This window comes from Oncorhynchus mykiss, chromosome 10 (genome assembly GCF_057628025.1).
Source record: "Oncorhynchus mykiss isolate SJ-2025 chromosome 10, ASM5762802v1, whole genome shotgun sequence".
Taxonomy (NCBI): Eukaryota; Metazoa; Chordata; class Actinopteri; order Salmoniformes; family Salmonidae; genus Oncorhynchus; species Oncorhynchus mykiss.
The window spans coordinates 33065682-33129560 of NC_143031.1; the positions used below are offsets into that span (position 1 = coordinate 33065682).

The window sequence follows — 63879 nt, forward strand, 5'->3', positions numbered from 1 at the left end:
GATTACAATCAGATCACAATGTATCTTTTGATTGTTTACACCTGTCTAAAAATGTGGACACAATCAGAATGTGTACAAGATCAGGACAAAGGACGCAAGTTAGAACCAGGTATGAATGGGGCTTAAATGAATTATTTTCTTATGCCATTGACCAAAATGTTGAGGAGTTGCTGATATGTTGCTTGTTCCATTGTCTGGCAGAGTGTCTCTCTCACTCACTCACTCACTCACGCACTCACTCACTCACTCACTCACTCACTCACTCACTCACGCACGCACTCACATATACACACACACACCCTGACACACACACACTCAAACCCTGACATGTACACACACATATATGCTGTGTTTGTTTCAAGTAAATCTGTAGTCAGCTGACAAACTCACACCTGGGTTTTTCTGAGCGTCTCAGTGTGACTCTGCTGCCTCTCTCATGCTGTGTGCCATGGACAGGCCTGACTGGGGACCAGATCTGACTTTGATCAGTAACCAGAGATGGTTACTCTCAGCCACAACCCCAGCCTATAGAACCCAACTAAGAGGAATGTGTTGGCCTACCACTGTGCCACCCTGCTGGGTAGGACTGACCCCTCAGACCTTGTTGGGTTAGGGTTAGGTTAGCAGAGCAGCCCTCACCTTGTAACTACAACAGGACAAAAGGACAGTGGCCAGGCCAGCTAATCTCAGATCTCCCAATATAAAAGGAGAAACTCCCTGCAGGGAGGTGACTCCAATAAAGCCTCTTTGTTGTGAGGGGAGTTGACCACTAGGCTAAGGCTACATCTCTGGCCAACATTAAAGGCTATGACTCTGGGTCACAGGGAAACAATCCCCCCGTGGCTGGCTGTCCTCCAATTGCTGTTAGGAAAGAAAAGAGGAAATGGGCGAGACAAATTGGAAAATATTTAGTCGATTTAAAATGATTTTGTGAACTCCCTATGAAATGAGGCCTTATCCTTTATTCCAGTGAAGTGTACAAACACTTGAAAGGAAACTATTTAGAAGAAGAAGTGTTATGGAGTTGAAGTGTTATGTTTTGCTCAGAAGTAGATGAGATCTCTGTTTGTTTTGTTCAGAATGGTCCCACCAGTATAATTCTTCCTGGCATTTAATGATCCCATTGCACTCTTTACAATCATTGATGCAATCGCAAAGAAAAAATAGAAACCAAATTCTTCTAGATTTGACTTGAGTTGAGTCCAGAATTGAGTGCAGGTATTTCAGAATAGGGTTCATGTAAATGTTTCTCGAGCAATTGACACATCGGAAAATGCCAGAATAGTCTGTGTATTTCCTGTGTTCGCTGCAATATTTGGTGGCAGTAATGTCCTCTGATGTGCCCAGCTTTCAGAGCACTCTTCAGGATGAGGGTCTTTGAGGAGAGGTGGTCATGGCAGGTCATGTAATTATGAATTCTCCTTACTGAATGGCCATCTTGAAATGTTTCAGTTGCCATGGAGATGACATGTTTTATACGTCCCTACCAACAGTCTGGGTTTTTCTATCAATTCTATGTCTCTTTTCGGAAAACCCTTCCAATTAGCATTTCTGCAATACTTGGAAACAGATTTGATACTTGGAAACTGGAGAATAATTAGTTTAGTGAAGATAAATTATGCTATAACATTTCTCCTCTCGGTTAAGCTGCTTTCTTCTATCATGCCAACTATCTCAAACATAGTGGTATCTATGTATGAATGTATGAATATTTTGAACTGGATAACCACAGCAACACACAGTTTTAACAGAAACACCATTGAACTGGAAGTACAGTTATAAGAGGTGTTGTGACGTAAAGTGAATAAAAACAAGGAAAGGAGTCGAGCAAGCACTCTTGCTGATGATTCCCGAAATAAACCTATGATTCCCTCCTGCTGAGAGAGAGTCAGAGGAGAGGAGGCCACCACAAGGAACAATAAGGAGAGTAAATATTTGGTCCATCTTTTTGCGGCGCTGAGTTTAGCTGTCACAGCAGATGGATGAAGAGACGGGGAAGATTGCATGGATTGGTGTGTGACTCCAGCTTTACCCACCATAAACAAATCGTGTGTGAAGTATGGTTTTAATTGGCGGTTTAAATGTTTACAGCATAGGCTATATCAAAGCCTCTATCGAATCTCTCTGTGTACATTACGTGGATGCTATTAGAAAAAAGGACAAGGTTTACATTAAAACATGGATACAGATGTAGGATCTTAATTTGATTACTCTTTTGTTGCTGAGCACAGCAGGAAATGCGAACCTTTATTCAAGGTTTAAAAAGGCCTCTAAAGTTAGCAATTTCCACTTTAAAATGTCAGATGTGATTTGCCCTAACATAAAATGAATCAACACCTACAATTTTTTTTTATTAATTATAATCCACATAATAATTAACATTTCCTGTTACTGCAGGATTATTTTCCTGCTGTAGCAAACTGGCTCAAATTAAGATCCTGCGTGTGTACTTCAATAATTCATTGTTGTATTTCGAACACAAACAAACACATTTCTTTGACCTTGCCATCTGTCAGCGTTCAGAGGCCCAACGTCCTTATTTCATTGATCAACTACCCAAAGTAAACAAACAAGCTGATCTAGAATAGCCATGTGTTGGCTCTAGGCACCTGACACCAGCCTAATGCGTTACAGTAGGGGAACTCTGCCACTGCTGACCAGTGTCAGTGTTCTCTCAGATGAAGAGAGAGAGTGATGAGAAGAAGAGGAAAGGGGAACGGGGTTAGGGTGCATCCCAGGCCCCACTTGAGTCTCTCTTTGAGCTCTGCTCCACATTAGGGTGGCAGTAAATCAGGCATTGTACCGCACCCTGCCGCCCCATGCTGGGGAAACCATTAACATGTCCCTGTAGATTAGCCTATACAGAGTTCATGTGTTTCTGTACCAGGTTATACTGTTTGCGTATACTAGTTAACTGTGAATCAGATCACATTTTTTATTGGTGGTGTTCATGTCTTGCTCACCTAGAAAACAGGAGGATTCCATGTTCTTTAGCAGATCCATACACTTTTTCAGTTGAACCTAAGTGACCGAAGAGGCAAAGAGGGCTGTACAGAGACGAGAGTACAATGGAATGTGCAGACCCTGATTCTCTTTAGTTTAACCCTCTCTCTTTCTCTCTCTTTCACCCACACATACATACACATACACAGATAACAGAACCACATCCTAATGGGTACATTTTTCCTGCTCACTCACTGTTGGTGTTACATCTGCTTCTGCCACACCCTCTACTACTCATCCTGTGTCTCCTTGACCTGCCGCCACTCCCCCAGTGCTCTCTCCCTCTCCCTCCCTCTCCCTCTCTCGGTGTGTGATTGTGTGGGCGGAGACAGGTGTGCTGAGTTAGAGCAGATCCACCACCAACCTGTTCCATAATCAAGACCTGGTTAAAGCTACACAACCCACAGATTGACTGGACTGCTGGAAAGGTAACCACTTGGAGTTCATTTCGTTACTCTGCCCCTGCCTTGTTTGTTCCCCAGTTCATTCCAGAATGTCCGGACCTGTCATCAGTTCCTCCCGAGTATCACGATCTAGCTCCTGTGTTCAGCAAGCACCGCGCCCTTTCGCTGCCACCTCATCAGCCGTACGACTGCGCCATTGACCTCCAACCTGGAGCTCCTTTTCCCAGTAGCCGGTTATTAAACCTCTCTATCCCCGCGCAAGAGGCTATGGAGAGGTACATCCAGGATTCTCTGGCAGCAGGACTTATCAAGACATCTTCCTCCTCGGTGGGTGCTGGGCTTTTCTTTGTGAAGAAAAAGGATGGGTCACTGAGGCCGTGCATAGACTTCCGTGCGCTGAATAATATCACAGTAAAGAACAAGTACCCCTTGCCACTCATCAGCTCTGCTTTTGCCCCCCTCAATGGTGCCACGGTGTTTACCAAACTCGACCTCCAGAATGCCTACCACCTTGTCCGCATAAGAGACGGGGACGCGTGGAAGACTGTGTTCAACACACCACTGAGTATTTGGTCATGCCTTTTGGTCTTACTAACACCCCTGCTGTTTTCCAGAACCTAACCTACCAATGATGTGCTGAGGGATGTGATTGGACGCTTTGTTTTTGTCTATTTAGATTTTTTTCCAAGGACCCTGAGGTTCATCAGCAACACGTTCACCAAGTTCTTCAACTGCTGTTGGAGAAAAAGCAATTTTTTTTAAAGCTGAAAAGTGTGAGTTCCATACTGCCACTGTCTTTCCTTGGTTATATTATTGCACAGGGACAGTTGCATATGGACCCCGCCAAGGTCATGGCAGTCACAGAGTGGCCTGCGCCCTCCAACCTGAAGCAGCTACAGTGTTTCCTGGGGTTTGCACATTTTTACACATTGCACATTTTTACAGACGTTTCATCCACAACTACAACCGTCTGGCTACACCTCTCACCACTGTCACCTCCACCTCCGTTCCACTGGACTCCTGAGGCAGAGGCAGCATTCCTAGAAATCCAGTGTAACGCTTCACCTCCGCTCCGGTCCTTAATCAGCCCAACCCAGGACTCCAGTTCACCGTGGAGGTGGATGCCTCTGACACCGGGGTAGGTGCTGTTCTGTCTCAACGTTCCCCCTCTGATCAGAAGGTCCACCCATGTACATTCTTTTCCCGTAAGCGCTCACCTGCATAGAGGAATTTTGACATCGGAAACCGGGAACTCCTGGCAGTTAAGCTGGCTCTTGAGGAATGGCGTCACTGGCTGGAGGGCTGGAGGGCTCTCTCTCCCCCCCCCCCCCCCCCATTCATCATGTGGACTGACCATAAAAACCTGTCCTACATCCAGACCACCAAACATCTGAACTCCCAGCGAGCCAGGTGGGTCTTGTTCTTCGGTAGATTCAATTTAACACTCACTTATCGCCCCGGTTCTAAGAATCCCAAGCCTGATGCCCTCTCCTGCCAGTTCACCACCGACAACACGGGAACCAAGCCAGAAACCATTGTGCCATCCACCTGCATCATTGCCGCCATCGCCTGGGAGATCAATTCCTGTATCCGCCAGGCTCAGCAGAACCAGCCTGACCTGTGTAACGATCCTAGGAATGCTCTGTTTGTTCCAGATTGTGTTGTCTCTGAGGTTCTTCAGTGGGGCCACTCTACTCACCTCACCTGTCACACTGGTATGAACCGGACCCTCACCTTCCTGCATCAGCGCTACTGATGGTCCACCATGGAGGGATGTCCTGGAGTTTGTCTCAGCCTGCTTGGTTTGTTCTCGGAACAAAACCTCCACTAAACCCACTTCCGGACTGCTGTGCCCTCTTCCCATACCCAGTCGCCCCTGGCCACCCATAGCTCTGGACTTCGTCACAGGCCTTCCCCATCTAACGGTAACTCTGTAATCCTCACCATTATTGACAGGTTTTTCAAAGTGTCTCATTCCCCTCTCCAAGCTCCTGTCCTCCAGGGAGACTGAGGACCTGCTCGTATGCCATGTGTTTTGTCGGCATGGCATTCCCACTGACATCGTTTCCGACAGGGGACCCCAGGTAAGGAGATCCTTCTGTTCAGCTCTTGGTGTCAATGTCAGTCTTTCTTCTGGATATCACACCCAGACCAACGGCCAGACCAAACGGGCCAACCAAGAGATGGAGACTGCCCTACGCAGCGTGACTTCTGCTAACCCTTCCTCCTGGAGCGCTCAGCTACCCTGGGTTGAATATGCCCACAACACCCTCACCAATGCCTCGTCAGGTATGTCACCCTTCGAGTGTGCTCTGGTTACCTACCCCTCTTGTTCCCTGCCAAATAGGTTGCGGTTCCCTCTGTCCAGGACCATCTGCGCCCTTTGCGCCTCCGGCAGGACCCAGTCCCAAGCCAACCATTGCGGGTCTCAGCCCCAGTCTACACCCCAGGTCAAAAGGTATGGCTCTCATTAAATTACCTGCCATTGAAGGTGGCATCGAAGAAACCTTCCCTCCGATTTTATTGGTCCCTTTGAAAGTGTCATTAACCCCTCTGCTGTGCGCCTGAAACTCCCAGCCTCTCTCAGGATCCATCATACCTTTCATGTATCCCTGATTAAACCTGTCTGCTCCAGTCCCCTGTCTCATCCTGCAGCAGCTCCTCCACCCCCTCAGCTCATTTATGACCATCCTGCCTATACCATTCGGCGGATTTTGGATGTGCGCCGTTGTGGCTGGCAGTACCTGGTGGACTGGGAAGGATACGGACCGGAGGAGCGCTGCTGGGTGCTCCACCGTCACGTTCTGGACCCCTCCCTCTTACGTGATTTCTATACCTCACACCCAGATAAGCCAAGTGGCGCCCATAGAAGGGGGTTACTGTTACATCTGCTCCTGCCATGCCCTCAACTGCTCTTCCTGTGTCTCCTTGACCTGCTGCTACTCCCCCAGTGCTCTCTCCCTCTCTCTGATTGTGTGGGCGGAGACAGGTGTGCTCAGTCAGAGCAGATCCCCATCAGCTACAACCTGTCCATAATCAAGACCTCTACAAATACTCAGTCCTGCCACTTCCACACTGCCAGATCGTAATCTCTGCTCAGTCAGTCTACATTTCTAGCCGTTTGTTACTATTAGATCCTGTTGTGCCTGTTTTCCTTGCCTGACACGGTTTTCCTCTCTGCTACAGTTCTGCCTGCTCTGACTCTTGTCCCTGTCTCCAGTCCCACGTCTCCTCATCCTGCTACTCTGCCCTGGATTCCCCACTCTACTGCTCCCTTGGATTCCCCTCCGGACCTGCTTACCCTGTCCCAACCCCTCTCACTCCAGCCTCAGCCTCCGCACCTGGTTTCCTGCAATCCGCCCGAGCTTCCCCTGGCCTGCACTCCATCTTCCCCCTGTGTTTCAATAAATGTCTATATTACTTCATCCCAGTACCCTCGTCTGAGTCTGCTCTTGGGTTTCCCTGTTCCAATCCACATAACAGTTGGGTTGACGGGGGCTGGGTCCGGGTGTAGACAGTGGTTATTTCCAGCTGGAAATAAATGTGGATACCTGGCAAAGGGGGTTGGGGCTGGGGCAGAGTGATAGGGCCGGCACTGGAGCTGCAGTGAGCTGCAGTATGTAGCCAAGGGGATTAGAGGCACTGTCAGACAAAGGGCCGAGAGGTCCACAGGAAATGATCTATGTGCATAAAGGCAGGAGGCAGTGCAGCGAGTCCAGCTCCAATACCAACCCAGCACTGGGGGAAAAAAGGAAAGTGCAAGGTCAGTAGAGCATTAGTGAGAGCACAAAGGAACAATAGAAAAAGATCTAGCAGAGGCCATCACATGGAGAGGAAGGGAAACAACTGCTCTAGGTAAAAAATATATATACATTTGAAAAAAAGAAATGGATTGCTTCCTTGTTCCCTACAGTACCTTTTGAATGACCAGGCTCAGTTGTCTTCCCTGTAGGGTATTTTCATTGAGAGACTTGGAATGCCTGTGGATTTGATGTCTGTCAGACATTTCCTCTTGGCTGTGTTTGGCAGGCAGGAGGTGGGGGCATTTGGTGGGTGGAGGGGAGCTGCGCATGAATGGTTCTTAGCAATATGTGCTGGCAGAGGAAAGACATTGCTCAGGCATGTGTTGGAGGAAATGCGGCAGTTTGGCGATGAGGCCCGTCCTGTGAAGTCAGTTTTAAAAAGGTGTTTTCCGAGTCATTGCTCTTTCTATTAGCAACAACAATGATACGTCTGGTAATTGGTTCTGGCAGAAGAGATTTGCCTCACAATTAGACCAAGCTTTGAACCAAAACAAATGGAGTCTGCCAGTGATTGCTGACCATCAGTAATACTTACCTGATAATGTTATGAAAAGGATCAGTGCCACTCCAATAATAGAGAACGTAAGATACTCCAGTATTCCTGTATTTTCTTCTTCATATATTCCAGTCTAAACACTCCATTCAAGCACGTCATGCATGTCGGAGGAGAGATGAGAAATAACAGCCACAAGCAAACTCGAGCCAAAAAACAAACAAATAAACACGGCATATCAAAATCAAAAGGGCTTCAAAAGTGATATTCAGAAAGAGCTGACGATGATAGAACAACTACATCCTTTCATGTCGGACAAGGACCATCATGTGCCCTCTGCAGCTTTCTCTCTCTCTTCTATCTCTCTCACACGTTATCCTCTCTCTCTCTCTCTCTCTTTCTCTCTCTCTCACACTTTCTCCTCTCTCTCTCTCTCTCCCTCCCTCTCTCTCTTCTATCGCTCTCATACTTTCTCCTCCCTCTCTCTCTCCCTCTCTCTCCATCTCTCTCACACTTTCTCCTCTCTCTCTCCCTCTCTCTCTCTCTCTTCTATCTCTCTCACACTTTCTTCTTTCTCTCTCTCTCTCTCTCTTCTATCACTCTCATACTTTCTCCTCTCTCTCTCTCTCTCTCTCTGATGGCAGAGGATCAAATGCCCAATGCTCTTCCCTTTCTTTCCACTGGTGTGCGTGGCCAAAGAGCTCTATTTTCATGTCATCAAACGAATGTAAACACCTACCGGTGGCTAAACGGCGTTGGCACTTGGATTAGAACTAGTGCTTTGGTCAGATTTCATGAAAATAGATATCTTTGGCCACACACACCAGTGGTGGGTTTGGCGTCAAAATTAGAATGCATAAGCAGAAAAGAATCCCATACCTTCTGTAAAATATAGTGGTGGATCATTGATGCTATGTGGCTATTTTGCTTCCATTGGTCCTGGGGCCCTTGTTAAGGTCAACAGCTTAATGAACTTTACCCAGTACCTAGGACATTTTAGCCAGAAACCGGGTTGCCTCTACCAGGAGGCTGATACTTGGCCACAAGTGGATCTTCCAGCAAGACAATAACCCCAAGAAAAAATCTAAATTAATTGTTAATTGGCCACAAAAATCAACATTTTGCAATGGCCATCTCAGTTTCGACTTGAAACCCATTGAAAATCTATGGTTTGAATTGGAAGAGGGCAGTCCATATGCGCAGATGAAGGATATTAAGGATCTGGAAGCATTCTGTATGGAGGAATGGTCCTTCATCCCTCCCAATGTGTTCTCCAGGAAAATGCTCAGTGCCGCTATCCTTGCAAGGTTAGGTATTGAAACAGGGGTGTCAATAATTTTGACCCCTACTTTTTGAGAAATAAATGTATTACTTGTTAAAAAACATATTTCTCTGAGCAATTGTATTAGTATAAAATAATGTAATTTCAGAATTTATTTGATCGAACAAATAGCTCAGTATTTAAATGATTTATTTTATATAGTAATTTTTGCTCATCTTTATCAAGGGTGTCAATCATTTCCGACCCCACTGTACATATACAGTGAGTAAACAACAGTATATTAACAGTATATGAAGTGACCAGTGTTCAATGTCTTTATATACATTGGGCATTAGTCTCAAGGTGCAGGGCAGAGTACCGGGCAGGTAGCCGGCTAGGGATGGCTGTTCAACAGTCTGATGGCCTCTCACTCTCTTGGTCCCGGCTCTGATGCACCTCTGTCTGATAGATGGTAGCAGAGTGAACAGACCGTGGCTTGGGTTACTTAGGCCCTTAATGATCTTCTTGGCCTACCTTCGACACTGGATGCTGCAAATGTCCTGAAGGGCAGGCAGCGTGCCCCCGGTGATGCGTTGGGCTGACCGTACCACCCTCTGGAGAGCCAAGCGGTCGATGGGCGGTGCAGTTGCCGTACCAGGCAGGGATGCAGCCTGACAGAATGTTCTCAAGGGTGCATCTGTAGAAGTTTGTGCGTCTTCTTCACCACAGTGTTGGTGTGGTGAGAAGATTTCATGTCCTCGGTGATGTGTGCACCTAGGAACTTGAAGCTTTTTACCCTCTCCACTGCGGCCCCATTGATGTTGCCATGTGCCATCAGTCTCTCGCAGTGCGCTCAATAACCTGCCTGCACTCCTCTGGGAGGTTGGGGAGAGAAAACATTCTGTGAGCAATTGAACCCTTGGCGCTAACAGTACTATTAACAGGGAGGACATTAGTTTGGCTTGATTTTATTTGCCTCCAGGCTGAAGGTCTTGATTTCTCTGGCATTGCTAAACAAAATGAACCGTAGTCACACATTTACCAAATCTGAATAATCTCTGATTCTTAAAATGTAAAACAAAATGCACATTGACACAGCACGAGCTGAGAGTCGAGTGTGGATATATTCCAAGAACAACAGAGCAACTACAAATCCATTAGCTATCTCATATGGAAGACGGTACCATTGAAAAGGCTTGGAAATGTATGCATGAATGCAGCCCAGGATTCTCCCCCTCGTTCTATCAACAGGGTCCAAATCATCTCCAGACCCCTTCTTTGTTCGCTGCTAATCAGGCTTTCTTAAGGCCATTTAACTGGCATCTGTGCTCTGACACCCATCCAATGCAAACCAGGTGACAGAATAGAGAGAGAGAGGGGATAGAGAGAAGTGTGTGAGTGTACATAGCACATTCCACCCTCCTCCTCCAAAATGCCATAGAGGTCAATAACACAAGCAAACCATTTGAGATGTCTGGCAGAGAGCTCTTATCTTTGTCTGGCTGATAATAACATATCTGAAACCTATTTCTGCTGTAGTTTCATTATTTCTGATCACACATTACTTCGCTAAAAAAATAGATGGGGCATTGAAGTCTTTCTTAGGAATCTGTCCTCAATATTTGGATAGAATCCTACCCTGGATATATTCTCTGTCAGTCTATGTTATCTTCCCTTAAACAGGTCCCTTGTAGAAGCAGCACTACATCTCCCTCATAGATCAGCCTGACCTGAGCAGCAGCTGGCCATTACCAGAGCTGTCTCCCTGTCCTCTCAGATAACCCAGTCTGATTCCCAGCCAGGTTAAAGGCCCGGACACGCAGCTACACTTCATTGTGGAGTTGATGTAGACTGTTCTAAACATTAACTCATTTCCTAATGAGGCCCTTGTTTCTCAAAGCTTTGGCCCCGACGTACCTAACAGGGTGGACAAAGACATCTCCAAGTGTTGCTTAATGTAATTGATTGATAGCCGTGATCTCAATTTGTTATATAGACTAGAGTGAACTGGCTGTGGAGCCAGGGCCAACAGGAGTCCTGATCCTAAGCATCCTGTCTAGTCAATGAAGTCTGTTCTTGTCCGTCCGAATGTTCAAATCAAAGTTTATTGGTCACGTACACAAATTTGCAGGTGCTGAGAAATGGTTGTGTTTCTAGCTCCAACAGTGTAATAATACCAATCAAACATAAAAACATATTCAATACCATTGTAGCTAAATCACTGAGATCTTTATCTGCTATCCCTTACTACTTGATACTTGATAGGGCCAAAATGTATCCAACATAAATAATTTAACCAAAGGTTTGCCAAGAAGACGTAGCTGACGAGTGGAGTGGTATCTGAAAGCCAGGTTAGAACAGCTATTGTTTGCGGGGTCCATTACTGTAATTCCCCTGGTCTTTTCCACCTGTCATAGGTAGTGATTGCATAGGCAGAGCAGCAGTGATTGTGGATCACAAGTGCCACGCTGGCATGAAAGCCTTCAGGAAATCCCTCCAACAAAACGCCCGACAGGCACCAGCCACGGGGCCCCCGAATCCCTCTGCCCAGAACAGAACCATCAGAGGGGCTGGGAGACATGTGATGCAGAGCGGATTGTTGTAGGCTGAGGTAGCATGCTCGGTTTGGAGGGAGGATGGGGGAGAGAGGGTTGGCGTGGTATCAGTGGTTTGGAGGGTGATTGGGAGGGTTGGGGGCAGAAGCCGAAGCTGTAGTGGTAATCCCCAATTGGCAGGCTGAAGAGGTGTGAGTGACTACGTTCTGAGGCCTTCCATCACAGGCTGGAGTGGTATGGGCCTGCTCTGTCAAACTCATGTCAAAGGGCCATGGAACCTTGGTTCCAGTCTCAAGGATATTTAGCGAGCGCTTTATGGTCGAGCTAGTTTATCACCCTCCAAACCACTGATACCACGCCAACCCTCTCTCCCCCATCCTCCCTCCAAACCGAGCATGCTACATCAACTATTGCCCCTTTGATGTTACTGACCCGATCCTCAGACTTTTTCCCTAAGTGTTCGTTTTAATGGAAGCTGTCCTCCAAAGAGGAGAACCATGCACTTGATACCAGTCCTTGCTTGAATATAATTTTAGAGGTTGGCAGTGATGAAGTCAAAACACTAAAACTGAGTTATTTCTTTATCAGTAACAATGTCAAAAATAATATTCTAGTAAGCATTGATCATATCATAAAGCTGTTGTTTCAGATCTTCGTACACAAGTCAAGACACTTCTCTGGCCTGTGGGAATGCAGTTCATTTCTTGAGTCTCTCTGCATGCAGCAAAGCTATGAATCTTATATCGAACATGACACTAATGATTCTGTGAGTATCCATGTAAATTCCAAAGGGGAAAGGAGTTCATGTTGGAATGTGCTGCAATTGTCAATGGGCTACAACAGCTTGCAAAAATCTGGTTCCACCACAGAAGAGGAAAGATAAGGAAGAGAAAGTGGGAAAGAAAAGATGGAGGGATGCGAAGGAAAAATAGAGGGAATGAAAAGCAGTCCTTGGTCTAAAGTGATTAATCATTTGTTTAAATCTTCATCTGTCTAACTTAACTGCAGTCAAGGGAAAAAAGAGCAGCGTCTCAGAGCATGGTAATACACACAACACAACTCCCTCACCCTGCCCCGTCAGGACCGTACCTGGATCCTCCATGCAGCTCTTACCACTGAGGACCACTTTGGAAAGAAGTGTTTAATGTGTTATCATCTTAGATCAAATATCTTCTTGATGTATGAATTATTTTTTACCCAATATGAAGTCCAATCCAATCTAACAGCCTCTGTAGAGAGTGGCCTTCTGCTGCTTTACCATCGATCAAACTACTCTGACCTTTGGAACAAAGCAAATGTATTTTGTATTGCCTGTGTTTATTTAATAGCTATTGGACACAGCTGCAGCCAAGACTGTTTGACTGACAGCCCAGCATTTTGGAGACTAGAGCTTTCTTTAATCATTGACTGTCTTTAATTAAACAAAGCTTGTGTGTGACCAAATGCCACACACACAAACTGGGTCAATGGTCAACAAAACAAAGGAGATGATTGTGGACCTCAGGAAACAGCAGAGGGAGCACCCCCCTATCCACATTGACGGGACAGTAGTGGAGAGGGTAGTACGTTTTAATTTCCTCCTCGTACACATCACGGACAAACTGAATTGGTCCACCCACACAGACAGCGTCGTGAAGAAGGTGCAGCAGCAGCGCCTCTTCAACCTCAGGAGGCTGAAGAAATTTGGCTTGTCACCAAAAGCACTCACAAACTTCTACAGATGCACAATCGAGAGCATCCTGTCGGGCTGTATCACCGCCTGGTACGGCAACTGCTCCGCCCACAACCGTAAGGCTCTCCAGAGGGTAGTGAGGTCTGCACAACGCATCACCGGGGGCAAACTACCTGCCCTCCAGGACACCTACACCACCCGATGTCACAGGAAGGCCATAAAGATCATCAAGGACAACAACCACCCGAGCCACTGCCTGTTCACCCCGCTATCATCCAGGAGGCAAGGTCAGTACAGGTGCATCAAAGCAGGGACTGAGAGACTGAAAAACAGCTTCTATCTCAAGGCCATCAGACTGTTAAACAGCCACCACTAACATTGAGTGGCTGCTGCCAACATACTGACTCAACTCCAGCCACTTTAATAATGGAAATTGATGTAATGTTTACATACCCTACTCATATACTGTACTCTATATTATCTACTGCATTTTGCCATCTTTATGTAATACACATATTTATTTTACTCGGAAAGTCAGTTAAGAACAAATTCTTATTTTCAATGACGGCCTAGGAACAGGTTAACTGCCTGTTCAGGGGTAGAACGACAGATTTGTACCTTGTCAGCCCAGGGATTCGAACTTGCAACCTTTCAGTTACTAGTCCAACACTCTAACCACCTGCCATTCCATGTATCACTAGCCACTTTAAACTATGCCACTTTTATGTTTACATACCCTACATTACTCATCTCATATGTATATACTGTACTCGATACCATCTACTGCATCTTGCCTATGCCGTTCTGTATCATCACTCATTCATATATCTTTATGTACATATTCTTTATCCCTTTACACTTGTGTGTGTAAGGTAGTAGTTGTGGAATTGTTAGGTTAGGTTACTCGTTGGTTATTACTGCATTGTCGGAACTGGAAGCACAAGCATTTCGCTACACTCGCATTAACTGCTAACCATGTGTATGTGACAAATAAAATGTGATTTGATTTAGTTGTTGCTGTTAGGATCAGATCCAAATTATTTAGAGGGTTTCCACTCAGACATATCAATACCATCAACAACAGTACTCACACATACATGTAAAGTATGTGATCAGTATTCACAAACATACACATATCTATTCACAAACATAGTACATATCATACATGTACTGCTAAGAAGTATTATATGCATGCATGCCAAGCTATACGGAGGGTTCCCAAGCTATACGGAGGATACTCTAGCCAACAAACAGCAGAGATTTGAGGACACCGTTCCAACCTGAAACTGAGTGAGTAGTGTTCGGTCTGATGCTATTTTGAAAGACAAGAAGAAAAATAAAAATGAAAAAAATACAAAATAAAGTACATTACAATAAATATATTTTACTTTATGGGGTCTGAATGCTGAGTTAAGGCTCTCAGGCTTACAAGGACAGACCAGATACAAATGCAATTAGCACTAAAAGGCCTTTGGGCCCAACAAGTGTCAGGAGTCTTTGAAGCGTCCTCTGAACCCCCCACTGATGTTCAAAGACCATTCACTGGCATTTTATACAAGAAATCTGCCTCCAGAAATGTAAGCTTCTCCCAAGTGGGTGTGACATCTACTCCCGTTGCCTGCTGCACTGCTGCTCGGATTCCACCTGGTGATCTGTTCACTGTCTGCCCTGTCCTGTCTCCACATGTCTGGTACAGGTACCTCCACCACACTCACCCCTCTCTCCCAAGCTTTCGCTCTGTTGGGGCGAGTGACTCTGAACTTACAATGGCTAGCCCCAAGTCGTTATATATTAAATTTTTTCTTGTGCGTTTTGCTATTTGGCTATTTGCCTCATGACTCCTGCATACTTTGTTGACTACAAACTTTCTTTACCCAACCGTGGGACAGACTATGTTTGTTCCCACACTTGGGACTCTATTGGTTACACAGACTTTTGGCCTCCCATCCTATTCTAACCACCTCTCACCTGCTTTGTATTCATGTTACCTGATGAAATTGCTGTACAATATGATCTTGTTGCCATCTGATGCACATTCAGATGTCATAAATCACCACTGCAGAGCTCTCCCTGTCCTCTGCCGTGCCTTGATTGTATTACTGTAGATGATATCTGGAAATGTGTATGCACACCCTGGCCCACCTACTGTTGCTAGCCCCAAGTCTGACTTGTACTCTGATATCTGCTTTTCTGCTCTCGTAAAAGCCTGTTTTTTTTGCACAAACAATTTGATTTGCTGGTGTTAATAAGCATTAAACTTTCAAATAGCTATTTGTTGACTGTTGCTGGGTACTATCATCCTCCATCAGCACCGGCCTGTACCCTACCTGCCTTAAGCTCCCTCCTGGCCCCTTACACTAAGTCAGAATTTGTCCTGCTAGGTGATCTAAACTGGGACATGCTTAAACTACCTGACCAGGTCCTATAGTAATGGAACTCCCTAAATCTTTCTCAGATTATCACCAACCCCACAAGGTATGACTCCAAACACCCAGAAAAGGCTACTCTCCTCGATGTTATCCTCACAAATAATTGTGATAGGTATCAGTCAGGTGTTTTCTGTAATGACCTTAGGGATCACTGTTTTCCAGCCTGTGTTCGTAATGGCTGCTCAGTGAAACAACCTGTACTGATTTGTCATAGACTATTGCTAAAAAACTTTAATGAGCAAGCCTTCCTTCATGAACTGGCCTCTGTAAAATGGTATAGAATCAACTTGATCCCCTCTGTTGAAGACAAACAGGCCCCCATAAAGAAAATGTGAATTATAAACAGGTTCAGCCCCTGGTTCGACCGTGATCTTGCAGAGTTACTCCACCTCAAGAATTGCATTTGGCGAAAAGCTCGGCACGCGCATAGTCAGGCTGACTGGCTATCGTTCAGGCAAATGAGAAATAAGTGCACTCAGTCTATCTGGTAGGCCAAATGTAGTAACTTTAAGGAGCAGTTCTCTCTCTCTGGGTCTAACCCCAAGAAGTTCTGGAAATTTATTAAAGACCTGGAGAATAATCCCTCCTCCTCACAGCTGCCCATGTCCCTTAATGTTGATGATGTGGTTGTTACTGACAAGAAGCACATGGCTCAGCTCTTTAATCACCACTTCATTAAGTCAGGATTCCTATTTGACTCAGCCATGCCTCCCATCTCCCACCCCTTCTAATGCAACTATCCCTGGTGCTTCTCCCTCTTTTTCCTCTGCCCGGCTACAACGTTTCTCCATGCAGGCAGTCACTGAGTCCGATGTGCTAAAGGAGCTCCTTAAACTTGACCCCAAAAAAGAATCTGGGTCAGATGGTTTAGACCCTTTCTTCTTTAAGTTTGCTGCCCCATAATCGCCAAGCCTATCTCCAACCTTTTAACCTGTCTCTCCATTCTGGGAGGTTCCCATTGCTTGGAAGGCAGCCATAGTTAGTTCTTTATTTAAAGGGGAGATCAAGCTGATCCTAACTGTTATAGGCCTATTTCTGTTTTGCCCTGTTTATCAAAAGTGTTGGAAAAACTTGTCAATAATCAACTGACTGGCTTTCTTGATGCCATTCTTGTGGGCCAGCTAAGGAGTATTGGTGTCACTAAGGGGTCTTTGGTCTGGTTTGCTAACTACCTCTCTCAAAGAGTTCAGTCTATAAAGTCATACAATCTGCTGTCTCAGCCACTGCCTGTCACCGAGGGAGTACCCCAAGGCTCAATCCTAGGCCCCACGCTCTTCTCAATTTACGTCAACAGTATAGCTCAGGCAGTAGGAAGCTCTCTCATCCATTTGTATGCAGATGATACAGTCTTATACTCAGCTGGCCCCTCCCCGGATTTTGTGTTAAATGCTCTACAACAAAGCTTTCTTAGTGTCCAACAAGCTTTCTCTGCCATTAACCTTGTTCTGAACACCTCCAAAACAAAGGTAATGTGGTTTGGTAAGAAGAATGCCCCTCTTCCAACAGGTGTTTTTACTCCCTCTGAGGGTTTAGAGCTTGAGGTAGTCTCCTCATACAAGTACTTGGGAGTATGGCTAGATGGTGCACTGTCCTTCTCTCAGTACATATCAAAGCTGCAGGCTAAAGTTAAATCTAGACTTGGTTTCCTCTATCATAATCGCTCCTTTTTCACCCCTGCTTCCAAACTAACCTTGATTCAGATGACCATCCTACCTATGCTGGATTACGGAGGCATAATTTATAGATCGGCAGGTAAGGGTGCTCTCGAGCAGCTAGATGTTCTTTACCATTCGGTCATCAGATTTGCCATCAATGCTCCTTATAGGACACATCACTGCACTCTATACTCCTCTGTAAACTGGTCATCTCTGTATACCCGTCACAAGACCCATTGGTTGATGCTTATTTATAAAACCCTCTACTGCAGCCGTCATCCTGCACATACAACACCCGTTTGTATGATGTATTGTTGTCTCTACCTTCTTGCCCTTTGTGCTGTTGTCTGTGCCCAATAATGTTTTTACAATGTTTTGTACTGCCACCATGTTGTGTTGCTACCATGCTGTGTTGTCATGTGTTGCTGCCTTGCTATGTTGTTGTCTTAGGTCTCTCTTTATGTCGTGTTGTGTTGTGTCTCTTGTTGTGATATGTGTTTTGTCCTTGTATTGCATTTATTTTTTATTTTTAATCCCAGGCCCCCGTCCCCGCAGGAACCCTTTTGCCTTTTGGTAGACCGTCATTGTAAATAATAATTTGTTCTTAACTGACATGCCTAGTTAAATCAAGGCTAAATTTAAAAAAAATATCTATAATATTGAGGTTGGTCTCCCACCACTGGCGTTACAGCTATCTCTTTGTAAGCACAGAGCTGAGGGTACTCAATCACGCACTGTGCTTCATAACATAAACAAAAACCTGGCCAATAAGCCTGCCGCTGTTAATCCACAGCTTCTCCCTTCTCCTCCTCCCTTCCCTCCCTTCCCCTCATCAAAGTCACACAGGCTTTGAAAAGACAGATGTTTGTTTCCGTCGGCAGAATTAATGAGAACATCAATTGCTCCCCACAACAGACTGACTTCACCAGGCCAGCTCCTACTCTGCCTGGCCTGGAAAAGGGAAGTAAATATTAGGACGCACTATTTAGAAGGGGCAGGAAACATTCAGGCCATGATCGGGGCATGAGAAGGGCAGATAACGTTCAGGGCAGGGTGGAGACAAGAGGCTGGATGGGGGGGTCAGGGAAGGCAAGCAGAATCCAGACCTCTTGCGTCTCAGGATGATTAGACACTGATGGGGGGTTATGGGCATGACCGTTTGGGGGGAAATATTTGCTTGTCGTAATGAGAGGTTGATCCAAAATGAGGGAAATATTTGCTTATTGTAATGAGAGGTCGAGCCCAAAATGGCTTCCATGCCTCCCTGGGGGCACTGAGTTGCTGGGTATTATAGGAGCATAGAACAAAGAGGGTTGGTAAAGTCTAATCAGCCAAGGACTGGGGATGGAAACAAAGAGACACACTCAGAAGGAAGACCCTGACTTCATCTCACCATCTCCCCTTAAGCACTCTGGCCTGTATCATCCCCTCCCCCGTCTCTCTTCAGTATCCTCTGTTCCACCCCCCCGCCTCAGCAAACACAGACCCTCTCTAGAATAACATATAGGGCCAAATTAAGATGGTGCACCGCATTCGTCATCTAGGCCTGTTATCCTCCGAAATAAAGACAAATACTCCTGCATTACATATCATGTTGCACATTATACATACCCAACCTTACAGGAAAAAACACATGAATTGCACATGTGAACCGGTGCGAAGTCTTCCAAAAACAAATGTTTTCAAGTGAACACATGATCTTATGTGAAGTTGATGTGTTTTCCAAATGTGAACTCGTTGTTTTTCTTTAAGGGCATTCTCACCAGAGGAAAAAATGCATTTTTGTTAATTGGCCGATTCATTGCAGTGTTCAGACTCAGAAAGCAGAGGGGGTTGCTGTGCGATCATAGGCACCTCTCTTTTAGGGCAGCTTAAAGGATCTGCCTTCAGTAGACAAGGAGCCAGTGTTTGGTTGGACCCTAACAAGATTTTAATCTTGGGCCATTTTGAGGGCAGCGAGCAAAGTAATGAGAGTGTGTCTGCTAGCTGCTTGGTGTGCATCTAGCTTCACCACTTTATTCGGGTTTCATTTCCAAGAGAGAGAGAAATGAACTTTCACTCTGGAAACATCTCTGGTGGACGTTCCTGCAGTCAGAAATGCCAATTGCATGCTCCCTCAAAACTTGAGACTTCTGTGGCATTGTGTTGTGTGACAAAAATGCACATTTTAGTGGCCTTTTATTGTCCCCCAGCACAAGGTGCACCTGTGTAATGATCATGCTGTTTAATCAGCTTTTTGATATGCCACACCTGTCAGGTGGATGGATTATCTTGGCAAAGGAGAAATGCTCAATAACAGACATGTAAACAAATTTGTCCACAAAACTTGATAGAAATAACCTTTTTGTGCTTATGGAAAATTTCTGGGACCTTTTATTTCAGCTCATGAAACATGGGACAAACACTTTACATGTTGTTTATATTTTTGTTCAGTGTACTACAATTTTTTTTAGTGGATTATCAGATGATTGATGTTCATATTTGGTTACCAAATCATAAAAATCTATACTGAGAGATTTGTATTTTTAGTGTGGAAAAAAATAGGAATTGCCACCTATTCCCAGTGCATGTCTCTAATCAGACAATTCACAAGATCCTCAGTAGAAATCACTACTGCAAACACTCATAATCACACATAATGGCTTCACAGACTGCAATTTCTACTCAATCTTCACTAAATAGATGGCATTACCTCATCCACTGAAATAAACATGGAAGCAATTAAAGTAGCGGGGAATCTGGCTACTCAAACTTACCCATACATTGGATGGGAAGATATATTTAAATAAATGTGTGTGTGTATGTGTGTTTATATATTTAATTTCCCCCTAATCACTTAAAATCCTTTATTTTTATTACTCTACAAAAGATTATGAAAACAGAGCACAGGTTGAAAAATTTGGAGAGCTGGTTGATTAAATTACCGTGATGCACTTGATTTGCAGTTAGGAGGGGGGACATCTTAATTCTATACCTCAGCCATTCATTTGGGAACCAGAGAAAGTGGCCAGATATAACCTGATCGAAGAGGAATGCGACTGACTGGGTCATATAGTGAGCTCATGAGGGTAACTCACTTTAAGTCATATATGGTCTTCCAAAAGGTTGTTAGAACTGGAAAGCACCCTTATTGTTCAGCAGTGTAAAGGATTTGTACCAAGGCAGTGGCAGTTGGAGTATGGTTCCTTACCTATCCAATTAGCTACTCCAGACAGTAAAATTCCTATCATGCAATATGAAGGCCTGACGAACATAGCAACGTATGAACATCGAAACGAGTAAGGGAAAAATGTAACGTCTGTGTTTCAGCCCAAGAATTCCTGAGAGCAGTAGGCTTGTGCCAGTCTTAACATTAAAGACCCCTTCCATCTGTATATCACATTATAATACCATCAGGATAAATACATCACACATGGTGCTGAAATGACAGTGTTGTGTTGGAAGAATGAGATTTTGTTCTTAATAAATGGCTCGGGTTTCTTAGCTATCACTCTTACATGCTCACGTTACTGAAATAGCATAACAACAATACTTAGCCAAACTACGGTGGCCCTTCAGGATAACAATACGGTGAGTCAAAAGACACACAGCAAACTCACAGGGGCTATATAACTGTGTGTGTCTGTGTATGTGTGTGTGTGTGTGTGTGTGTGCGTGCGTGCCTGCGTGTGTGTGTTTATGTGTTTATGTGTGCGTGTCCTCAACCCTGCTCAGTAATGTCAATTAGTTAGCCGTTTTCCCACTGGGTTTATTGACTCCTCCGGGTGCAGACTTCTCTGTAGGCCCTCTGTTCAGACCCACTGTGATTACACGGCTCGCTGTTAACCTTTCCCAAAGCACTTAGCTCTCTGTGCCTCTTTCGTCCTCGCTCCCTCTCTTTTCGTCTTGCTATCTTTCTTTCTCTTCACTCTGTTTTGGTAATACACCATTGACTCACACCTTTAAAAAGACACGGATGTTCTCAATGCATGGAGATTTATGTTCACTTTTTAAGTTTAATCGTAACAGTGTCAAAAAGCAGTATCATAAAACGAGGCAAAACATGGTTGTCAGCTTAAGTTAGTTTTGTGTAATGAAAATCTTTTTCCATTATAAAAACACCCTTACTGAAAAATCACATGAATAATACGTGAACACGTGAAGTGTTCCAAAAACACATGCTTTCATGTGATGTAAGTGATCTTACAGAGCATTCGGAAAGTATTAAGACCCCTTCCCTTGTTTCACATTTTGTTACGTTACAGACTTATTCTAAAATGGATGAAATAAATGTTTTTTTGCTAGGGTATTTAGAGGTTAATGCAATTGGAACAAGTATCTAAAGACATCAATTAACATGAATGGTGTCCTTTTATCTAAATCACATGGCATGTTTCGTAACTCCTTCGTAACTCCTTCTTTTAGTGCTGAGACACTGTCAATAATGACTGCTCGCTATGTCAAGAATCTTGATCTTCAATATTATGAGAGCATCTGTATTGTATCTATGATGATCGTTGACTGACTTGATTTTGGGGGGAAAGCACCATAGAAATAGAATAACCTGTAATTCTATCTCTCTGGAAAGTACCCATTATATCTACATATTTCTCCACTAAACCGACCTCCATAACCTTCCTTCACCAGTTCCCCTGATCCCCCATCTCACCCATCTTACCAGTTAGTCTTTATCTGGGATGTTCCTGTGCTATCTCCCAGGCAAGATGCCTCAGGACACATCCTAACTGCCCTGGAGCACCAGCCAGCTGTCTGATCTCAGAAAACAACAAAAGCAGCATTTAACAGCACATACTGCTGTGCCCTATTTACAAAGGGCTGGAGGGTGGGTGGGGAGTGGCTCACAAAAGTCAATTTACAGTATGGGTCAGTACATCTCAAAGCCTTTACTACTCCAGTCAAATTCTTTGTCTCCTTCGTTCACAGCAAGTATCTAGACCATAGGGTACACAAAGGTGATGGTCATTATTATGGTCATCAACCCCTAGAGATTTTCACTGCTGCCCATTGAACTCTCCTTTCCCCTGTCGATTACAGGCCAATTCACGCAGAGCCAGGGTCATACCAACTCCACTACCATCGCTCTGGCTAAACACATATCTCTGGAAAATACATAGAAACGTTAACTTTAGCGACAATCAGTTTGTGTTGATTTTTTATGTCTTGGGACTATGGGTGTTCTAAAGCTGCTGTGGTGGTGAAAGGCTGAGCAACAAAACCGCCTGGCCATTCTGTTCACATAAGCTCACAGCTCCTCGTCCGCTTCTCTCTGGACTTTGTGTAGAAAGAAAGAGAACAGACAGAATGTGCAACAAGTTTATTTTCTTTTAGCCACTAGTGGTCCTCTCTAAAATGGACACCCACATTAAAAAATACTACAGTTTACTAGAGAATACTATTGTACTTACTAATAGTATTCTACAGTAAACTACACAGTATCCCTCGATATGTGTAGTACTTACTATAGAATTTTGTAGTATAATTTAGAATACCATAGTAAATACTACAGTATACTACAGTCCGTAAAAACACTAGAGTGTGCTTAAACACTACCGTTTAACTATAGTAGTAAACTATTGTATTTATTCATGTGGGTAGAATCAACCACACTTTCATGGATTATCTGAATTGTTTCACAGAGTCAAAGTCTTCTTAATTTCTGTTATTCTGTGAGATATTTCAACCCTATTGTTCAATTAGACGTAGTAAGGTCAGATAGGGCCTCCTGAGTAGAGCATTGGTCTAAGGCACTGCATCAGGGTGCTAGCTGTGCCACTAGAGATTCTGGGTCCAGGCGCTGTCGCAGCTGGCCGTGACCAGGAGACCGATGATGTGGCGCACAATTGGCCCAGCGTCATGTCCTTGTCCCATCTCGCACTAGCGGGCGCAGTGCACGCTGACACATTCGCCAGGTGTATGGTGTTTCCTCCGACACATTGATGCGGATGGCTTCCGAGTTAAGTGGGCATTGTGTCAAGAAGCAGAGCGGCTTGGCTGGGTTGTGTTTCGTGGGACGCACGGCTCTCGGCCTTCACCTCTCCCGAGTCCATACGGGAGTTGCAGCGATGAGACAAGACTGTAACTACCAATTGGATACCACGCAATTTGGGAGAAAAAAAGAGGTAAAAAAAAAAAATAGAAACAAGAAAGGTCAGATAGAGGTCAGTGGAATTGAAGCATGCTGACAGAACTCACAAGTGATTCTAAGGCATTGTAAATCTCTGGTAAAAAAATTCAGAGAATGATTTTCAGCAAGACTATTATTAGACTGAATTCATTATTGTGTTCACATATTGTTGTTTTTTATATTGGGTATACATTTAGGGGATTTATAGACTTATTAGAGTAAATCTTTTGTTACAATGGAAACAACCTAGTCTCAGGGTAATTCTGTCATGTGTGTGCGTACTGGTAGCGAAGTCAGGTGCAGGAGAGCAGAGAGTTGTGAACAGGCGCACGCTTTATTGAGGCAGGAGAAACCAACAGACGGACCCAACTGCGTCAAAACCTCCAGCCCATAGGCAAAAGTGCAAAATGCACAAAACAATCACAATAATATATGTTTAACAATAAACAACTTTGTGAACAACACGTATAAGCAAACCAGTCTGGCGTGTCAACAATTAACCTTTCTAGGGCACGGAAACCCTCGTCAACATTCCGCTGAACAGGCAGTGCGCGAAATTCAAAAATATTTTGGGGAAATATGTAACTTTCACACATTAACAAGTCCAATACAGCATATGAAAGGTAAACATCTTGTTAATCTACCCATCGTGTACGATTTCAAAAATGCTTTACAGCGAAAGCACAACATATGATTATGTTAGGTCATAGCCAAGTCGAAAAAACACAGCCATTTTTCCAGCTAAAGATAGGAGTCACAAAAAGCTGAATTATAGATCAAATTAATCACTAACCTTTGATGATTTTCATCAGATGACACTCATAGGACATCATGTTACACAATACATGTATGTTTTGTTCGATAATGTGCATATTTATATCCAAGAAACTCAGTTTACATTGGCGCCTTACGTGCAGTAATGTTTTGATTCCAAAACATCCTGTGTTTTTGCAGAAATACTCATAATAAACATTGATAAAAGATACAAGTGTTATTCACAGTGTCAGATTTCAAAAAAACTTTACGGAAAAAGCATAATCTGAGAACGGCGCTCAAAACCCAAAACAGCCAGAGGAATTTCCGCCATTTTGGAGTCAACAAAGTTAGAAACAACACCATAAATAGTCACTTACCTTTGATGATCTTCATCAGAAGGCACTCCCAGGAATCCCAGTTCGACAATAAATGACTGATTTGTTCCACAAAGTCCATCATTTATGTCCACATAGCCACTTGTTTTTAGCGTGTTCAGCCCAGTAATCCATCTTCATGAGGCGCAGGCACTTCATCCAGACAAAAACTCGAAAAGTTTGGTTACAGTCCTTTAGAAACATGTCAAACGATGTATGGAATCAATCTTTAGGATGTTTTTAACATAAAACCTCAATAATGTTCCAACAGGAGAATTCCTTTGTCTTCAGAATAGCACTGGAACGATAGGTAACTCTGTCGGGAGTGCGCGTCATTAGACCAAGGCACTCTGCCAGACCACTGACTCAACGAGGTCTCATGAGCCCCTCCTTTATAGTAGAATCCTCATTCAAGTTTCTAAAGACGGTTGACATCTAGTGGAAGCCGTAGGAAGTGCAACTTTATCCATATCTCACTGTGTATTCGGTAGGCCAAGCTTTGAAAAACTACAAACCTCAGATGTCCCACTTCCTGGTTGGATTTTTCTCAGGTTTTCGCCTGCCATATGAGTACTGTTATACTCACAGGCATCATTCAAACAGTTTTAGAAACTTCAGAGTGTTTTCTATCCAATACTAATACTAATATGCATATATTAGCATCTGGGACAGAGTAGGAGGCAGTTCACTTTGGGCACGCTATTCATCCAAAAGTGAAAATGATGCCCCCTATCCCAAAAAGGTTTTAACATGTAACACAAACAATTTCACACAAAGACATGAGGGGGAACGGAGGAATAAATACATGCAGTGAGATTGGGGAATGAAAACCAGGTGTGCAGGGAACAAGACAAAACAAACGGATCAATGAAAAATGGAGCGGCGATGGCTAGAAAACCGGTGACGTCGACCACCGAACGCCGCCCGAACAAGGAGAGGAGCCGACTTCGGCGGAAGTCATGACAAATTCGTAGGATTCATATCTGTTCCCTCCATTTAGTACAATATATTACGTTACATTTGGCTACATTAATAGTGGTTGTATAATTTCATACGAATTAGAGGACGTACAGTATCATCCGTCTTAGAGACTCTGCAGATCTTACACAGTGCAATGATTCGGAGCGTAACGCAGTATATCTATATTTTTTTAATTCTCACAAAAACGGGTGGCTTCTTATGTAGTCCTGCTTATGCTGCTCACAACACAGTTTTGTTCCATTCAAATACTGTAAGGGGATGGAGAGTTCCTTGCACAGCCGTGTGGGTTGTGTTGTGTGTGTGTAGGCAATGAATCTGTATTTTACCACCAAACTCGCTTGGTTCATTTATCTGATCTTTAGGCTATGCATCATAGAACAGTCTATTTTGCATTGGTAACAAATATCGCCTTTTGAGCGCATTCCTATGCTTATACGTTGCTGATGCCTGACAGCTCTTACAATGCCTGGATAGGTATTTAAGTATCAGCTAACCTAATCATATGTTATAGCTATTTGTCAGTCGATGACACATTTGATGACATGGCACACAACCATTGGTTGTTGCTTCACCATGCCTTAGCTGTGGAACGCACCCTTTCTCAACGAGGCTGTATTTTACCACCAAATTCTCTTGGTTGAAATGGAACCAGAAAAATGTATTTTATTCCTCTTTCTCTTTAGGTCTATTCTATCAATTTAAACTGCTCTAAAAAATAATCACCAGTGAAAACAAAAGTGATGAAAGTGATGACCCATGAAAACAAAAGTGATGAAAATGTAAACGTCGTTCCTTGATCTATAGGCTATGCATCAAAGTAGCATATTTTGTGTTGATATACTGTCCATTCACATCACACCCACACACACCAACATGGACTCAGGGGTAGATGTAACATGGTAAACGAAAATCCAGGACATTCAAATTAGTATGATATGTTACGTTGTATTAATTTGCGAATGTCCTTCATGCATTTCGGAGGATATGTTCCGAATTACAATTCGTATGATATGTTACGAATTACAGTTCGCATGATATGTTACGAATTACAATATGTATGATATGTTACGAATTACAGTTCGCATGATATGTTACGAATTACAATTCATATGATATGTCACGAATTACAGTTCGTATGATATGTTACGAATTACAATATGTATGATATGTTAAGAATTGCAATTCTTACAATATGTTATGAATTTGCAATACGTATGATATGTTACGAATTCTAGCTAACTTTAGCTAGGTGGCTAACATGAATGTTAGCTAGGTGGCTAACGTTAGCTAGGCTTAGGGTTAAGGGTTAAAGGTAGGGTTAGGAGTTAGGAGTTAGGTTAGGGGAAGGGTTATCGTACATGCTAAGTAGTTGCAAAATAGCTAAAGAGTAGTAAGTAGTTGCAAAGTTGCTAAAATGCTGAAGTTGTCCGAGATGAGATTCAAACACGCAACCTTTGTGTTGCTAGACATTTGTGTTATACGCCTACCCATCTACCCGGTCCAACCACCCTCCTTTAGTTTATGCCCTAAGTAACCCTTCTGTCTTGTGTAACCATACCAAACGTAACATATCATACTAATTTGAGTGTCCGGGTTTCCATTTTCTATGTTACATCTAGGCTATGAGACCAGAATGCACACAGTCTATGACAGCATGGCTTTAGTGGACTCACTGTTCACTATTCTACTCTAGCTCTCCACGCGCTACCCTCCTCCAACACCCATTTACCCCCCACGCCCATTCCCCATCACGACAGATTGTGTCCATCCTTACTTGCTGGCACTGCTTTTAGAATGCTGACAGATAGGTTCACAGGATGCCCTTTGAAGATTCTAAGTAGATAGTGTCCATTGTTCACTCCTTCTACACTGTGTTTCTATATACAGTATGTACTGTTCTAACACAGCATGAAAATAGGGTTATGTATCCATGACACTGGCTTGTCTGGATTACAGGAAACATTGTGGGTGTGTTCAAGCGGATCGCTTTTGTCAAAATGTTGACCAACGTTGGTCACCGCCTTTCAAAGTGTTGCATTATGGTATAAAAATTGTCCGACTTACAACAACATGTCAACTGCATGACCTTTACAACAACCACGTGATCAAAGGTCATGATCTTTCGACTGCAGTTGGCTGGACATTTCAACCGTTTGCTCCTCACCAACTGCAACTTGAAGTCGGAACCAAAGCATTGTTCGAGACAACCTTCTGTTTTTTTGGAAGCAAAAGGCACTACATGCTCATAAATGGTTGATGTCGCCAACTATCATTGGTTATTATCAATGCAATGTTTACTTTATTCTTACATCCTTACATCTAATTACATAGGACTACATACATAAATAAATGAAATATCCTACTGTACCTATCTAGATGTAATGTTGTGTCCCATGTTATAGTCTACAATTTGTCTTGTATGTAATGTTGCTGTCACCAAACAAAGGCAAAATTGTTGATTGTCTATTAAGTGTGAATAAAATAGAATGCGTATTGTAAGCTACTTGTGGGTTATTTTAGGGGATTTCTACACTGGCAATTTTAGAGGCTTAATCTGTGTCTGGGAAATGGACCCTTAATGAGCAGACAAATTACCAGGATGTGTACTCAGAACATGCGCTGACCTGCTGGCAAGTGTTTTCAGTGACATTTTCAACCTCTCTCTGACCCAGTCTGTATGACTTACATGTTTCAAGCAGACCACCATAGTCCCTGTGCTCAAGAACACCAAGGTAACCTGCCTAAAGGGCTATCCCCCCGTAGCACTCACATCTGTAGCCATGAAATTCTTTGAAAGGCTGGTCATGGCTCACATCAACACCATCATCCCAGACACCGTGGACCCACTCCAATTCGCATACCACCCTAACAAATCTGCAGATGACTCGGTCTTTATTGCACTCCACACTGCCCTTTCCCACTTGGACAAAAGGCACCTACAGTATGTGAAAATGCTGTTTATTGACTATAGCTCAGCGTTCAACACTATAGTGCCCTCCAAGCTCATAACTAAGCTAAGGACAATGGGACTGAACACATCCCCCTGCAACTGGATCCTGGACTTCCTGATGGGACATCCCCAGGTGGTGAGGGTAGGCAACAACACATTTGCCACACTGACCCTCAACACGGGTGCCCCTCAGGGGTGTGTGCTTAGTCCCCTCCTCTACTCCCTGTTCACCCATGACTGTGTGGCAGTGCACAACTCCAACGACGATGAGACAGCCTATAGGGAGGAATTTAGAGACCAGGTAGTGTGGTGCCAGGACATCAACTTCTCCCTCAACGTCAGCAAGACAATGGAGCTGATCGTGGACTACAGGAAACAGAAGGCCAAGCACTCATCATCGACAGGGCGGTAGTCCACATCACTAAGGATCTATCACGGTCCAAACACACCAACACAGTCGTGGAGAGGGCACGAAAACACATCTCCCCCTCAAGACGCTGAAAAGATTTGGCATGGGTCCTCAGGTCCTCAAAACGTTTTACACCTGCCCCATTGAGAGTATCTTGACTGGGTGCATCACCGCTTGGTATGGCAACTGCTTGGCATCTGACCAAAAGGCGCTCCAGAGAGTATTGCGTACAGCCCAGTACATCACTGGGGCTGAGCTCCCTGCCATCCAGAACATCTATACTAGGCAGTGTCAGAGGAAGGCCCTAAAAGTTGTGAAAGACTCCAGCCACCTAGACTATTCTCTCTGCTACCACATGGCAAGCGGTACCGATGCACCAAGTTTGGAACCAACAGGACCCTGAACAGCTTCTACCCCCAAGGCATAAGACTGCTAAATTAACCAAACCCTGAACAGCTTCTACCCCCAAGGCATAAGACTGCTAAATTAACCAATAGCTAGCCGGACTATCTGCATTGACTTTTTTTGCACAAACTTTTTTGACTCATCACATACGCTGCTGCTACTGTTCATTATCTGTCACTTTATTCCTAGTTATATGTACATATATAACTCAATATAACTCAATTTCCTCATATCACATATCACAGCACATCGACTTTGTACTGGTACCCCTTGTATAATGCCAAGTTATCGTTACTCATTGTGTATCTACTATTACGTTATTGTTAAGTGTTTTATTTTTCTATTATTTTTCTACTTTCTTTGTCTCTGCATTGTTGGGAATGCCTGTAAGCAAGCATTTCACTGTTAGTCCACACCTGTTGTTTACAAAACATGTGACATATGAAATTATACTAGATTTGATTTGAAGTACCCCAGACAACAGTCGTGGGTTCAATACCAAGTGCATTTGAGTGCTTGGCATATTACTTGGCATATTGTTTACCCTGTAACTTATGTGAACTGATGTACATGTAGTGTGTAGTATAATTATTGTCATGTTTTTTACCCAGTAACTTACCCTGAGTGCTTTGTCATTCATGTGATTGAATAAAATGCTGTTCTTTACATGCTTACTGACAAAAGCAACATAAAGGTTGAGAATTAAAGAAATTCACTGCAGTCTATAGTGATGATGACATGCAATCAATTACCATACAGGAATAATCTTTGTGGACTCCATTTAATCACATCTGTTATAATTCCATGTTGCACAATCACAAATAATAATGAGGAAGGTACAAGGCATGAAGTAATGGCAAGTAACAGGGGAGGCTAGCATTTTTTGGTGGGTATGATATTTGTGCATCTGTAACTTTCTCACTCATCATTATTGACGATTCATTTCAGGACTATCCGTAATCATGCTAGCATCCACATTAATGTACATGCTTAGAAGTGTTTAGAAACATATGCTATTCTTATTTACAATGTAAATTATTCCAAAGTGACACAATACATTATTTACTATTAATTTCTATTGGGCACAAAATAATCTGAAACACAACCAAAACAAACAGCAAATGCATCCAACAAATTTGTAGTGTCACAAGCTTGATGCAATCATTGCGTGTTAGTCAAAAGGTTGGACACACCTACTCATTCAAGGGTTTTTCTTTATTTTTTACTATTTTCTACATTGTAGAATAGTAGTGAAGACGTCAAAACTATGAAATAACACATTTGGAATCATGTAGTAACCAAAAAGTCTTAAACAAATATTTTATATTTCAGACACTTCAATGTATTCACCCCTTGCCTTGTTGATAGCTTTGCTGTAATTCCTAAACGGTTGACCCGATATGGATGCAAATAACCTGAAATTAAAGCTGACAGTCTGCACTTTAACCTCATCGCCGTATAATTTCAAATCTAAAGTGCTGTAGTACAGAGCCAAAAGAAGACTAAATGCTTCACTGTGCCAATAATTACAGAGGGCTCTGTATGTTCTCATTCTAGCAGCCTGTGCACTCACTACCTGCTAATATTTTTGAGAAAACCATCACAAAAATACAAAACAAGTCCTGTGAACTTGGTATCTTATTTCCTTATCAAAATATGAATTCTTTAGAACATGTTGATCATGTTTAGCTTTGTGTAGAAGTGTAATTTTGATAACATCACCTTTATCAACAATAACAAAGGAAATTTTTATTTTATTTAACTAGGCAAGTCAGTTAAGAACAAATTCTTATTTTCTATGACAGCCTAGGAACAGTGGGTTAACTGCCTGTTCAGGGGTAGAACGACAGATTTGTAACTTGTCAGCTGGGGGGTTTGAACTTGCAACCTTCCAGCTGCTAGTCCAACGCTCTAACCACTAGGCTACCCTGCCATGTCTCCCATTGTAACGTTTCCTAGAAACAGCAGAAGTTGTCCAACTTGCTGTCGGTGCATTTGAACCTCCCCTGACTTTACTGTCAACTTCCGTTTACAGTCGGCTACTTTCGCCTTACCACTCAAACACGCCAGTGTATCTGGAATCCACTCCGCTGTACATTTCTCATAATTCCTAAAAATAGAAAGACTTTAATCAGTTAAAACATGCCTATCAACCAATTTGTTAGCAGCTATTGACCGCTGCAAACACAAACCGAGCTCATAAAAGGCCTCCAAAAAGCTCATGTAACAATGATTGCGTTCTATTAAACATACTTCCCCTGCTGTTCTATATTGCTGTAGCTGTGTTGGCAGCATCTGTGCCCCCATGGGCAGGCTAGGTCAATAGTGGTACATGTGCAGGTTGGAGCCTCAATGTGTCAGAGCACAGCATTGGCCAAGATGCTTAGCTTCAAGCCCTCACTAGCTATTTGTGTCTGTTAAGAATTATGAGAACCACAAGGCAACACAACGTTTGGTCAGAGGGTAATACTTCCCTTTAGTAACAACCTAACCCTTTGTATTCAAATAAATTAGATTTATTTTGTTTTTTAATTAGAGGTTTAACCACTTCCAAGATCTCACCTAATTCATATGAGCGTTAGGCTAAACCTGTGATAGAATTAAAGCTTTCTTACAATGGTCTTTGTGACAGTGAGGAATGTCCAAACAAACAGTATCCCAGGTATTTTGTAATTGAGAGGTTGATCACAATTGGCCTTGAGATGAAACACTACAACACATCACAAGTGTGTTCATTTATCATAGGTTCACAGATGATTGTGTGAAATATTTATTTTCTTAACACTTGGAGATTAAAACAGTAATGCTTCGAGGGGAATAAATATAGCTAGTCTATTCCAAAAACATCAACTTGTGAGATTATGTAGTTCTCTTGACAAGTTTTTTCTAAATGACCAACAAGTTTTTCACCACCATGATGATGATGATGCTGATAATGTGCGGTCTTGGGAAATTTTTTACGAGCTTGGTAAAGATTCTTTAATTAGTTTATAAATATTTAATTATTTTATTCAGCATACAAAAAGACAGTATGTACATCCACTCAAGAGTGGTTCATAATAACACAGGATTATATGAGACCGATGTGTTCTGTTCACATGCTCTGAGCGTTAGGCTTTGGACTACCTGCATGTCAGACATTATAGGGATGATGTGCTGTTTCTACCACTGGGAGTTCTTTTCCCTTTTTCTGAGGATGCACACAGAACTTTCTGTCTGCAGGCGAGTCCCCATTCGAGTTCAAGTGTCCACAGTTCAACATCAGTTACTGAAAGTACTTGAAGTTCCCTTTGTGTGTTTTGTACCCTTTTCCTCTCTTTCTTTGCGTGTCTTTCTCTCTTGAAAAAACAAGTATCATTTGAGCAATAAAAAATATGGATCCTTCAGAACCCTTTGAACTCCGTGGAAACGGTGAACGTCAACATCAGAGCGTGACCAGAAGTACAAAAAAACAAACATCCAATATCATTTATTTTAATAAAGGTATATGAAAATAGACTTTTGATATCCAAGTATAGCAAGTGTAAGGAAAGTGTAAGGAAAGAAAAAACCCTTGAGGACGGTGGTCTTCACGTAAACCGATAGGCATTGTCACAACACCCATTTGTCCACGTTCGTAAAAATGTTTAACTTTTTAGTCCAGCTTGTGGGTCAGAGTTTAATAAAGAATTATGAACAAAAATAAACTGTTTCTTGTCAAAATATACATGCTAAAGCTTAAGACAAAAGTAAGCCATCTTGGAAACGTAGTGCTTTGGTTATCTGTGGCCCCAGCCCAGAGACTGGATGGATGAAGTAGACAACATGGACTCATTTGCAGACGTATCTCTCCACAATCCTCTCACACTTCTTACATGTGACATAGCAGCACCAGTGGTACTTGCAGTGGCAGCGTTCCACCAGCTTCTCTGTGTAGGGGTTGTAGCCTCGCCCACAGCACATCAGGTCGCAGCTGTCGCTGCCGATGGACGTCTTGTTGCACTGCCTGGAATGGACAGAGAAAGCAAGTTAAAATGACGTTTAATCCTTTTTTGCATCCATAAATGACACTGTCTGCCCCAAAACAAATGACAGAGAAACAAACCATTCTATACACCGGTAATACATTTTTGGCCAATGGAAAGCCCTCAAGGTCCCTAACATGTTTACACACACGCACGCACACACACACAGATACACACAGTCTCTCCAATGAATTCCCCGCTCAAAAAAAACCATTGTTCCTCTCTCAAATATCAACCCCAAAAAGGCCAACCCAAGCCTCACAAATGTATTTAAAAGGGAGAGCTTGACAAATGCTAATTGTGCATTCACCCAAACATTCTCCCACGTGTTTTGTCTGAGGGCAGCAGATGCTTTGCTTGGGACCCTTTAATTTCTTAAGCCCAGGGGCATCTTAAGTGAGCAGAGAATAGCTCTATCATAAATCAGAGTGAATACAGGGGAGCCCTCCCTCTATTTAACCCTCTCCACATAATTGCATTGATTTATAATAGCAGAGTGTTAATGGCCAGCGTGGTGGGAGACAGAGACACTAAGAGGATGGCTGAAGGCTGCTGACACAGAGGGAAAAGGAGGGAAGGAGTGGTGGGTAGGGAGGGGGGAGGGAAGGAGGGAGGGAGGGAGGGTCATTGGAATACGTAGGACAGACTCCTTTATTTATTTTCTTTTTACCTTTTTCTTTTTTGTTTATTTTTAGGGGGTGGATCAGCTTTAATATTGAGGATAGATTGTTGCTTCCATCAATGTAATTGTCTAAATCATTTCCAATCCCCCATATCATTTTTGGGTAAATATATATATCCATGTACATACATACAGTACATACAGTACATAGACATACACACCCAAATATATATATATGTAAACATTCATAGATACAGTGCCTTGCGAAAGTATTCGGCCCCCTTGAACTTTGCGACCTTTTGCCACATTTCAGGCTTCAAACATAAAGATATAAAACTGTATTTTTTTGTGAACAATCAACAACAAGTGGGACACAATCATGAAGTGGAACGACATTTATTGGATATTTCAAACTTTTTTAACAAATCAAAAACTGAAAAATTGGGCATGCAAAATTATTTACATACACTTAGTTTGGAGTCATTAAATCTAGTTTTTCAACCACTCCACAAAATTCTTGTTAACAAACTATAGTTTGGCAAGTCGGTTAGGACATCTACTTTGTGCATGACACAAGTAATTTTTCCAACAATTGTTTGCAGACAGATTATTTATTTATCACAATTCCAGTGGGTCAGAAGTTAACATACACTAAATGAATTGTGCCTTTAAATAACTTGGAAAATTCCAGAAAATGATGTCATGGCTTTAGATGCTTCTGATAGGCTACTTGACATCATTTCAGTCAATTGGAGGTGTACCTGTGGATGTATTTCAAAGCCTACCTTCAAACTCATTGACTCTGCTTGACATCATGGGAAAATCAAAAGAAATCAACCAAGACCTCAGAAAAAATTAATTGTAGACCTCCACAAGTCTGGTTCATCCTTGGGAGCAATTTCCAAACGCCTGGAGGTACAACGTTCATCTGTACAAACAATATCACGCAAGTATAAACACCATGGGAACACACAGCCATGATACCACTCAGGAAGGAGACGCGTTCTGTCTCTTAGAGATGAACATACTTTGGTGCAAAAAGTGCAAATCAATCGTAGAACAACAGCAAAGGACCTTGTGAAGATGCTGGAGGAAACAGGTACAAAAGTATCTATATCCACAGTAAAACGAGTCTTATATCGACATAACCTCAAAGGCCGTTCAGCAAGGAAGAAGCCACTGCTCCAAAACCAGCATAAAAAAGCCAGACTACGGTTTGCAACTGCACATGGGGGCAAAGATCGTACTTTTTGGAGAAATGTCCTCTGGTCCTCTGATGAAACAAAAATGGAACTGTTTGGCCATAATGACCATCATTATGTTTGGAGGAAAAAAGGTGGAGGCTTGCAAGCCGAAGAACACTATCCCAACCGTGAAGCACAAGGGTGGCAGCATCATGTTGTGGGGGTGCATTGCTGCAAGAGGGACTGGTGCACTTCACAAAATAGATGGCAACATGAGCAAAGACAATTATGTGGATATATTGAAGCAACATCTCAAGACATCAGTCAGGAAGTTAAAGCTTGGTCGCAAATTGGTCTTCCAAATGAACAATGACCCCAAGCATACCTCCAAAGTTGTGGCAAAATGGCTTAAATACAACAAAGTCAAGATATTGGAGTGTCCATCACAAAGCCCTGACCTCAATCCCATAGAAAATGTGCGGGCAGAACTGAAAAAAACGTGGGCGAGCAAGGAGGCCTACAAACCTGACTCAGTTACACCAGTTCTGTCAGGAGGAATGGACCAAAATTCACCCAACTTATTGTGGGAAGCTTGTGGAAGAACACCCAAACCGTTTGACCAAAGTTAAACCATTTAAAGGCAATGCTACCAAATACTAATTGAGTGCATTTAAACTTCTGACTCACTGGGAATGTGATGAAAGAAATAAAAGCTGAAATTAACCATTCTCTCTATTATTATTCTGACATTTCACATTCTTAAAATAAAGTGGTGATCCTAATTGGCCTAAAACAGGTAATTTTTATGAGGATTAAATGTCAGGAATTGTGAAAAACTGAGTTAACATGTTTTTGGCTAAGGTGTATGTAAACTTCTGACTTCAACTGTACATACAGTGCCTTGCGAAAGTATTCGGCCACCTTGAACTTTGCGACCTTTTGCCACATTTCAGGCTTCAAACAAAGATTTAAACTGTATTTTTTTGTGAAGAATCAACAACAAGTGGGACACAATCATGAAGTGGAACGACATTTATTGGATATTTCAAACCTTTTTAACAAATCAAAAACTGAAAAATTGGGCGTGCAAAATTATTCAGCCCCTTTACTTTCAGTGCAGCAAACTCTCTCCAGAAGTTCAGTGAGGATCTCTGAATGATCCAATGTTGACCTAAATGACTAATTACATCTGTAATTGCAGCAAAAGGTGGCGCTACAAAGTATTAACTTAAGGGGGCTGAATAATTTTGCACGCCCAATTTTTCTGTTTTTGATTTGTTAAAAAAGTTTGAAATATCCAATAAATGTAGTTCCACTTCATGAATGTGTCCCACTTGTTGTTGATTCTTCACAAAAAAATACAGTTTTATATCTTTATGTTTGAAGCCTGAAATGTGGCAAAAGGTCGCAAAGTTCAAGGTGGCCAAATACTTTCGCAAGGCACTGTACATACACATTCATATATACATACATACATATGCACACTTTTTTTTAGAATATGCCTTTATTATTCCCCGCAAACCCTACCACCCTTCCCACAATTGAAGTAAACTAATAAACAATAACACTTAGGCTTCTACCTTCAGTTTATACGTATCATACACATTTACAGACACAATCTATTTTACAATAGTTATATATATATTTTTTTGTCCTTCCTCTATTTCTGATGTCCATCCAGTTTGATTTCTATTTGTAACTGTGCTATTTCAAAATTTCTGAACCTATACACATTTTACAGACCCTGTATGTTTTACATTGGTTATCTTGTTGTTATTAGTCCCAACCTTCAGCTTCATTCAACCCCTCCCATCTTTCTCTTAACACCATCCATTTTGGATTTCTATTTTCCATATATTTTTCAACTGTGCTGTGATTCTTCAGAAAAGTACTGAACCTTTCTAATCTCATAGCTTCTACAGACTGTAAATTAAAGATAAACAATTTTGCTAAAATAATTATTGTATTATTGATTGATTGACTATGACTTTTCAAATCACCCAGTATTGCTATCTGCAGCGTTAGTTCTAGGTAAATGTTGCAATTCTTCAGCCAATCCTGGACCTGTGACCAAAAACGAGCTACATATGGACAGTACCAAAATAAATTATCTAATGACTGCCTCCTCGCAGCAAAATCTGCAGAACTGGGAAGATTGTATCCCCCATGTATATAACATTTAATTGGTTGCAAGAATTTTGAATAATAATTTACATTTGAAGTTTTGAATCCGGCGTTGTTTTTATGAACCATGTGAATTCATGAACCATGTGCCATGGAATCGGTACATCGAATATCTCTCCCAAACTATTTTGCAATTTATATGGCACAGCTGTCAATTTCTTGGTCCTTATATGAAATTGGTATATATTTTTATTTATCACAATTTTCTTTAACCATTTATGGTCTTTAATACAGGGTCGACAGACAAGTTCCTTACTCTTTCCCCCTTCTACTTGCCTCTTCCATTTTTGTGGTAATGCTGCAATTAGTTGGTTGTAATTTTGGGTAGAGCAGACATTTCCATATGTCTGTGTTAGCTGCATGTGTGACATAACTCCACCAGTCCTGTCAATGATATAATTTACAAAAAGTATAACTTTTTTTTATAAAAAAAAATACATTCTTTCTATCAATTAGTATATTTGAGTTTAACCACAATATTTTTTGTATTATTTATTCTGTTCTTTCAGGTGGATTAAACTGAAATTGCAACCAACTTTCTAAGGCTTGTTTAAAAAAGAACAATATTTTGTAGAGAGGATTTCATTTTCAAATAATCAAATGTGAGCAGTTGTAATCTGAATAAAGGGAAAAAAGGCCATTCTTGAACATGGGGTGTGACATTCTTACTAATTTACTTGAGAACCATTTCATATTTAAGTATTAATTTTGTATGACTGATGCCTTTAGTGAGAGGTCTAATGCTTTAATATTTAATCATTTCTGCCCTCCAAATTCATATTCGTTATATAAATAGACCAGTTTAATTTTGTCTGGCTTGCCATTCCAAATACAATTTAATATTTTTAGTTCATATAATTTAAAAAGCAGGTCACTAGGTGTATGCAAAACCATAAGCAAATAGATGAACTGTGATATCACTAAAGAGTTAATCATGGAGATTTTTCCACAAATAGACAGGTATTTTCCTTTCCATGGTAGGAAGAGCTTATCTATTTTTGCTAACTTTCTATTAAAATATAGTGGAGTGAGATTATTTCTTTCTTTTGAGATATGTACACCGAGTATGTCCACATCCCTGTCAGACCATTTTATTGGTAAACTACACGGTAATGTAAAAGTTTCATTTTTTGTGATCCAATACATCATATAGTAAGTACACTTATCATAATTTGGTTCTAATCCAGCGAGGTTAGCAAAAGTATCTAGATCCTCTATGAGGCTGTGGAGGGATTCTAACTGTGGTTATAAAAGAAAACATAAATCATCAGCGTACCATGACACCTTTGTTTTTAAGCCACAGATTTCTAATCCCTTAATATTATTGTTAGATCTAATTTTAACAGCTAACATTTCTATGGCAATAATAAATAGATATGTCGATAGTGGACAACCTTGTTTTACTCCTCTTGACAGTTTAAAACTTTCTGACATGTAGTCATTATTTACTATTATACACATAACTTTAACCAATTTTATAAGAGATTCTACAAAATTGAAATATTCTAGGCCTTTATATATAAACTCCAGTTGTACTTTATCAAAAGTCTTTTCAAAATCAGCTATGAAAACCAGGACTGGTTTCCCCGATATTTCATAGTACTCTATTGTTCCCAGTATTTGTCTTATATTATCTCCAATGTATCAACCATGTAAAAAAAAACGTCTGATTAGGATTAATAATATCTGACAATACCTTTTTAATTCCATGCGGCAATCATTTAGCTATACATTTTTGCATCACAACACTGAAGTGTAAGAGGCCTCCAATTTTTTTTTATGGACTGGATCTTTATACAGTATATACCACTTGAATCCTGTTTCAGTAATAATGAAATCAGACCTTCTTGTTGCGTGTCCGATAATCTACCATTTATATAGGAGTGGTTAAAACATGCTAATAATGGCCCTCTGAGTATATAAAAAAAGTTTGGTATTCTTCCACTTCTATGCCATCCAGACCTGGAGTTTTCCCAGACTTAAAGGCTTTAATTGTATCATGAAGTTCCTCCTCTGTAATTTGGCCTTCACATGAGTCTTTCTGTACAGATGTTCATTGTACATTATTAATAGGAAACAAATCCATACAATTAGCTTTGATTGGTGGAGATGGAAGAGACTGAAACGAAAACATATTCTTAAAGTACTTTACTTCCTCTTTCAAAATATTGTTTGGTGAATCATGCGTGACTCCATCATCTGTAACAAGTTTCAATACATTTTGGGGTGTAGCATTTCAATATTGAAGATTGAAAAAGAATTTGGTGCATTTATCCCCATATTCCATCCAGTTTGCTTTATTTTATAATATATTACATAATATATTACACTGGATCTTTCTTGAATAAGTTCCATTTCTTTTTGTTTTTCCTCTAACTTATTCTGTGCCTCTATGGTACAGTTTTTATTGCTATCTGACTGTACTGTTAGTCCTTCAATTTCCTTTGTTAATATGGACTCTTTATCTCTAAATTGCATTTGTTTTATAGATGAGTACTGAATTGCATGGCCTCTAAAGGCACATTTAAAAGTGTCCCATACAATAAAGGGATCTGCTGTACCTATGTTATGTCGGGAAAAGTCTGTTATAAATTCTTCTGTGCTAGTTATAAACAAGTTATCATCCAGTAGGCTTTGATTAAATTTCCAATATCCTCGCCCATGTGGACATTCTGTAAGAGTAACATATATATGCTAATTATGTGATGATCCGACCGCATTCTGTCCCCTATCGACACTTTTTAAACTTTTGGTGCCAGAGAGAATGACATAAGAAAGTAATCAAGACGACTAGCTTGATAAAGCCTCTGCCATGTATATCTCACTAGGTCAGGGTATTTAAGCCTCCATATATTCACAAATTCCAATATATCCATGACATTCATGATTTCCTTAAGTGCCTGAGGGTGATAGTTTGTAGTGTGATTTCCTTTACGGTCCATAGAGGTATTTCAAACCGTAATCCCCCACCATAATAATATAGTCTAGTGTTGCTTGTAGAGTTGATAAATTCTTATATATATTTTCAAAGAAGCTTGGATCATCATTATTCGGACCGCATAGGTTAATAAGCCATATCTGTTTACTGTCCAATAACATGTTTAAAATTATCCATCGACCTTGATAATCTGTTTGGAATATTTGCACATTTAGATCAAAATGACTGTTAATTAATATCATCATCCATTTTGAGATTCTTTCCCATGGGAGAAATATGTATCCCCCCAGTCCTTTTTCCCCAAAACTTCATCTAAAATTGTTGAATGAGTTTCCTGTAAAAACAAAATATATTATATTCCTTCTCTTTTAGCCAGGTAAATACTGATTGTCTTTTCGTATTATCTGCTAAACCATTACAATTATAACTGGCTATACTTATTTCACCACTTACCATAATGAGACACAAGTTTCAATTCTATTTATCAAAATATATGTCTGTAAACGTACCATTAAAAACGAACATGATGATTGGGTGTCAATATAGCTGTACCAGGATATTTGCATTGCTACTAAGTAAACCTCCAATTGGTCCCCACTATTCCACCCACTAAAACCCCTCCTCATCCCGAGTTGGGTTGTCATCCCAATGCCTGGCAGACCACTCCCGCCCCTCCGGATCCCATGGCCCCGAAGACACAGGGACCCATCCTTCGAAAAGAACACACAGTGCCACCCACAGAATAGAGCAAATCAACCGCCAAATGCATTTCCATCGCCCTCACCTTGATTTGTATTATATATAGCCATTAAAAAATGTATATACTGTATATATATTTAAAAAATCATGTTTATCTTATTTTCCATAATTAGCTATTAATATTTGGAGTAATGTAGGTAATTTATGCAAAGGATTTTTACCTCTCACCAGTCTCGCCATCACCAAAATTACATTATCGCAAGCAATTATTATTTTAGCAAACAATTATTGTGATTCATCCTATATTGTCCCTAACATCTTTTAACATCTTTTACTTTTACTGGGATACACACACACACACTCATACACACTCATACACACTCATACACACTCATACACACTCAACCCCTTTCCCCCACAACAACCATAGACTCAACAGTTGCACTATCCTTGAGCCCAACTCAAGAAAGGTCTTGATTTATGAATGCATATACAGTTGCAGTTGTATGAGAAGGCCTGCAAAACTGAGCAAAGAAATGGGGAGATTTGATTAACCATTGTCAGGTCCTAGGTGATGGAGGTCAGATATACTCCCTTCCCCTGACACACCCACAACATGTTCCCCCATAGTGATCATATTCTAAGCATCTCTCCGTGCAGTCAGACCTTTGATTTTGTGCCTCCATGGCCACAATAATATGCCCCCTCTCTGAATGTCTGAGTGTGACCTCCTCCCCGGCTAGGTTCAAGGTCGTCAAGGTTCCCATTAGCAGCTTTGAGAATTTCCTTGTATATTATGCTCTCCCATCCTTACAATAATGGCCTTTGGGGTGGAACAATTAACAATAGCTCTACACAGATTTGTTTTGTCAGGGAAAATCTGCCCTATCTGGTGCAAGTTAATGGATCAAAAGGACAGCACAGTCTGTTAACTCCACATCACTCTCACACAGCTGTCACTCACAGTCAGAGCTACTAATGTCATTCTGAATTAAAACACATCCTTCGATGGTGCCGTCACACGCAAGACCCACAGTGCTTGTTGCATCTGAGACACTGATCATCCCTCAGCTCCGGGGATATTATTGAAACGTAATTTGTTATGCATTTCCTATTATTACAGAACACATTATAATCCCACAAACAACATCACTATAGGACACTTGTAAAAGACAGCTTTCTACAGAAGAGGCGTCCAACATTTCTGTCCCTAACTGAGTAGGCTTCAAGTTTGCTGCTACTCCACTCCAGGTATTATCAAAGGGCAGTGGTGGAAAAAGTACCCAACGGTCATACTTAAGAGATACCTTAATAGAAAATGACTCAAGTAAAAGTAAAAGTCACATAGTAAAATTCAACTTGAATAAAAGTCTAAGTATTTGGTTTAAAATATATTTAAGTATCAAAGGTAAAAGTATAAATCATTTCAAATTCCTAATATTAAGCAAAACAGATGGCACATTTTATTTTTTATTTTTTCTTTACGGAAAGCCACGGGCACACTCCAACATTCAGACATAATTTACAAATGAAGCATGTGTGTTTAGTGAGTCCACCAGATCAAAGGCAGTAGGGATGACCAGGGATGTCCGGTTGATAAGTGCGTGTATTTGACTATTTTTACTATTTGTCCTGCTAAGCGTTCAAAATGTAACGAGTACTTTTTGGTGTCAAGGACAATGTATGGAGAAAAAAGTACAATATTTTCTTAAGCGAAGTAAAAGTAGTAAAACATATAAATAGTAAACTACTTAAATAGTACTTTAAAGTATTTATACTTAAGTACTTTACACAACTGTCAATGGGGTCAAAGCTATCCATGGCGAAGAGTAGTGAGATTAGAATTCACTTGAAGAGAAAACACAGATAAGGCCATCCTGAAGTGTGCACCACTGAAAATGGCTCCGTCAGGGTATCCCACTAGCTCTTGTGGAGTGTCTAGGGATCGTGTGGGTGAGGAGTATGGTGCTGTGATGAGGCCATGTGATGGCGAGGAGGAGGTGTGGGGTAGGGCGGTTAAAACATCCCTAGACCTCTGGGACCCTCTTGGAAGCACACACCACACCATCAGTGTCACACGTCCCCTTGCAGACTGCCACCAACGATTGCAGGAGTCAGAGGCCGAGCCTTCTCTTGTCTCTACTCCTCCCGTTACGGGGTCTGAGACGCCGAAGCTTCCCACCATTAGCTCTGACAAATTGAAAACTCTAGTCATTGGCGACTCCATTACCCGCAGTATTAGACTTAAAACAAATCATCCAGCGATCATACACTGTTTACCACTGGGCAGGGCTACTGACGTTAAGGCTAATCTGAAGATGGTGCTGGCTAAAGCTAAAACTGGCGAGTGTAGAGAGTATAGAGATATTGTTATCCACGTCGGCACCAACGATGTTAGGATGAAACAGTCAGAGATCACCAAGCGCAACATAGCTTCAGCGTGTAAATCAGCAAGAAAGATGTGTCGGCGTCGAGTAATTGTCTCTGGCCCCCTCCCAGTTAGGGGGAGTGATGACCTCTACAGCAGAGTCTCACAACTCAATCGCTGGTTGAAAACTGTTTTCTGCCCCTCCCAAAAGATAGAATTTGTAGATAATTGGCCCTCTTTCTGGGACTCACCCACAAACAGGATCTAGCCTGACCTGCTGAGGAGTGACGGACTCTCATCTTATCTACCAACATAGACAGGGCTCTAACTCCTCTAGCGCCACAATGAAATAGGGTACAGGCCAGGCAGCAGGCTGTTAGCCAGCCTGCCAGCATGGTGGAGTCTGCCACTAGCACAGTCAGTGTAGTCAGCTCAGCTATCCCCATTTAGACCGTGTCTGTGCCTCGACCTAGGTTGGGCAAAATTAAACATGGCGGTGTTTGCCTTAGCAATCTCACTAGGATAAAGACCTCCTCCATTCCTGTCATTATTGAAAGAGATCATGATACCTCACATCTCAAAATGGGGCTACTTAATGTTAGATCCCTTACTTCAAAGGCAATTATAGTCAATGAACTAATCACTGATCATAATCTTGATGTGATTGGCCTGACTGAAACATGGCTTAAGCCTGATGAATTTACTGTGTTAAATGAGGCCTCACCTCCTGGCTACACTAGTGACCATATCCCCCGTGCATCGTCTTTTGAGCTTCTAGTCATGAAATCTATGCAGCCTACTCAATCACTTTTTATAGCTACTGTTTACAGGCCTCCTGGGCCATATACAGCGTTCCTCATTGAGTTTCCTGAATTCCTATCGGACCTTGTAGTCATAGCAGATAATATTCTAATCTTTGGTGACTTTAATATTCACATGGAAAAGTCCACAGACCCACTCCAAAAGGCTTTCGGAGCCATCATCGACTCAGTGGGTTTTGTCCAACATGTCTCCGGACCTACTCACTGTCACAGTCATACTCTGGACCTAGTTTTGTCCCATGGAATAAATGTTGTGGATCTTAATGTTTTTCCTCATAGTCCTGGAGTATCGGACCACCATTTTATTACGTTTGCAATTGCAACAAATTATCTGCTCAGACCCCAACCAAGGAATATCAAAAGTTGTGCTATAAATTCACAGACAACACAAACATTCCTTGATGTCCTTCCAGACTCCCTCTGTCTACCCAAGGACGCCAGAGGACAAAAATCAGTTAACCACCTAACTGAGGAACTCAATTTAACCTTGCGCAATACCCTAGATGCAGTTGCACCCCTAAAAACTAAAAACATTTCTCATAAGAAACTAGCTCCCTGGTATACAGAAAATACCCGAGCTCTGAAGCAAGCTTCCAGAAAATTGGAACGGAAATGGCGTCACACAAAACTGGAAGTCTTCCGACTAGCTTGGAAAGACAGTACCGCAAAGTATCAAAGAGCCCTTACTGCTGCTCGATCATCCTATGTTTCCAACTTAATTGAGGAAAATAAGAACAATCCGAAATTCCTTTTTGATACTGTCACAAAGCTAACTAAAAAGCAGCATTCCCCAAGAGAGGATGGCTTTCACTTCAGCAGTAATAAATTCATGAACTTCTTTGAGGAAAAGATCATGATTATTAGAAAACAAATGACGGACTCCTCTTTAAATCTGCGTATTCCTTCAAAGCTCAGTTGTCCTGAGTCTGCACAACCCTGCCAGGATCTAGGATCAAGTGAGACACTCACGTGTTTTAGTACTATATCTCTTGACACAATGATGAAAATAATCATGGCCTCTAAACCTTCAAGCTGCATACTGGACCCTATTCCAGCTTGGCCCTCCTATGTTGAACATAATAAACAGCTCTCTATCCACCGGATGTGTACCAAACTCCCTAAAAGTGGCAGTAATAAAGCCTCTCTTGAAAAAGCCAAACCTTGACCCAGAAAATGTCAAAAAAAACTATCAACCTATATCGAATCTTCCATTCCTCTCAAACATTTTAGAAAAGGCTGTTGTATATGAAATGCTTCAGTCTGGTTTTAGACCCCATCATAGCACTGAGCCTGCACTTGTGAAGGTGGTAAATTACCTTTTAATGGCATGAGACCGAGGCTCTGCATCTGGCCTTGTGCTCCTAGACCTTAGTGCTGCTTTTGATACCATCGATCACCACATTCTTTTGGAGAAATTGGAAACCCATATTGGTCTACAGGGACAAGTTCTGGCCTGGTTTAGATCTTATCTGTCGGAAAGATAACCGTTTGTCTCTGTGAATGGTTTGTCCTCTGACAAATCAACTGTAAATTTCGGTGTTCCGTTTTAGGACCACTATTGTTTTCACTATATATTTTACCTCTTGGGGATGTCATTCGAAAACGTAATGTTAACTTTCACTGCTATGCGGATGACACACAGCTGTACATTTCAATGAAACATGGTGAAGCCCCAAAATTGCCCTCGCTAGAAGCATGGGTTTCAGACATAAGGAAGTGAATGGCTGCAAACTTTCTACTTTTAAACTCGGACAAAACAGAGATGCTTGTTCTAGGTCCCAAGAAACAAAGATATCTTCTGTTGAATCTGACAATTAATCTTAATGGTTGTACAGTCGTCTCAAATAAAACTGTGAAGGACCTCTGCGTTACTCTGGACCCTGATCTCTCTTTTGAAGAACATATCAAGACTGTTTCAAGGACAGCTTTTTTCCATCTACGTAACATTGCAAAAATCAGAAACTCTCTGTCCAAAAATGATGCAGAAAAATGTATCCATGCTTTTGTCACTTCTAGGTTAGACTACTGCAATGCTCTACTTTCCGGCTACCCGGATAAAGCACTAAATAAACGTCAGTTAGTGCTAAATACGGCTGCTAGAATCCTGACTAGAACCAAAAAATTGGATCATATTACTCCAGTGCTAGCCTCCCTACACTGGCTTCCTGTCAAGGCAAGGGCTGATTTCAAGGTTTTACTGCTAACCTACAAAGCATTACATGGGCTTGCTACTACCTATCTCTCTGATTTGGTCCTGCCGTACATACCTACATGTACGCTACGGTCACAAGACGCAGGCCTCCTATTTGTCCCTAGAATTTCTAAGCAAACAGCCCTGAGGCTTTCTCCTATAGAGCTTCATTTTTATGGAATGGTCTGCCTACCCATGTGAGAGACGCAAACTCAACCTTTAAGTCTTTACTGAAGACTCATCTCTTCAGTGGGTCATATGATTGAGTGTAGTCTGGCACAGGAGTGTGAAGGTGAACGGAAAGGCTCTGGAGCAACGAACCACCCTTGCTGTCTCTGCCTGGCCAGTTCCCCTCTTTCCACTGGGATTCTCTGCCTCTAACCCTATTACAGGGGCTGAGTCACTGGCTTACTAAGGCTCTTTCATACCGTCCCTAGGAGGGGTGCGTCACTTGAGTGGGTTGAGTCACTGATGTGATCTTCCTGTCTGGGTTGGCGCCCCCCCTTGGGTTTTGCCGTGGCGGAGATCTTTGTGGGCTATACTCGGCCTTGTCTCAGGATGGTAAGTTGGTGGTTGAAGATATCCCTCTAGTGGTGTGGGGGCTGTGCTTTGGCAAAGTGGGTGGGGTTATATCCTTCCTGTTTGGCCCTGTCCGGGGGTGTCATCGGATGGGGCCACAGTGTCTCCTGACCCCTCCTGTCTCAACCTCCAGTATCTATGCTGCAGTAGTTTATGTGTCGGGGGGCTAGGGTCAGTTTGTTATATCTGGAGTACTTCTCCTTGTCCTATCCGGTATCCTGTGTGAATTTAAGTATGCTCTCTCTAATTCTCTCTTTCTCTCTTTCTTTTTCTCTCTCGGAGGACCTGAGCCCTAGGACCATGTCTCAGGACTACCTGACATGATGACTCCTTGCTGTCCCCAGTCCACCTGGCCGTGCTGCTGCTCCAGTTTCAACTGTTCTGCCTGTGATTATTATTATTTGACCATGCTGGTCATTTATGAACATTTGAACATCTTGGCCATGTTCTGTTATAATCTCCACCTGGCACAGCCAGAAGAGGACTGGCCACCCCACATAGCCTGGTTCCACTCTAGGTTTCTTCCTAGGTTTTGGCCTTTCTAGGGAGTTTTTCATTGCCACCGTGCTTCTACACCTGCATTGCTTGCTGTTTGGGGTTTCAGGCTGGGTTTCTGTACAGCACTTTGAGATATCAGCTGATGTACGAAGGGCTATATAAATACATTTGATTTGATTTGATTTGACTGCTGGTGCCTTAAGACTCTACATAAAGGACTAAATAGTGTACATGCTATAGACCACGTGTGGTGAGACCCTTATCAGGTTGGGGGCAGCAAATACATGGAGCACAGTGAGTGTACCTGACGCGCAATATGTCTTCAGGTTACAGTATCTGTTAAGTGGCCTGCTGCCCAGTAGCTCAGGGCTAGGCACATGACACTTGACATTTGGACTATAGCTGGCTCCAGGAACAGTAAAGATACATTTGCATTAGCTGTTTTCAATGGTCCACATATGTTAGTCTGCATTTCCAGCTCCAAGAGCTGCAGACCACAAAACCCTACTCCTTTTTTACACTTGTAATACGTCTTCTGCAGTCCAAAACCAAATAGCAGAGATTCAGGAATATGCTGCTAAAATGGATACCCATGCGAAAGGCAGAAAATGTGAAAGGCAGAAAATCCACTAGGCTGCCAAAGATGGCTAGCACATTTTTGTAGAAGGGGGTGGCCAGACCTCTCTCTATATCTGGCCCTTACCTCAGACAAAGAAAACGTCCGTTACTTTCCGCACAGTTGTCAGACCAACAACATGCAACATATATTTAAGCAATAAAGCCTGAGGGGGTGTGGTATATGGCCAATGCTGTTCTTATGCATGACTCAACGCGGAGTGCCTGGATACAGGCCTTAGCCGTGGTATATTGGCCACTTACCACAAACCCCAGAGGTGCCTTATTGCTATTATAAACTGGTTACCAACATAATTAGAGTAGTATAAATAAATGTTTTGTCATACCTGTGGAATATGGTCTGATATATCACGGCTGTCAGCCAATCAGCATTCAGGGCTCGGACCAACCAGTTTCTAATTCCTAATAAAACACTTCAGATGAATAGAGAGTCTTATTCTATCTTTGGGGACCATTACCTCTCATATCGATATCAGCTGAATGCACTCAGGCCCTAAGAATAACCGCATTACTCACCCCTGTCTGATTGCAACACAAGGGCCCAAGTCACAACGGTCATGTCAGGGACACGTGCTCAGACATACCACAGACAGGCTAATCTCCGGGACCACTTTCTTTGTCAGAGATTCTTAAAACAAAATGGTGTCTGCCACCAGAGTGGGTGGTAGCTAATTAAATCAACATCCTGGACAAACTACCCGCTTGAGAAAACAAACAGGATTGGTCCAGACAGAGCCAGGCCAGTAAACTGAGTATCTAGAGTTTTGCAAAAGAGGACCTCTGATTTTATACGGTATATACTTCCACAATGTGCCACCCACTACACCCTGCTTTTATGAACATAAGGCACACACACACACACACACACACACACACACACACACACACACACACACACACACACACACACACACACACACACACACTGTAACAGTCTCACCTGTCCTGGGTGCCAATGGAGCCGAGCTTGTCGTTCTTGGCACAGAAGTCTGGGGAGCTCTGCAAGTAAACCAGCTCGTTCTCCCTAACGGGCCTGATGTCGATGTCCTTGGGAACCAGCTGCTTGCGCGTACCCATGGGTCTGTGCACCACCTTGGTGGCTGACAGGTACTTGGTCTTCAGGTCCATGGCGATATCCTTCAGATCCTGCAGGCCTCTCCAGCAGGTCCGTATGGAGCAAGAGCCAGACACACCATGACACTTACATTTCATCACCAGCGCATCCCTCAGGGCCTGGGGGAGAAATAGAGGATGTGAATGTCAAACACTGTTACTACTGAGGCTTATGCTATGGCAGAAAATACGTAAAATATTCTACAAAGGCATTATAAATTACAAGAGTTATAAATGTACATGCTCATATGTAGGGCTGTTAGGGTGACCGTATTACCACCACACCGCTGGTCAGGAGTCATGACTGCAGTCAAATTCCACCTGACCGTTTAGTCAGGGTAATTTGGCTTTTCCAAGCTCTGATGCTGCTGATGGTCATTTGTAGCCTACCAAACTTGCTAACTGCCTGGTACTCCGCACTCTATTGTCCCTCTAATTCCTCTGACATCAATGCAAATGTCATCGAAAATCGAATCAAACACTTCATTAGAGCCCATTAGCTCATGTTGAGCAACATTTCTATTAAAAAGAGGAGGATCCTATCAGCTTTCTATAGGTATGGCATACTATATTTATTTCTCTACTTTCCTAGTATTAAGCACATTGCTTATCTTTACAACAGGAGTATAGCCTACCTGGCTGGCATGAAAATGAACCACGTGAAAAGCCTCCTCCATTCTCTATTTAAGTGCAAAGATGACATGTATTTTTTTCTGCAGCCCCTGTTTCGAGACAGGTGCATGATAATGGTCCATTCTAAATCAAAACACATTTCACACATATATTATTTAGTATATGTAAAGACAAGATTAAATCAAGAATAGTGTGATAGGTGACAATGTTAGCCTATCACCTATGAATTATATATTATCACGTGTGAATGAATCCCATCTTAAGGCAAGCAGCGCATACATTTTTTTGCGACTTTTTCAAATCATAGTCACACTACATGTAGCCTAGCCCATATGCCTATATATTTTGATAAGGTTTGTATCACAACTAAAGTGGCCAAATAACTTCTTAAAATAAAGCACATTAATCTGCTTTATAACGGGTGTAGAGCCTAAATGGAATACGTACGCAGCGGGTGAGTTTCAAGTTTGGGGAAGATAACTTTCACCATAAAAATGCACCTTTATAATAAAATAAATACATACATTATCACATTTGTGGTCACTTTTGAGAATGGTCTTTTCCTGCTAATGGAACATTCACGCTTATAGCCTACTGCAGTGTGAGCATTGCTGAGCTTATAATGTTAAGAAATAGCCTAATAGTTTATCAACATTTTAAGCTAAACGTCCTGATCGGTTGCATCAGCCTCATTGCTTAAAACAGTTTTTTTTATGCTAGTGGTTGTATTCATTTGGGATCTATCGCATCCCACAACTGTCTCAGACTATATTTGGAATATTTATTTATCTATCACATAGAAGAGAATAGGTCAAGGTTTGTACTATGGGGGATAGTAGATTGACATAGGCTAGTGCTTTTGCTGTTCATTAGGCCTACTCATCTTGTTGGCTGACAAAAAATACATGTGGACAGTTCTTCCAATATCTTTGATATGCGCCTGGGAATTGTATAAGGACGCATGCAGTTGTGTCCCGCATGTGTCTGTCTTCACTTGTAGCCTGTGAGAAATCACGGCCACATGATGGAGAGCCTTGTGAGTGAGAGGTGGAAGAAAGGAATTATAATTATTATATTCAGCCCAAGAGCACAACGGCCATTGTCCGCAAAAGGCATGGATAGAGCCGGGAAATTCGAGGCATTATCAAGTGCTTGTCAAATTGTGAATAAGAGACTGATAAAGTGTGTACAGCCTGCGGAAAAAACAAAGCAGAGCTTATGCCTTTCATGCAATATTTTTCAAATCATCATTAGAGTCGCATCATGCAGCCTTAGAATGTATTAAAAAGCAAAACATATAGCCCAACATTTGTATCACAACTAAAGTTACATAAATAACTCTAAATTAAGCATATAGTGGTACCTGTTTCTTTGTTAACCACTCAACACAGAATGGCCACATGTGCATTCCCTCAAATCGTTTGGAGAAAATATACTTTCTATTTTATTCAGCTATGTTCAATTGTATTCTTCATACTCTAAAATAAAATAATGCCATGGAATTCTAAGCTAAATTTGTCTGCAAATTATTTTATTTGACCTTTATTTAACTAGGCAAGTCAGTTAAGAACCAATTCTTATTTTCAATGACGGCCTGTGAACAGTGGGTTAACTGCCCTGTTCAGGGGCAGAACGACAGATTTGTACCTTGTCAGCTCGGGGATTCGAACCTAGTCCATAGCCATATGGCATATCCAGATCAGGGCCTAACATAAGGACAACTCAGAGTATGCTACTCTGTTCTTCTGAAATAGACTACATTTTCTTCATATAATGTTTCTTTAGACCTGTCTAAAATAAATAATGGATTTATTACATGGATTTATTAGACTTTTTAAAATGTAGAAGTTCACAAGGTCTGCATCAGTGGCTTGTAGGCTATGCGTGGAAGCCAGGAGATGGAAAATGTGTTTATGATCATTAACGGTAAATTAGTGTGAGACAGCAGTTATTTTCTTTACCATCACCTGTTGACAAAATGGCATGACCGCCAGAGCCCTACTCATATGTCCACCCGTATATTCATATATCCCTCTTTCAATCCAGACTGCTGTTACTACTACTACTACTACTACTATTATTACCACTACCACTACCACCACTACCACTACCACCACTACAACTAAAACCACTATCACTACTCCAACTACCACCACCACCACCACTACCACTAACACTACTACCACTACCACTACTACCACTACTTCTACCACTACTACCATTACTACCACTACCACTACTACTACCACTAAGACTACTACTACCATTACTAATACCACTACTACTACCACTACCACTACCGCTACCACTACCACTAATACTACTACTACTATATCTGATTAGCATAAACAGTGAGTATATCCGTGATCTGCATGTGTAACTACCTGTCTCCCCACTTCACTGTTGTGCAGGTGCATCAGCTTGTTGGCGTGGGAGCCTGCCTTCTTCATCTTCATGGGGGCGTCAGAGAACTTGGAGCCCATGACCAGGCCGTAGTGCAGGTTGTCTGCACAGCCACCCCAGCGGTAGCCTGGCTCAGGGATCTCTCCGGGGATGGGGCCACATGAACACAGCCGCAGGTCCCCCGATGTGCACGCCCGCGCGATGGTGTGGCTGATGGCTGCCGCGGACAGGGCGTACACGAACGCTGACTCCCTCGTGCCTGTTGAGAACAACAAGACAAATCCTTGTAAGTGAGGGAACTGACTTCTGTAGATTAACTGTTATTGTTTTTCATTCATGTAACCTTCATTTAACCCTAACCTGTACCCTTAGTGAGGGTAACATGACAAAGTCACTAGGCATATATGGTTATACAGCCAGAGAGAATAATATGGATGTTATAAAGTGAGTGGACAAAACATTAGGAACACCTGCTCTTTCCATGACAGACTGACCAGGTGAATCCAGGTAAAAGCTATAATCCCATAGTAATATCACTTGTAAAATCCACTTCAATCAATGTAGATGAAGGGGAGGAGACAGGTTAAAGAATGATTTTTAAGCCTTTAGACAATTGAGATATAGATTGTGTATGTGTGTCATTCAGAGTGCCTTTTAACAGAGTACCGGTTTGAGTGTGTCAGGAACTGAACCCACTGCTGGGTTTTTCAAATCAACAGTTTCCCGTGTGTATCAAGAATGGTCCACCCCCCAAAGCACATCCAGCCAACTTGACACAACTGTGAGAAGCATTGGAGTCAACATGGGCCAGCATTCCTGTGGAACACTTTCGACGCCTTGTAGAGTCCATCCCCCTGTTGGACTGAGGCTGTTCTGAGGCCAAAAGGGGGGGGGGGGGGGGGGGGGGGTGCAACTTAATATTAGGAAGGTGTTCCTAATGTTTCGTACACTCAGTGTATAGGTAATGAAGTGTGTACACACAGATGGCATATATGTCAATGCTGGATGATGGAGGTAGGAGACTGGAAGAAAGAACCATTCAGGCCATCAAAGACATCCCTGTATGAAGAAGAGCATTCGTCTAGAGTCTGCCAGGGGCTTCTTAAGACTGGTCTAACAGTTGACAGATGGAGCCTGTCTTTTCCTGAGGCGCATCATCGTGGAGCTATCTCACTAAACCTTTGATTAGAAGCCAGCTCTTTGTTGTGGGGTTTTTACATCTTCACCCAAACTCAGTAAAACTGGAACTGGCATTGGTTCTGTCTGGCTCAGCAAAGATCCTTTTGGCAATGGAAATGAACCCATCAAGGTACAAGTCCAGAACACGGAAAGACTCTCAAAACACTGCAAGGAGTGTGCATTTAATGAAACGAGGATCAATAGAAAAAATGTAGGCACATTACTAATGCTTTGTACTGAAGGGAGCAACTAAGAGCCTGCCTATTCATAAGAAGTATGTTCCGCAGAGATCGCTGGCAATATTTCACATCATGCTTTACTATAGAAAAACAGATGCATTTAGGTAATGTGAAGAAGGATGAGATGCCACAAAAAAGATATCTAGATCCCTTCTAATAGTCACTGTCCAACTCAATACTATCTCTTACATAGTGGAATCTATTGTGCAACAGAAAAGGCACTACTATTTAAAACAATTGAATTAACCTTTATTTAACCAGTTAAGATCCATTGAGGTTAAAGCCTATTTTGTGAGGGCGACCTGGCAAGAGGGAAATACAGGGAAAGTGTGTACATAAAGTGTACATAAAATATTATTAAATATTATAACAAAAAAATACAAAATACACACAAAAGACAAAGTGTCACAAGTTACAGATACGTTTGAAGATTATCTGTATCTAAGCTATGAAGACAACCACATCAAGTACTTGGAATTTAAAGAGAAGAACTTTGTAGCACAGATATTATGGAGGTGAGTGGGTAGGGTGATAGCAGATGATTTTCTTTCTTTCAAGGGGACACAAATAAGAATGGTATCCTTTGCTTGTCACAGTGAGCTCTGCCCTCAGAGCACAAAAGACCACCAATAATAATTAAAGCTTTAAACTCTCTCTTGTAAATAATCTCCAGCGACACTTAGGTCAGATTTTTGAATCCCACCAAGGACACAGGGTTTCTGCTGTGCTAATCATTTGGTCAGAGAAGATCACTCCTAGTTCGTTTGAAAAAAACGTTAGTTTGCACACCGAGCACAATGGATCTCACACCACCATTTCAGTCAATAGATCTTCACATAGTTTACTCCCGTATTCTGGAGTTGATTTCTGTATTTTACGCCTAGTTCTAACCACCATAAATAATAGATTGTGACCAGTAGGCCTACCTCTGTCAAGGTCCGGTCGATACCTCGAGGAGTCCCTGGGGATATCAATAGAGGAACAGTTCCAGCGCATGTCAGCAAAGGTCTTCTGGCAGGTCTTCTTGACCTCGCGGGCTGCAGCGATGATGGTCTGCATGAGCTCCAGGTTGCTCCGACACAGCTGGGCTTGTGAGGACACCAGGCCCGGCAGCAGCTTGCAGTGGTGGGTCTGGTTGATGTGTAAGGACACAGGTGTGTGTGATAGGGCCCTGGAACAGAAACAGACATGCAGAAGCCAATACAAGGTCATTTTCTTACTTGTGCCATATACTGAGCCACATGTTTTCAACCATTCAAACACAATGAGAGCTGTTTGGAATGGGGAACATTTTTGGCATTTGAACCACTTGACTTAGGAGATACAAAGGAAATGCCAATGGAAATCTCTCAAAAAGTCACGAACAGGTAAAACATAATAGACCACAGCTAGGCATCAGGTTATTCTCCTGATTCAGTTCACTAGAGGAGGTTCCAGAACATGCCAAACAATTTATTCATCATAGGCAAAAAGCCAAATCTGACGGCGCTACATCTATTAATCTATCATAATTTACATTCTTCATTGGTTTAAAGGATTTTATTCCACCCGAGACTTTACTCTGACATAAGTCATCTGAATATGGAAATCTAAAAGGGGGGCACACATACTTTGTTTTCACTTAGACTGAATAGAAGATTAGTTCATAGAAAATCCACCAGAGAACCTGGTCAGTCAGTCAGTTCCTGATCTTTGTTTTCTATGTCTTGCAGGAGCACTGCGAGGGAGAGAGTTCTGTGAGAACCAGCCAATGCCTCATGCACCTTGGCCTGTTTGGGATTAGGAGGAAGGGGCGGCCACTCCATGCCTAATGGTAAACTGCGACACCCCTGTGCTCCTAGTAACCCAGCGCTCACAAGTGTTTATGGTCCCATCTGGTTCACATCCAGGCCCTGTAGCAATATCAAGGCTGGGAGAGACCCTTTCTACGATAGGATTTAGTACAATGTCATGCAATCCCCAATCTCACTCTCTCTCTCTCTCTGAGGCACATTTTCTGCTCAACGGTTATAGCCTAGAGAAATATTAACAACTTACTCATATAGGTTTCAGATGCTACAGATGCTAAATAACCATTCCAAATCATGTGCAGGCTTAAAATTGCCATTCATCTATGAACAGAATACAAATATGTACCAAAATCACTTAAGAAGAGTGTGCAAAGCTGTCATCAAGGCAAAGGGTTTGAAGAATCTCAAATATAAATATATTTTGAATTGTTTTAACACTTTTTTGGTTATTACATGATTCCATATGTGTTATTTCATAGTTTTGATAAAGAAAAACCCTGGAATGAGTAGGTGTGCCAAAACTTTTGACTGGTACAGTATATATATACAAAAGTATGTCGACACCCCTTCAAATTAGTGGATTCGGTTATTTCAGCCACACCCGTTGCTGACAGGTGTATAAAATCGAGCACACAGCCATGTAATATTCACAGACAAACATTGGCATTAGAATGGCCTTACTGAAGAGCTCAGTGACTTTCAACGTGGCAAAAGTCATAGGATGCCACCTTTCCCTGGTCAACTGTAAGTGCTGTTATTATGAAGTGGAAACGTCTAGGAGCAACAATGGCTCAGCTGTAAAGTGGTACGCCACACAAGCTCACAAAACGGGACCGGCGAGTGCTTTGTGGCAACAGTTTGGGAAAGGCCCTTTCCTTTTTCAGCATAACATTCTGACTAGACCGGGCGCACACGTGCTTCAATGTGCATGTTAATTTTGTCCACCCACACCAGACGCGATTAGGACACACAGGTTGAAATATCTAAACGAACTCTGAACCAACTATATTAATTTGGGGAGAGGTCGAAAAGCATTAAACATTTAAGGCAATTTAGCTAGCTAACTTGCTGTTGCTAGATAATTTGTCATGGCACATACAAATTGGGTTGTTTTTTTACCTTAAATGCACAAGGTCCTCTACTCTACTGACAATTAATCCACAGATAAAAGGGTAAACCGAGTTTGTTTCTAATATATCCTCGTTCAGGATTCGTCTTTGGACTTTATATGGCAGTTGGAAACTTTAAGGTGCATTACCACCACTGACTGGACTGGAGTGTGGACCTCAGTTCATCTTTCAATCACCCACATGGATATATGCTCCTAAAAACCAATGAGGAGATGGGAGAGGTGGGACTTGCAGCGCGTCAAGCGTCACAAATAGAACTTAGTTCTATTTTAGTGCCTGGCTATGCAGACCAACTCCATATTAATTCAACAAGCAGGTGTCCACATACTTTTGGTCATGTAGTGTATATATATTATTATTATTTTTATTTTGGGGGGAAATTAATCCGCCAGTTGCCCATCCCTGCTGTAGAGCTTTAATTTTTCAATCTCTAATTCCAGTTAAAATCTTCTTATTAACATTCACCAGGCAACAAATTGAGAACCTCATTTAATCTCAGTACTCAAACTAAAACACACAACCTGTCTTTCTTTTTACCCACATAGACAATATGGCAAAATAATTAATCTTCAGATGGACAATAAAGTTAAATTATATTCTGTTATTTTCTATAACAGTTTAAGAAGCAATAAAGTAAAAAACGAGAAGGATTAGGAGAGCCCCATCTTCTGTACAACATTGTGCACAATAAAGGAAAAATGCAGACACAAAAATAAGGAAAGAAAAGGTCCTTACAGCCATTTGATACCGGAGCAGATCTGGGACAACAGCAGAATGGTAAGCAGACAGAGCGGGAGGGTGTTAGACATTTTCTTCATGATGATAATGTTCCAACTTAGAGATGACGGTAATGCAGGTGAATGTTGGCTTCTAGGCTCTTCTAGATGCAATCACAAGTCAACTGTCATGGCACCGTCTCACCCTCTATCCCCTGTTTGGTGGAATAGAAAAATGCACCATTAAAATGCACCTCCAGTGAGAATCTCACATTTAAAAGTTAATATTCTGTTAACTCATATCCAAATAATGTTGTTGACTCATCCTATACTCATATATGTGGCCAAAGCATAAATTGGAGAAGAAGAAAAAACACCTCAAACTTGTATCTCGACCAGACATAATATTGTTCTATTTCCTCATTGAGGATTATGTCATCCTCCTGAGGAGGATGAGCTGGCCTATCAGCGGTCTATTTGCGGGAATATTTTGAATTACCAGAATATGCCCACACCATTCCCACACAGAAAAACTTCATTTTAACATAATTAATGACAAAAAATTCAGAGGGAAAACTATTTTACTCATATTGTCATTATTTATAGGTCATATTTATTCAAATCTGGAAACACTGGACAGTTACTTTAAAGCAACATTCCACAGCAAATATTAAAAACAAAATGTCAAAAGATAATCTATACTATATTGGTTTTATTTATTGTCACATTTTTTAAAAATATAGTGTAAAAGTAATAGAGAAATCTAAAACTCTATTTCAATAAATGTATTAATTATGGAAGCCTCTTTCCACTGCAACAACACCAAGACACATATTCAGCATAGCAAAGTTTATAGCAGCACACAGTTTGCTCATACATTTCAATGATCCTTTTGGGAAACGCTGATCATGTAAATTACATAAACTCTCCCGAAAGTTGACAGAATCTCAAAAATTCTCTGAAAAATTCTCACAAAATTCTCACAATTGATAAAAGGTTACCTTCCCAAAAGTGTTACCCTCCCAAAAATAATGTCCAACTACGACCAATTCTGCACTAAATATCCTGTATATATATATGTTTTGTTTGTTTTTACAAATGAGCAATTAAAATGTAACTTAGGCTAGATAGGATATAACCACAAACTGACTGTAATTTCTACTTAACTTTGGAGAAATCTCAGAAGGAATTTTAGATATTAGCATGATCAGTGGAAGGCTACAACAAACCAGCACAGTAGACCTATAGCCTCCAGCAGACACGGTTTTTAGGCCTACATGGCATTACCTGTATCAGATAGGGCCTTTTATTGTCGATGTGAATCTCAGAGCTTTACATCTATGCATAAAACAAAACACTACTGGTTGTAGTGATATTTACAGTGGGAAGAGTAGTTGCTTAATAATTCTTATAACCACAAACAATAAGACATATGTCAATATTATCACCAGGGCCAAATATTCACAAGCATCATTAACCATGTGTGTAATGATGATCCATCCAAGTTTATAGACCCGTTTCGAGTTGTCATCTAAATTGGGTTAGGACTATATTCTGTACAGGAGCGTAACAAGACACGTAGGAAATTTAAACTAAAACGCATGTGGTAGCCTATACGCGCTAGCAATCAACCATACATTTAGACTAGAGAAGAAAATCCGATTCTACATTGGTAACATTTCTTTAACATTGACATTAACATTTCACTACCCGACCCCTACAGTTGTGGTAGCTAGTTAGTAGCCTAGCTATATTAATCCCGAGCTCCCATTAAATGTTTACATAAAGTGCATTGGGTTTATGCGAGGGTAACTTCTCTATTCATGCAGAGCTTAAATTGGGATTTGTTTTTCCATGATTATCTTCAACAAATATCAATTAAATTCCCTCTATTAGCCATGTCAGCCACTCAACCTGAAGCGGTGGAACTTTTTTCCACATCGTTCTCTTTCAATTTCCCACATGAATGCATGTTTGAAGCTGTCTTCTTGTTTCTAAGCCTTCTATTCAGTCCCTGTGGGGACGGGAGGAAAATTCAAAAAGGCACTTGCACAGCTGAGTTATCTTTGTTGCAGGTGCATGTTAACAATTGAATAACATGGAAGGAAAGAGAAACCCGCACACTGCTCTTGCTAGTATCACAGTTCTTTATTAAGCTCTACTTATCGGCCTCAAGGCCTTCGTCATAGCTTTTTCGTCTGAGCTTTTTTTGCGAGGCAAATAAAATGAAGTTAAAGTTAAAATGCAAATACTTTGAGTCACGTTCAACTTCATGAAGTGGCCTGTCGGGTCGTTATTCCAACAATATATTGGATACAATCTATCCAAACTACAAGAGTAGAACTTGATAAAATATAAGCTTTAAATAGCCTACCTTGTGTTAAAACAAGCTTTAAAACAACAACAAAAATAAGCATGTTATCGATAACTTTAGACTATGATAGTCATGTGATGAAAAAGTATGTCATTGCTCCTCACCTTTAATGATGATTAAGTATCAATTCCGTGTAGCCTAATATCCTTTTGAATTCAATATCTTCCACAAACACGTATAAATCCACAATTTCGTAATTCGAATGAATCCCAAAAAGAGGAAAGCATCGTTTACTCCCCAGCAGCAGCGGCTCTCTTCTCTCGCAGGTTCTTCGGTGTGGTGTGTCTCGAGCTGCTGAATGTGTCTGACTCTTGGCAGTTGGGCAGCCTCAACTCATAAGTACTCCTGCACGGCTTTGATCTCACTGGTGATGTCAGGCACACTTAGCATAACAAAGCGCATTGGATTTGGAATTCCAAGGAAAGGGGTAAGACACTCATTGTCCAATCTTGTTCTACACATGATAGACATTTTTGTTATTGTTGATGTTTGTTATATATATATTTTTTTGCAGTATTATTTTCGAGGTTGCCCACAACAATAGCAATAGCCAACAATAGCCTAACGCTCACAATAATGATGCTAATATATAATATAAATCAGGAATAATAACATGTAGGCTATTTTTATTATGGTTAATATAATTATGATGATCATTATTATGATTATTATGATTATTGTTATGTGTTTTATTATTATTATTATTGTTGCTGTTATTGTTATTATTATCATTATTTTAATTTATTAATTAGCCTATTATTATTATATTGCATTATACTATACTATCATTACCTTCATTGGGCCATTTGATGCTGTTTTCTTATCAGCATCACTATCTAATTAAAAACTGATTTTAATTTATTATTTAACTATGCTGAGTTTTCTTAAATATATTCGATAATAATAAACAAAATATTGAAAATATGTAACGCACATATGATTCCACCATGGTCACCTCATAATTTTTTACAAGCAAGACAGGTAACTATTGCTTTATAGTTTCTCTTCACAGCTTCATGTTCCCATGCATCGCCATGTACATTTTATATACCTAGCTCTCTCTGCTCACTTCGCCACCTGCAGATAATTCCGTAACGCTCAGTGCTCTCCCCGCAGTAAAACAAACACATACCCACGCATTTAAGACACATTCATTAAGAATGTTTCCACTGTTAACACTGTTCCAGTGTGTTGTCTGACAGAGCGGGAACCCCCGCCGGTAATTAGTGCGGGTGTTTGCTTTTATGAGGAAAAAAACTTTATGAGAGAAAGGAGAGGATGACAAAGTGTAGACTACCTACCTATAGGCTACAATTCAAGTTCTGAAAGCTTGGTCCGAATGACTCAGATTAAAAAGAGGGATGGTATTTTATTAAACTGGCATAACCAGCCCATAATTAAATGAATTCATTTATAATTGAACATTTATATTAAACGTTATTATTCTTTCAATTACTGGACAGCAGTTATGTTATGGGACACTTTGCCAAATAGTGTTTCGGCCTTAAACAATGTTGAACACCTGATACAGTCTTTGTAAAAACAAAAGACAAGCTGGAAAATTATTTTTTATGATAAATATTAATTAAAGCAAGACCACAGTTATTCAGATTTTACAATGCAGGGCTTTCTGTTTCACTGGGGTATAAAAATGAGGTAACAAGCATGAAAAATCCCTGTGTCACTCATCACCATTGGAAAAGGCAAAGTGTTCAATAACGAAACAGACAAATGGTTGTTGACCTTCATAAATTAGGCAATGGGTACAACAAATAGCTCAAAAATTAAATATGCCACTTACCACTATTAGGGCAAACTTTAAAAAGTTTAAAACCATTGGAACAGTCTTGCCTGGTAGGTCTATCTTGTCCCCACACACTATGAGGAAGATGGTTCAGGAGGAAAATAAAAATCCAAGGGCCAAGGTTTGAGAATTACAGAAATTGGTCGCATATTGGGTTCACCAAGTCTCAACATCTACAGTTAGATGCTATCTTCTTGCCAATATGCTCTCTGGAAGAGTTGCCTGAAAAAATCCTTTATGCAACTGACAAATGTAAATGCACAGAGCTTGCCTAACGACATTGTCACTGGGATTGAAACCGGTGCTAGGGTCAGATGAGACAAAAATAGAGCTCTTTGGCTATGCTCACCAGTGGTGAGTTTTTTTTTTTACTAATGAAGGGTGCATATGCAGAAAAGTACCTCATACCTACTGTAAAATATGGATGTTATGGGGCTGTTTTGCTTCCTGGTGCCCTTGTGAAGGTCAATAGCATCATGAACTCTACCAAGTATCAGAACATTTTACAGTCCCTCCAGCATTTCACAGCGTTTTATGCTGTGGTAATTCTGAAATATTTAATGGCAATATGCAATGATTTTGTCAAATTGTACATGGAAATGCGCTGACGAGGGGAAAAAGTTTGACCTGTGGCTTGATTGAACCCTATGATGCTGTAAATGTTTGATGATTGGTTGAAACTGAAAGCCCTTTTTTAATACTGTGGTGAGTTAGTTTGGTTAGTTTTATTCAATAATAGTGCGATGATTGCTCAAATTTGCAAGCCCTCATACCACCACATTATCACAGCCACTTTTTCTCACTCCATGTTTTCTTTAACTCCACAGGAGTCCTCTAAGGATATATTCTGTCTTTTATGGTCGGATATCATGAAACTTGTTTAAAAGGCAACTATATGAAAGCAAATAAATGGATTGCTTCACAGAGACCCCCACCCACACACACACACACACACATATACACACATACACACATATACACATATACACACACACACACACACACACACACACACACACACACACACACACACACACACACACACACACACACACACACACACACACACACACACACACACACACACACACACACACACACACACACACACAAAGCGGATGTTACACAAAACTGTCTGTTCTACAACCAGTAAGATCCTGTGTAGATTGGGCTGGGCTCCAGATGGGCATGCGTGTTTTAAACCACTGACTTTGCTACCCGCCCGCGCCAAACATGCTAGCAGATCCTCTACTGGCTGCTCCAGAGGGAAGGGAGGATTAACCCCCGGTTTCTTACCACCGGTTTCATCAAGTGGGGTAGACACATTTACGAACCAGAACATGCTCACTTCCCCTCTGTACAGGACGATTCTTTGGCCCAAATCTGTTTGGCAAACGGTACAATCCAAGGTTGTTCTTTGACAGTCACATATATCTAGCCAACAGTTGGAGTTTGAATTAAAGGCTCAATGCAGCTGTTCGTATCTCAATAATAAATAATTTCTGGGTAACAATTAAGTATCTTTGTACAATTTTTAAAAAGTTAAAATGGTCCAAAAAGAAACAAAAATAGCAAAGAGCAATTCTTCAAGCAAGAATTTTGCTAGGATTGTCTGGGAGTGGTCTGAGTGAGGATGATAATTGGATAAGCCTAATGGGAGGGATATGTATCCTGAATAATAGCTGTTATTGAAAGAGAGGTTTGAACTCCTAATTTATATTGGTCTATTAACTTACTGTCTATATATATATACTGAACAGAAATATAAACTCAACATGTAAAGTGTTGGTCCCATGTTTCATGAGCTGAAATAAAATATCCCAGAAATGTTCAATATGCACAAAAAGCTTATTTCTCTCAAATGTTGGCCACAAATTTGTTTACATCCCTGTTAGTGAGAAATTCTCCTTTGCCAAGATAATCCATCCACCTGACAGGTGTGACATATCAAGAAGCTGATTAAACAGCATGATCATCAGCATGCTGGGGACAATAAAAGGTGACTCTAAAATGTGTCGTTTTGTCACACAACACAATGCCACAGATGTCTTAAGTTTTGTGGGTGCATGCAATTGGCATCCTGACTGCAGGAATGTCCACCAGAGCTGTTGCCAGAGAACGGAATGTTAATTTCTCTACCATAAGCCTCCTCCAACGTCGTTTTAGGGAATTTGGCAGTACAACCAACTGGCCTCACAACTACAGACCACATGTAACCACGTCAGCACAGGACCTACACATCCAGCTTCTTCACCTGCGGGATCATCTGAAACCAGCTACCCGGGTAGCTGATGAAGTTGAGGAGTATTTATGTCAGTAATAAAGCCCTTTTGTGGGGAAAAACTCATTCTGATTGGCTCGGACTCACTCCCCAGTGGGTGGGCCAGGCTCCCAAGTGGGTGGGCCTATGCCCTCCCAAGCCCACCCATGGCTACGCTCTTGTCCAGTCATGTGAAATCCATAGACTAGACCGATTTCCTTATATGAACTGTAACTAATT

At 41.6% G+C, this 63879-nt stretch overlaps 1 protein-coding gene across 1 annotated transcript; it reads right to left on the reverse strand.

Moving 5' to 3' along the window:
- Positions 1-30039: 30039 nt before the first annotated feature.
- Positions 30040-59932, reverse strand: LOC110533665 (protein Wnt-11). The gene is made up of 6 exons (XM_021618098.3): positions 59680-59932; positions 57221-57416; positions 54492-54736; positions 52129-52406; positions 48939-49231; positions 30040-33259 (listed from the first exon to the last, which is right to left on the reverse strand). Exons 2-6 carry the CDS (start codon positions 57301-57303, stop codon positions 33085-33087), a joined length of 1074 nt encoding a protein of 357 aa, XP_021473773.1. The 5' UTR covers positions 57304-57416; positions 59680-59932; the 3' UTR covers positions 30040-33084.
- Positions 59933-63879: the final 3947 nt, after the last annotated feature.

Excerpts from the sequence above, each read along its gene's own strand:
- LOC110533665 (XM_021618098.3), bottom strand. The coding sequence starts at position 57,303 with ATGAAGAAAATGTCTAACACCCTCCCGCTCTGTCTGCTTACCATTCTG. Across the intron at positions 52,407-54,491 it reads TCGACCGGACCTTGACAGAG|GCACGAGGGAGTCAGCGTTC; the intron begins GTAGGCCTACTG and ends TGTTCTCAACAG. Across the intron at positions 49,232-52,128 it reads ACAGTGAAGTGGGGAGACAG|GCCCTGAGGGATGCGCTGGT; the intron begins GTAGTTACACAT and ends TTTCTCCCCCAG.